Below are 72,089 nucleotides of genomic sequence, written 5' to 3' on the forward strand. Positions count from 1 at the left end.
CATAGATGTCACATCAAAAATTTCAAACTTTCTAAGAAGTCAATCTGTATAATGTTCTTGTGACAATATAATACCATCAGCTCTCCTTATGATTTTAACACCCAATATCATTTTTGTTTCATCCAGATCTTTCATATTAAAATTAGAAGACAAAAAAAATTAGTATTATTAACAATACTTAAACTTGTACCAAATATAAGGATATGTCATCCTATATAAACTAATTATCACATATTGATCATTTACAACTTTAGTATATTCACATTTGACCACTTCTACAAATGAAAATCTATCTCTTATCAAAACTTGATCAATTTCTCATGCTACTATTTAGGAGCTTATTTTAGGTTATTACGAGATTTAACTAATTTATAAATTTTATTTTTTTGTCCAAACACAACACATCCTTCAGGTTGAATCATATAAATTTTTTCTTCTAAATCACCATTTAAAAAAGCTATTTTGACATCCATTTGATGAACAAAAAGTTTGTAAACATAAGCCAAAGCAAACAAAACACAAATGGAAGAAATTCTTGTTACTAGTGCAAATGTGTTAAAATAGTCAATATTTCATTTTTGAAAAAATTCTTTTGTTACTAAATGAGTATTGTATTTTTCTATAGAGCCATCAAGATTATATTCTCTTTAAAAATCCATTTGCAACCAAATGGGGGTTAAACCTGCAATTGTTTTGTTTGCTAAGTAAAGTTTCGACGCTCATAGTTTTGCACTTATATTCGCATGAAATAGATAGACTCTTAACATATGATATGATCATAGGACTTGAGCATATCCAAGAAGACAAACAAGGTTTTGAAGTGAAACGATTGTGATCCAATGGTGAGTGTTCCTTGCATGTTTGTGTATTAAATGACTATGTAGTGGTTGTGAGGACTCATGTTTTGATTCTTAAAATAGTTATTTTTATAATTATTTACTCTAATATTAGTTAATTATATTATCGTTACATGAATTACTCGTAAATTTCGCTTTATCGCGCACGAGTTGAAAGTTCTCGTATTTCGCGTAAGAACGGCTAAGTGGAGATTTGATAAATTTATACTAGACTACTAAGAGTGAATAATTACAGTATTAAAGGAATTACATTGGAGGATTAGTGCACTAGTGCAACAAACAAGAGAGAAAAGTGGTAGTACGAGACACTATTCGAACACTATTTGCAGTTGACTTTTGCAAAGCTTTTGGCCACAATTTCTTCAATCTTCCAAGGGAAGATTCACACAACTCAAACCCTTCTCTCTCTCATACCTCTCTCGGCCAAACACTCCAAGGGGAAAGAAGGAAGAAAGCTCTTCTCATTTTGCTCCATTCTTGCTTCCATTTCACTTAGAAATCCTTACCCAAATCACATACTACTTGGAGATTGGTTCTAGCTTGGAGAAAGGCATCATCTTGTGGACTTTGTTAGGAAGTTTTGTGGTGAAAAATTCTGGTTTCTTCAAGGGTTCAAGAGGTAACCCTTCACCTTCTTCAATTTTTCAAATTTCTTCAAGAATCATTGTTGGTTTGCATTACAACCCTAAGCAAGGAAAAGGCTAGCGGACTTGAGGTGTTTCATTTCTTGCTTTAATCTTTAGGCTAGTGGCCTTGAGGTAGATTATAAGTAGCTGATGAGGTATAATTGATTGATTGATGTTGTTTATGTGTTATATGAGATAATATTGGTTAGAAAGTGAAGGAAAATTCGAAGAAAAATGGTACAAGAGAGTTGGCCGAATTTCTGGTTATGATGTTCTATTTTAATTTCAAATTTTTTATGCTAGTTTAGCTGTGAAATTAATGGTTATATGTGGTATATTGTGTGTACAAAGTGTCTTCAAAAATTGTTTCATTTTGTTGTTCAAAACTAGGGTTTTCGAAATTGAAAGAAATCTGGAAATGGTAATCAGGATGTCCAAACAGTAACTCTTTGTTTCAACGTAACTCTCTGTACAAAATTCGAAACTAAGTGCTATTTGCGGCATTCAAAACTAGGCATTCGTAGCTTTCTAACAGTATAAAAATCATCCACTAATTCATTTTGAATCAACCGTAGTGATTCAACAAAGTTACTGTCCTGTTGTGACTGTCTGTCCGAGAGGAATGGAGAAGCTGCATATTATGGTTTGAATTTCTCTCACTTGTGAACTGATTTTGGAAACGTTTCCTTCTGATGAAATGTAGCATTTTGAACCTAATTTGCAACACCATAAACCATTCTTAATTTGAACTTGCATTGAGTGATATGTGGTCTGATTTTGAAAGTGTAACAAAGTTGGAAAACTGGAAAGTTTTTCCCTTCTTGCAAGCTGAATAGTCAGGTCTGTTGTGAGATGTTTTGTTTCAAAAATTTTGATGTCAATTGGTTGTCAATTTCTTAATAAATTTTATAGGACCTTGGTTTTAAAAATGGATCGAATTGGGGCTGATTTTATTTTACAACACGTTTCAAAAAGAAAGAAAAGAAGAGGGCGGATTAGCCTTAAAACATTTTTTTTTTTTGAAATTTAGTCATTTTGTTAACTGACTTTCCACAAGAGTTTTTGTGTAAAATTTGACAGAAAGGTAGTCCACATATAGAAGTTTAAGTGTACCAAATTTGGTATAATTTTAAGACCATTTCGATATCCAAATGATGCCCCAAAATTACTTTTCAAATCTGGAAATTCACTGTTCAAGTAGTGAAAATTAACCGAATTTGGACAGCTATATCTTGATATTCAAGACTTCAAATTTAGTTCTGTTTGTCGTGTTTGAAACCTTGTTTGGAACTCTTATTATGTTACAAATTTCAAGGACTGATTCACTTTTTGTGAATTATGCCGAATTTCCAAATATCGCCGAAAAACAAGACTTGTTCTGTCTTGCTTGTTTAAATCAGCAACTTTAAGCTGAAAAATGAATGCTTTCCGTTTAAAATCTTGGAAAAGTTTCTTCTAGGAACTTTTAGTACTTCGAACCTAGTTTCCGATGGTATAAATTTTTTATTTTTGGACGTGTGAAACTCAAGATTTGATTTTTCAAAGATTGTCGCGCAAATCTGAAACTTCCCGATTTCTTAGGGAATGATTTTTTGGAAAACTTGTTACTTTCTTTTGATATCCATAGACCGTTTTAAATTTGATTTCATGGAAGAGGCAAGTCTCTCTTGGGACTTTAAATACTCACTTTTGAACCTTAATTTTCGAGAGATTAAGGTTCTCTTTTAAGATATTGACTTAATCTAAACACGTGTATATTCCTTCTTGATCAATGCGTGGTTGTGAGTAAAAGTTACTCGTTATTTGCTCAAGCGCTCAAGAGAATCTTCAAGAGAATCTCGGAGCAAACGCCTAAAAACTTGTTTGATCATTTGCTCACTTTTGACTTAGTGAGTGTCAAGTGTATGACTTGTTGTCTAATACTTGAAATGCATCTAGTTGAATACATGAATGTAACTTGTCGAGACAAGTGTGTATTTTATCGCACTCGCTCTCTTTACTTGACGTGTTACTTGATGTTAGTTTTGTGGCCTAGAACAAATACTCCTTATATCTTATAATTTGTGGTCTTGATTAAGGTTAATATGCCATGAAGTTAAGCTTTGAATTTGGAGGAGAAACTTAAGGAAATAGAGGAAATGCTGGCCGAATGGGAATCATCTTGGTTTCCTTTAATTGTAGGGTGATTTTGTGGTAAATTTGCCTAAGATACTTGGTGAACCCTTAAGCTTTACTTATGTGTTGAATTTTAGATGAAATGAGGAGTTTTCATTGGGGTTTTCTCTAATTTATTGGTTACGAATTTTCTTGTTGGACGAATTGACAGTGATGCATTTCACCTTGTTTTTTTTTCAACCTTTTCATAATGAGTTTTGGCCGAATCTTGCTCCAAAAGCTTGTTAAGACTCTTGTGTGCTGAACTTAAGTAAAAACCATGAATTTTTGAAGGCGAAAATTTCATGTTATACTTGTTTCTTTTCCAAAAATTCGAATAGGCTGGCATGTACCCTGCTATTTTTAGCATTAAAATCCTTTAGTTTGGTAGTCTTTTGGATTCAATTTTGTTCATATTACTTGCTAAAACCTTGAACTACAATGGTGTGTTGTATTGGAGTGAATCTAATGGCTTAAAAAGGTGAACCACCTTGGTTTCTTTACAGTTTTGCTGCTGGAAATTTTCAGCAATGAAATGAAATGTTGAACACTATGGTTGCTCATGTTTCTTGTGTCCAAATGCTTTTCTTTCACTCCAAAACCATACTTGAATCATTACCCTAGTACGTACTTGGATTTTCTTTTGGTTCACCTAAGTTTTGGATTGTTGGACTATAATATCTTTATCTTGGTTGCTCTTAGGGTTTGTCAGTGATCACGAGCATAACCCAGAGACAAACGTTTAACATTGCTCTATTTTGAACTGGTGAGTGTACCACCTGCATGACTTGTTGCTTAAGTGAACTACTGTGTGACTAGAAGTTATGATTATTTGATTGTAACTTTGGTTTACTATTGGTTGGACGAATGTATACTTTATCACACTCAACCCCACTTGATGATTGATTGTTCTACTATTCACTTGGAATCTTATTTGTGTTTGAATCGAACATCATTTGGAATATACTGTCCAACGACCACACTGTGAACTTAGACCCAAACCTAATTGGTTAATTAATCAATTCAAGTCGGCAAGGGTTTGATCGATTCGAGCCGGTATGGGGAAACTGTTATTGATTCACTGAGCTCCAGTTTTATTCTGAAATTTGGTATACTCAAGTATTATCTTCACTATTGGTGTTTTGGTCCGATAAGGGGAATGAATGGTGGATGACAACTGGTGTGAAGCAGTGATCTACGGATAATGTTTCTACTTCTCTAAACGTTGACTGAGTGTCAACGGGTTTGGATTAAACTACTGTAACTAGGAATGTAGCTCTCGAGAGTTAACTGTATCCTTTTACCAACATCAATCATCAGCCAAAAACAGAAAATTAATACCAAAAGAAGTACCAAACAGAGAAATATCAACCAAAATACATTAGCAATTCAACTAGAAATCATCAATATTAACTAAAATCCATTAGTACAAAGTACTTGAAATATCAAAAGAGAAAATACAAAAAATGCATCCTAATATGAAGTGCAAATTATCCTAGAGTGTCTAAAGTGTAATCACAAAATTTCGAAAAGTCACAACATTTAAATTTCGAACCATTGTCACTTCTAATTTTAATAATATTCAAACCAAATAGATTTTGAACTTTTACAAATAGGAAAACGAAATTTTTTTAAGGTATCATCTTTGTAAGTAAGAAAAATCACCTAAGTGTATCTAGAATAATCATCAATAATGGCCAAGTAATATTTTTTACACCCAAGCTAGCAATTTGTGTAGAACCAAACAAATCAAGATATAGAAGCTCCAACGGTTTTGAAGTAGAAACACATTTTTTGGGTTTAAAAGAAACTTTGACTTGTTTTCCAAATTGGCAAGCATCACAAATTTTGTCCTTTTCAAACTTAATTTTTGGCAAATCTCTAACAAGTTTCTTTTTAAAAATTTCTTTTAACAAATCCATGTTGAAATAACAAAGGTTTCTATACCACAACCAAGGGTTTTCATTTGAAATTTTAAGACATTTAAAGTTAGAGGAATCAACATTTTCAAGAATAATTACGTAGATGTCATTTATTCTTTTTTCTTTGAAGATGATATTAAATTTTGAGTCAAGAACAAGACATTCATACTTTTTGAACAACACAAACAGATTTCTCTTACACAATTGACTAACACTTAGTAAGTTATAACTCAAATTATCGGCTAAAAGAACATTGTGAACAAAGGTTTGACTATTCTTACTAACATCTCCTACTCCAATTGTTTTGGCTTTGTTGTCATTTCCAAATGTCAATTTTTAACTTGATTTCGGCTTGAGTTTGATGAATTATGATGGATCACCGGTCATGTGCCTTGAGCATCCACTATTTATGAACCATTTTGATTTTTTAATGATATTCACCAAGTTCACTTACACAAAAGCTCACAAGATAACATATGGTACCCTTTACTTTTTGGGTCCTTGAGAGTTAGTATTATGTCTAACTATTCACATGCATTTTATGTCATTTCTCATATTTTTCTTCACATAGCAATTACTCTTCATGTGACGTATTTGACAACAAAACTACACATAGTCAAAGAGTTACTTGTATGGATAGGTTTAACAAACATTATTTGTATTCTTTTATAAATGGTAAACTCATTTGAACTAAAATTCAATTTCTTCTCATGAATGCCACGATAAGGTTTTGGTTCATTTCTTTGAAAACGGTTTTGTTTCTTGTGTTAGAGCAATTCATTAAGATTATCCATTCTTCTTTTCAAATTCCCTTGTTCCTTTCTGAGCATCTCACAAAACTTTGTTTTTCTATTAAACTCAATATGTAAATCAGTCTCAACTCTTCTCAAGTTGTCATTTTCATCTTTCAGATTTTTGTTTTGTCAAAAAAGGTTTGCATTATCTTGAATAAGAAAATTGATTTTTTGTTTTAGTTTCTTGTTTCTAGCATAAGATTCTTTCAAACTATCATACAGTCTCTAAATGAAGGAATTAACATTATCATCAGATTCATCATCACTATTAAGTTGAGAGTTGCAAGTAGTTACCTCATTATCACCAATGGTCATGAAAGCCATTTGAGCAGATTCTTCTTCCTCTTCAACGTCACCATCTGAGTTGCAATCATTCCAAGTGATTTGAAAGTTGTTGAACTTTGGTTTTCATTCAACTTTTTCATTTTTCTTTTTCTTCATTGGACACTCACTCATGTAATATCCAAGTTGGCCGCATTCAAAGCACTTGTCAGCTTACTTTTTATTGGCTTCTTGCTTTTCTTTGTTTCTTGTATTGTTGAACTGATTTGGAAATGTATTGCTGGATCCTCCTTTTCTGAATCTCCTTTTGTTGAGGATTCTCTTGAAACTTCTTGTGATGAGAGTAAGATCATTGTCATCAACTTCCACATCTTCTCCATTCAAGGAAGTTGAGTCATTTTCATCTTGAAATGCTTTTAGAGCAATGTTCTGTTGGCCTAATCAGCAACATCCCTCAGATCCCTACTCAAAGGGACTAACCGCCCAACCCGTGGCACCTAGGGGTGCAGTCCCATATGCTGGCCGAGTGTGGTATGGTGCTTTGCGCTATCATTGTGGTTAAGGAAATAAAATTGCGCATTCACTAACAGTTATAGCTTTTGGTGCAATGGTAAGCGCTTGATCCTGACAAATGGTATCAGAGCGAGGTTGCGGGTTTGAGTTTCCCTGGCTATTGCTGGGGGAGGAATTGTTGGCCTAATCATCAACATCTCTCAAATTCCGGTTCGAAGGGACTAACCGCCCAACCCATGGCATCCAGGGATGCAGCCTCTCATGTTGGCCGAGCATGGTATGGTGCTTTGCGCTGCCATTGTCGTTAAGGAAATAAAAGTGCGCCTTCGCTAACAGCTATAGTTTTTGGTGCAATAGTAAGTACTTGATCCTGACATGTTCCTTTGTACCTTTGCATCCTCTTTCTCTTGTACCTTAGTCTTAAGATTCAGTTCATAGAAGGTTAGAGAATTAATAAAAGATTCAATAGGCATAGAGTTCAAGTCTTTAGCCTCTTCAATGGCAGTCACCTTACTCTCCCAATCTTTTGACAAAGCATTCAATATTTTTCTGTTTTTCTCTCCTATGGAATATTTCTTTTCTAGCACCTCTAAATCCTTATTGAGATCATTGAATTTACAATATATTTTGTCAATATTTTCATGAGATTCCATTTTAAACGACTCATACTTAGGAACCAAGATAGACTTCTTTTGCTCTCTAATATTTTCGACACCTTCGTGAATTTTTTTCAGTTTGTCCCAAATTTCTTTAGTTGACTTACAACCCTTGATTCTAATAGAATCATTTGAGTTTAAAGCATTATATAACACATTCATAACTTTTGCATTTAAGATGAGATGAATTCTATCCTCTGCAGTCAATTCATTTCTTGTTTTTGGTCTAGATCTATGAGTGTTTTCATCTACTATAGAGACATCATATGAACCTTCATTAATAATAAATTACAATTCAATATCAATCGATTGCAGAAAGATAATCATTCTTTATTTCCAACTCACATAATTTGATCCATTAAACATTAGAGGTCTAATCATAGATTGTCATTCAAAAAATATGGTATTGTTGGTTGTCATCTTTACTCCTAAGCCGCTTGACTTTAATCTCTAAGAGACCAAACTCTAATACCAATTGTAAGGATCAAAAACAATCTAAGAAGAGGTGAATTAGGTTGATTAGAAAACTAATCAAGTTATGAGTATTTTTTGCTCAATATGAAATTTATCCTCTTTTCTAAGTGATCACATAATAAATCAATCAATTAATGAACAATATCACTTGAGAGAAGTAGAAGAGATAAACAATTTAAGGATCACAACATAACAATAAGTAAATGAGAAGAAAAGAATTGCAAACCAATTGATTACCAAACTCCTCTTGAAATTGAAGATCAATTCAAACAAGTTTCTTCAAATTGATGAAATACAACCAATCTTGTGTACAATGGAAGGCTCACTTCCTCCTTACCCTAAGTTCCACTTGGTCAAATTAGGAAGTTTTACTATCTCTCAGGACAACCCTCACAGAGCTACACTATTGAAGTATTCACCCATAAATGAAAAACTTACAATGAACTTCACACCACTAAAACTACAAATCTTTCTTGGAGAGTGTTTTCTCACTAAAACTACTCTATATCTTTTATATCTTCAGTGTACAAAAGTTGTTTGAAATTTCTAATCATACTCTATTTATATGAGACCGAAAAAGTGCTTCATTAATGCTTCCAATTGATAGAAGGCAGTTAAAGAGTCAACTAGCCATTGGGAGTATTGGACGTCCGGTACAACTAATGCTTGTGTCCAACAGCAGACAGGTTGGAAATATCGGACGTCCGGTATAGCAGATGCTTGCGTCCGACGGCAGAAAGTGAGTTTGAGAAATCATATTAATTCTTTCGGACGTCCGGTGATGGAGTTCTTCATGCGTTCGAAGTGATGTATTATTTATCGGACGTCCGATGTTGTCTTTCCGAACGTCTGACAGCTTTCAACTTCCTATATCTCTTTCAAATGCTCTTGTTCTTTGAATCAGATTTGCTTCATAGCTGAAAATAATTCTTGAAAAGATATTAGTATCATCCAATTATTTTGTAAACATCAAAAGCTAAAGACCAAGGTCAACATGCCCAAAATCGCTACTAGGTGTACCCTGTTTCTTTGTTTGAAAAGTTCTAACTTGTACTCTTGCACTTTCAACCAACTGGGCCTTCTCCATAGCATCATAAACGTGTTAATTTGGGCTACTACTAAATCCTTTTGAATCTCGGCATTCAATCGTTGAACAAAGCGCCTTATTCGTATTTGCTCTGTCACTATTAGCTCAAGAGCAAACTTAGACAACCGGGTGAATTGAGTTTCATACTCAACAATGGTTTGGGTGCTTTGATGGAGTCTAATAAACTCATCCTCCCTTTTCTCCTGAATCAAAAAGCAGAAAATATTTTGCATTAAACTCCCTCATGAAGTTTACCCAAGTTCTCGGGGTTTGTTCTCTTTCCCATTTAGTTTGTATCACAGTCCACCAAGAACAGACTGCTCCCTTCAACTGAAAAACAGTAAAGGTCACCTGCCTATTCTCAATATAATGCAAAACTGCAAAAATATCAATCATTTTCTCCAACTATCTCTCGACCACATCAGGGCTACGCCCTCCAAGAAATTTTGGTGGGCAGAATTTTTGGAATTGTTCGAGGGCTCTATCTTCCCCTTCCACATGATTCCCAGGGTTTCCAAATTGGTTAACAGGGTTTTAGCCTGACGATCCACTATTTGGGCTAAAAGATCAATCATACATTGGATAGCTATGGCTACTTGAGCGTTGGGATCGACCCTGGGTTCGTGATTCTGTTCAACTGCTGGTTCACGATTACCCCCTTCATTCAAGGGTTGTCTAGGTCTGTGCCCTCGATCTTATCCACTATGTCTACCCTCCATCAATTTTTAACAAGTCTAGAGTCGTGATACATATACAAAAATTAAAATTTCATAGATACAGGGGTAAAGCATAAGAATATAAACAAGCCAAAAGTCAAGTACATGTAGCACAATCCTATCATACATATTACACAGTAAAAGTTAGATACAAACAAAAACAATTCCAGTAACGCAAGTAGCAGGATCATATCAAAGGTACAGTGAACAAAAACTACACCAAAATTACAAAACATCCAACTAGGGCTTTCCTAACTACCTCTCACATAGGGTCAAAACATAGCTCATAGGAGTTCTAACCTAGTTCCCAACAGAGCTAGTAGATATTTCATCTCCAGGACCATGGCCTATGTCAGCCAAATTTGCATCCACGACCTCTCCAAGTAGAGCCCTACATTCCTATAAAATACCCTCAATTCAGCTCCTACTTCCCTTAACACCCTTGTGTTCATTTACCATATGCACCTGCTGGCACATAGCATCTGTACGCTCTTGCTCCTGACCAACGGTCTCCTGCAACTCCTGCATCCTATCCCTCTGCATCTCCTGCATCTTCATAATTCCTCTTATCCTTGTCATCTCAATTTGGTCCCTAAAATTGGCACGCTTAAGTCTCCTCTTCTCATCTAGTACCGCCAAAATCACATGATTAACGTAGGAGTAGTTCTGGCAACGACTACATCTCCTAGTCCGACTTGCGGTGCTCCAACGTCGGATTGGTCCTTCTAGCCTCTCCTCATAATTAATAATTCGAAGACGCCTCTGAGGCGGCTCACTTCCACCCTCTCCACCGGTACCGTCCATGATCTACAAGGATAAACACAGTTTACAACTTAGATGAGTTTAATCATACTTAACGATACCCTAACACATCACACTAAAGTTTCTTAGAACCAAATCTTCTATTTTACCCAGGTCACTTCTAACCTAGATTCTGATACTAACTGTGACAACCCCACATTTCCTTAGGGTGTACCCCAAAGGTTAGCGAACTGCCTATCTAGCTCTCGCCAGGACTAACTAATCCAAAAGTACCACAAGTACTAAAACGTACAACATTACTTCAAAACATCACAAACCAAAACTATATATATAATTCAAGCATAAAGTACAAGTTAAAGGATTCAACTTATACAAATACATATAAGATTTACTAATACAGAGAAACTTAAACAAAAAAATGTCTAAAGTCTAGAGCTAGCTCAACTCTTCTCAAACTCACGTACTCGAGACTTCGCCCTTGTAAGGGAAACAAAGGTGATAGAGTGAACTTTCGCCCAGTGAGGTGCCACAGGTCATGCAGTCGAAATCACATAGTTAGAATTTTAATTTATCAAATATAAGTATCAAGTGAAGGAATAAATAAACACCACAACCAATATAGAGCGGTTCAAGTAAAAAGATACAGATGGCTCTCAAGAGCCAAATTCCCCAATCGCACTAGCTTGATCCAACCTCGTTGACACTCCATCAACGTTTAGTGAAGCAAAAACATGGACCGTAGATCCCCACTTTACACTAGTTTTCATCCACCAAACATACCCCTTACCGGACTCGAACACCAAACAGAAATAGTAGTGGCAATACTCGAGTATGCCAAATATTAGAAGGATTCAATATTCAGTGAATCAGTGACAGTTTCCTCATAGTTCGTCAATCTACCTCGACCAAACCCTTACTGGATCGATTCAATTAATTATCAATGAGGTTTGAGCTCAAATTTCACAGTAAGGTCATCGGATATTAGGCTCCAAACAACATCAATTTCATGCATAAGTAACAAATTTTAATTGAGCAGTAGACCAATCAAATAATCAAGTGAAAACGAGTGTGATAAAGTACACACCCGTCCCGTTCAAGATAAACTAGAGCCACAGTCATTCAAATCATGAAGTTCAATCACAAGTATGTCGTTTAAGCAACAAGTCATGCAAGTGAAACACTAACTAGTTCAAGCAAAGTCAAAAGTTCGTCCTCGAGTTATGCCCTTGATCACCAACAAATCTTATGAACAATCAAGATAAAAGTCTTATGGTTCAACCATCCAAAGCTTAGGTAAACCAAGGAAAATCCAAGTAACTACTAGGACAAAGATTCAAATATGGTTTTGGAGTAAAAATAGAGCATTTGGATTCAAAGGACATAAGTAACCAAGGAGTTCCTCATTCCAATTCATGGCTGGAAATTTCCAGCAGCAAAGTAGTGAAGAAAACAACCAACCTTGAACTTAAAGTGGAACAAATTCAACTAGAAGGCATGCTAGAGGAAACCATTACTTTTTCTCTTATTTTACACATGATTTTATCAAAATTTCAGCTTATACACCACCACCAAAGTGACCTCAAGCAATCACATGTAACCTAAGTCCAAATCAACCAAAAATTGCCCCTCTAACATCACTTATTTCACAAGAAAGGAAGTAATAAAAATTTCAGCAGCACCTCCCCTTATTTTATTAACTTTTCCATCGAAACTCAACACCTATATTCATAGCAATCTAGCCTCAATCACAACCACAAGTTATAGACTATAAAGTGCACTTGTTTAAGGCTACAAAACCATTCAAAATAGCCAATTATCTAGCTCAAAATCAACCACAATAAAGTTGAAAATTTGTAATCCTATGCTGAAATTCTTCACTCAAAGCTGAAATTTTCCATAATCAAGCAAAAATAATATATAAAAGCTAGAAAATTCACATGGTAAAGCTACTAGATCATGGCCAAGCTCAAAGCATCATATCAAAGTTGAAATTTCTCACTCAAAGCTGAAATTTTCCAACCACCACACAAACCATAAAATTTTCCATGAAAACTACCAAAATCAAACATTAATTCTACTCATATGCAAGTAATAAAAGAGAAGATAGTTTCTTCATATAGTTACCTTGAAACCCTAAAAAGAAATGGAAACCAAGAGCTTCTTTCTCCCAAATCTTTCCACCAAAGCCCTTAATCCTTCCTAAAGATCACCTTTTATGGAGTAGATTGCAAGTTTATAGTGAAAACTCAAGGATTTAAGCAAGAATTAAGGGTTGAAGAAGAAGTCTTCTCTCCTTTTTACTCTCAAGAGGGTCGGCCAAAGGAAAGAGAAATGATAGTTTTTTGGTCAATTTTTTTTGTTAATTAAAGGTTAAGAAAGGTCTTAGTCAAAGTCAAACCTCCAAGGCTTTGGTGACACTTGGCTTTCTAAGGTTAATCCTCATCTCTTTGTCTTCCAAATCCTAAAATATCTAGCTAACCTCTAATTATCCCTTAACACCTTATAAAATAATATCTCTTTGCACAAAACTCCTCATAATCTTCAAAAATTTATCGCACACACCACATTAGTAGGTCCCACTATCATAATGCGTTATGTTAACATACACTAACTTATACATGGAAAATGGTTAAGAATCTTAACTCTCTTATAAAAATATTTAGAAAATTAAGGCAATAAAATAAAGTAAGGAAAATGTATTCAAAGAAATAAAATAAAATAAAGAACTTTTTTCGGATCCTCACATTAAAGGCTTCTACAGTTATCACTTAGAACTGCTCTATGCAATGTAGATGGTAGCATAACAAATTTAACACTAAATCAACAAACATTGACAGTAAAAATTTGTTATGCTTTAAGATATTATTGTGTTAATGTTTGCATTTATTGATTTAATATCTACATTTGTTATACTACTATCTACATTGAACGGTACAATTTTCGCTTTAAATTGTAGAAGCCCTTGATCATTAGACCATAAATAGATAGGACCAACAAAGAAAAATAATAATTCAATGACAAGAACAGTTACATATTTAGTGACAGACAACTGGAAGCACACATATCCCTTTTCCAACTTTACATTAAGAGTTTCGTCGTAATTCTTTTCGTCTCTAGAGCAAAAATCAAGCAAATATTTTGTCCTTAGAGGACAACTTCAAATTCCTAAAACAATGCTGACAATTGGTTTATTGATGATGGCTACCATTACAAATCATTGCATACTTTTCATAATAAAAGTCATCGACTGATCTGAGCACATTACATTAGGAGAGGTATGCCAATGGGGTAATTTGAGGAATGGGAAACAGAGGTAATAGGTACAAACGGAGATTGCAATTTTTTCAAAATTTGTATGCAGGTAAAACTACTCTTATTCAGATTTGGAGAAAAACATGCCACATACAGCGAATAAATTAGCCAATTTACTTTACCACACATGGAACTTCACCAGCCAAAATGAATAGGAAAAAAAATTGAATCTTTCCATTTCCACTTCGTCTCCAACAAAATCATGATCAAAATTCAGGTAGCCAACTCTTTTCTGACTCTTCAACCATGTAGCATATCTCCCCATTTCAAAAATACAGATATGATTTTTTAAAAACTGAAAAAAGGTGCTGCGACTAAGCAAGAGGTAGTGAGACTTATTAAACTTAACAAGTTGAAGAGCCATCTTCTCCTCCTCCTTTCAAGAACTCCACCAATCAAAATCTCCTCCAGCTCTCCCATGAGAGGCAGACCAGAGAAATGTGATCTTTTCTCATAGGAGGAAACTCTCTCTCTAGCTTTTAGTTTTCTTTATTTAAATAAAATCTCTGCTGGGGGTTTCTTAGTTAGGAGCCCTAGTGAGAGTTTCTTCTCTGTTAAGTTGCTCAAATGAGAGTTTTAATCTCTTATAAATTTTTCCTTGTGAGAGCTTTTTAGTTGTTACCTTGTTTTGTGAAATCTGAGATTCTATAGATCTAATTTCTCAAATCTACAATTTCTTCATTTATTTTTTTTTGTTAGATCTAAATTTTACTTTGAATTTAAACCAGTTTTTAATTAGATATTACTATTAGAATATATGCACAAATTTACTAAGTTACAATGGTCTATCTAAACGGAAGATATGTTAGACATCAATATTATCTATTTATTTGTATTGATATTTCAAATCAATTAGATCAATTGATTTTCAGATCTATGTATCTATGTGACTATGTCATTTTGATTTGTTATATTTTCTACTATTAATGCAGATTTATGGAATGAAATTATCCTTTTCATAACCAAAAAAAAGAAACTTTACAAGTTGAGCTCAATTTGAATTCAATTTAAAAATAATTTAACTTTTTAAAAATAATTTAAGTTTTTCTTTAGGATAGTACATGATTTACATATATGTAACTAGTATTCTGACTTTTGCACAAGTTTACATTTTAAGCCATAACAAAATAAAATTTGGCTTTGCTACATTAAAGTTAAAACCTAAAAATTTTTTAAAAGCATTTTTATAGTGTGCATTTTTCATCAACAATACGTTGCATGTTCCCCCAAAAAAAGAAAGTAAGTACCATGGGACCATAAGATGGATTTCCTTAGGTTTGCTACTATAGGCAATTTCAAGTAGAAATCTGTCCATTTATTATAGGTCAATATCTGGTAATAAAATGCATAACATAATTTACTCTACAAAATGTACATGCAAAGGCAACTCTAGACCTATGTATTAATAACCGATAAAAGATATTCAGTTAAAATCCAAATTTAAAGTTTAGAATAGCAAAAACAAGTCAAATTTAATTCAATTGCAACAAATAGTGACTGATTTTGCATAATTACATTACTATTTTTAATGAAAATGGATGTTCCGTTAGGATAATTTTGCATTTTGTACAAATAAAGATTTAATTTAGTGCGATTAATTAACCTAAGGCTGTATCTGGATGGCCAAAACACATCTGTCGTAACCCTCCCTAAAACACCTGAATACTACCAACAAAAAAGACACCCTATAATACATAAATGCTATCAACCACCACCACAACCTCGCCCCACTACACCCTTTAGAAAATACTAGTACCAGTTTCATGTTTAGTTACTTTTTCAGGAGTAAATGAATGGTGTGCGAACTATATTTATGAATATGCAAGGTATATGTATACTTTAGCAGCCTCAGCTTCCCGAAGTACCACAGGGGCGTCTAGTGTTTTAGAGAGAGAAAGAGAGGTCGGCGAAATGGTTGAGAAGGGAAATAAGCCCAGGAAGGAGGAGGTTGTCACCAGGGAGTACACCATCAACCTCCACAAACGCCTCCATGGATGCACATTTAAGAAGAAAGCTCCAAAAGCCATCAAGGAAATCAGAAAGTTTGCCCAGAAGGCCATGGGAACAACTGATGTTAGAGTTGATGTGAAGCTGAACAAGTTCGTTTGGAGCCGTGGGATCCGCAGTGTGCCAAGAAGAGTCCGTGTCCGAATTGCACGCAAGAGAAATGAAGATGAAGATGCCAAGGAGGAGCTTTACTCCTTGGTTACTGTTACTGAAGTTCCCGAGGGATTCAAGGGGTTGGGTACTAAAGTTATTGATGATGATGATGAGTGATAATTTTCTCAGTTTCTATGCCGTTGCAATTTTGGCTGTATTATTAGATCATTTTGATGTTAGTTCAGTTTTGACTCCCTTACTACAGGAGAATGACTTGAATGAATTATTATATCAGCTGTTTGCTTGTTTAAGAAAAAAAAAAAGGTATATGTATAATATTTATTGTTCGAGCTCAATTGGCTTATTATGTGAATAAGCCTTTGTCAATTTGAAGTAGCTTTAATCAGCTTTATTCATGAAAAGTTTGGTTCACTAAAAGCTCTTTCTGCACACAATGAATTCTTGTAACCCAAAAAACATAATATAAGGAAGAAGAAGTGAATTAAGGGGGGAAAAAGGAAAACTGAAAGAAAGAAAAAATAAAAAGATATCAGAATGTACTATTTTGTCATTATGAAGCTCATTATGAACCCTTATTAATTTTTCTAATCAGTGGTCCTATCTGTTTTGAATTCCAGATGACTGCTACCTTTTTTCCCTCTGGATAGTGAGAGCACAACCAATTGCTGGTCCTGAATATTTACTCATGCATGATTTTAGTTTTGTTTAAGTCTGAAATGTTTCAGTTGCTGGGGTTTTTAAGGATGAAATTTGGGTCGAATCTATTAAGAAAGAGACCGGTAATTAGTGTTAGTACATTTTTTTAAGTTCTTAAGAAATGCTGACTGTTTGAGATGGCAAGAAAGGGCACACAGTTGAAGAGTTGAAAGAAAAAGTTATCTACGGGAGTCATCCATATGATTTTCGAGACTGCAAGGTGACCGAAACAATGGGCTATTTTTGTTTTATTTTTAGTTAGTGGAATTCCAATCAGACTGTTTGAGTATGGGGATGAGTGGCTTACTGGGGCTTGGTCGTTTTGACAACATCATAATTTGATAAAGATCTCCTTTTTCCCATTTACAAAATTGCAGTTTTTCGGTTTCCCATTTTACAATATTTCCAATGAAATATAAGGTTGGGATACTGAGGGTAGTTGTCATACATACCCCTAGGAGGATATTTGCGTCATTAACACATAAACCTATATAGTTTTTAAAAATTTTTCCCTATTCTTGAATGTTGGAGTTAGGAATAGCCAACAAAAAACAGAGAGAGAGAGAGATGTATATATACACATATATAGGAGCTATGAATATATAGTCATAATTTACAATAAAGCCTCTATAAATTAATATTCGATAAAGTAATAAATTTTATTAAATAATAATTTTTTCCAATCCCAGCTTGGGCTAACACGCTAAATAAATAATTTTGATAAAATAACAAGATAATAATTTTTTTTTGAAAATCTTACATTACCTTTTCATTATATTCATATCATAAATTAATAATTCACTAAAATTGCATAGATTCCTATTGTTATTTATTTTTTCAAAAACCCATTGTTGCAATTGTTTTTGAGTGCATGTGGGATTCTCTACTATATTCATGTAATGCTTTATGTATTTGATTAAACATGGTTGATTTATGAATACATTTTAAATGGGAAACCATAGTTTAACAATAAGATACATAAGAAGATTTTATGTTTATTTATTTATACATATACTATTTATTAGATGCATTTAATAAAATCGAAATGGACATCTATCATTTAGTATTTCTAACTCTTTTGGACCTCTTGATAATGAAAAAATGATACCAATGATGTACATTAATAGAATTAAATTATACTTACAAATAAAGTAGATATGAATTGATATATATTACATAGACTTTAAGCCTTGTTTTACTAATAGAATAATTCATATTTTTATAAAATAAAATAAAACTTTAGTTGACTAAATAAGTGTTTCTTTGAATTGTAAGTAGACTTAATAAATTAATAATTTATTAATTTATTGGTTAATTAATATCTCTTTATATTAATAGAATTGGTATGGTTCCAATTTTATTAATTTATAGAGGTTTTTACTACATTTGTTGAATTTGTGGCTTTCCACTTTATTCTTTCCCTTTCATCCTTCCATTTCTTCTCTCCATCACTAAATAGACAAAATTGGTCAAGATAAAAGTAGTTTTCTCTTCTCCATATGAAATCAAACCATGTTAATGTTGTGTACTAAATTTTGGTATTAATCTGTCAATGCTAAAAAGTTTAAAAAAGAAACTCACTAAGATGCTTATTCTCTCTGGAACCTTTCTAGTCAAAATCTCCTTTATTTCTCCTATGGAAAAGAGATCAAATTTGATCTTTTTCCATATGAGGGAACTCTCTCTCTAACTTTTAGTTTCTCTTCTTTGAATAAATTTTTTTCTAGGGGCTTCTAGTGAGAGATTCTTCTTTCCTACGATCTCCTAGTGAGAGTTTTTTTCTTCTAAATTGTTCTAGTGAGATACTTTCTTGAGTTTTTGTGACGTCCCCACCTCTCCCCAGGGCGAACCCTATGGTATCACCGGGACGCCTGCCCAACTTTCGTTAGGACTCACGCACTCATTCTAGTTTAATAAAAATCCACAAGTCAACCATAGACTTAGGATTAAAGAAATTTCAAATATACAAGCCAAATCCTTCTAAGGCTACCATTTACAATTACAATCCAAAAACCCCAAATATAACAAAATTTACACTTCCAAAGTCTCTAACATCATACAAAAAATTTACTAACTTTAATCAAAAACCGCTAGTCTAAAGTCCCCAACTTCCACTTTCAAAACCTGTTAAGGAAAACAACTTAGGGTGAGTTAATGCTCAGTGAGTCAAAGAAAATCAAGCAAGCAAACAAGTAACACAAATTAAATCAAATATCACACTTAAAAGTGACTTAACATGAAATTTCATTTAAGTGCACAAATAAGAAGTAAAACACAAGTAGAAAGAATATATAAGCTCTCAGGAGCTAAATCCACACTGCTTCACGGTATTCTTGAACCACAATTTTCAAATATTGACACTCCGTCAACCAAGCAAGTAACAAGTCCATAGAACCCCACTTTTCCGTCCACCATTACAGCCCCCCTGCTGGGCCCACACGTCAAACAAGATGTGATATTACTCGAATAATCCAAGCAAGTCAAGTACACAAACCCAAGGTTCACCAAACTCCTCAACCAAGCCCTTGCTAGCTTGAGTTGAATGACTAGCCATTAGGTTTTGGGCGTCCCCACAAGTACAATTGGTCGATGAGACAACGCTCCAATCGACTTAAAATTGATCATAGCACTGAGTCAAGATGAGAGGCACCTCCCACCCAAATAGGGTGTGGTACATGCTGCCGCTCAGTGCTCACGAGTCAAAACATGTTCGAGTACAAGTGCAAGTCACACAAATTCATATTTCAAATAGCAAGCATTCAAGAGGGAGAGAACGAGGGCGATAAGGTACACCCTCGCCTCGGTAAGTTCACGAATCACATAGCACTTGTATAAATATCATTTCAATCATAGCAACATGACGCATGCACTTGACACTCACCAAAAGTCAAGGGCAAAGCAAGAGCAAAAGCAAAAGGTTAGATGAGCTCCTCGGTGTCCACGTGACCACCTGAGACATGCACAATCATAGTTATCTAGGTACTCGATCAAGGCTAATAAGAAAAATATCCTCTTGCTACCCACACTCAAAAGCCATAAGTTCAAGTCAAATTAAAAGAGACTTTCTCGCTTGATCACTGAAATAATACTCAAGAAGGACTCAAAAGTCGTTTTTGAGTCAAGTCGTGGCAAGAATTCTCAATTCCAAAAGAAAAGTACCACGCTTAATTTTTGGCACGAAAATCAAGAAAAGTAAAATGATTTTCATATTTTAAAACTTCTGTCAACAGGTATTTTGGGAGGAAAACATCTAGTCACCATATTATGAGTGACCAACTAGTATTTATAGGAGTACAATCCTAACAAACTATTTACAAAAATACCCTTACTAATTTATTATCTACAAGAATACTTATATTCTCTTAACACTCCCCCTCAAGTTGGAGCATATATATCATAAGCACCCAACTTGTTACAAAGGTATTTCACCCTAGAGCCCCCTAAGCTCTTGGTAAACACATCAGCCAATTGATCTACAGACGGTACATGAGATGTCTTGATGACCCCGTCAAGCAATTTCTCTCGAATGAAATGACAATCAACTTCAATATGTTTTGTTCTTTCATGAAACATTGGATTAGACGCAATATGAACAGCCGCCTGATTATCACACACTAAATTCATAGGCTGTTTATGCTCAAACCCAAGTTCAAGTAACATGCTCTTCAACCAAACCAACTCACACACAGTGTGAGCCATAGCGCGGTATTCAGATTCTGCACTTGATCTGGATACAACTGTTTGCTTCTTACTCTTCCACGACACTAAATTACCACCAACAAACACACAATATCCTGTAGTCGATCTTCGATCTGAGGCAGAACCAGCCCAATCTGCATCACTATATCCTTCAATATCAGTGTGTCCATGATTTTGATACAGCAACCCTTTTCCAGGAGCACTCTTAAGATACCTGAGAATCCGTATAACAGCATCCCAATGACTAGTACGAGGGGTGTCAAGAAATTGACTCACAGCACTTACTGCAAACGAAATGTCAGGTCTCGTTACAGTGAGATAATTTAATTTACCCACAAGTTTTCGATATTGCTTAGGATCATCAAGTAATGCACCTTGATCTCCTGCTAATTTCACATTGGGATCCATAGGAGTATCCACAGGTCGGCAACCTAACATTCCAACTTCACTTAACATATCGAGTACATATCGAGTACATATCGAGTACATATCGAATACATATCGAGTACATATCGAGTACACTGTAGAAATTTAGTGAGCTTACTAACAGACATTAGATTAAAAGGCAAATTGGGTACGTAAAGAACAGAAGACAGCGGAAGTGATGGATTAATTTCTACAGTGCCTAGTCCTTTAACTTTAGTGGTAGATCCATCAGCTAAAGTAACATGAGAAAAGGGAGTAGACTCTTGAAAATTAGAAAAAATTTTAGAGGTACCTGACATATGATCAGTAGCTCCGGAATCAATAATCCATGAGTCATTACCTTTTTGTGCTAAAGAAGCAGAGGGAAGAGATGCGTGATTTGTAGATTGGTATTGTAGGAATTTAACATAATCTTCCTCAGATATAGTAACAGTCTTCTGGGACCCATGTGCAGAAAAACTCGATTCAATTTGATCAGTAGTAACCGCATTAACAAACCTTTTAACCATGACGAATAGCACGTCAAACCAAGGACGGGGTCAAAACTCAAAATGACAGTGACGTGTGAATAGTACTCGTGAACAGTGCGCTGTGAACAATACCGACGTGAACAGTGCCCCCGTGAACAGTACCGCGTGAACAGTGCCGTGAACAGTACGGGTGTGAACAGTGCCCCCGCGATGAACAGTGCGGCGTAAACAGTACTTTTACTAGATGTTTAACCTGAACCCTAGGACTCTTGCTCTGATACCATGTCAACAGGTATTTTTGGAGGAAAACATCTAGTCACCATATTATGAGTGACCAACTAGTATTTATAGGAGTACAACCCTAACAAACTATTTACAAAAATACCCTTACTAATTTATTATCTACAAGAATACTTATATTCTCTTAACAACTTCTAATCCTATGCCCAAGTTTTAGAATATAAAGGAGCGTTCACGTTTTCTAAACTTATGAAGTCAAAATCTATTAAAACGTTACTTATTTTCATAGTAAATTATTGAAGTTAAAAGTTCCAAGTTTCGAATATAAACCTAGTGAAATTTCTCAAGAATTACTCTAGCAAAACGCTCCAATTTATGGTTCATTTTCATGGAAACCAAGGGCATAAGACTAGGAGATAAAATCCATTTTCCAAGTATGAAATGAGTGCAAATAATCAAGAAAGTTAGGCTTGAAATCTAGAAAATGCTTCCAAGCCACTTTGGAGCTTTTATCACTTTATGAGGAAAATCTCAGTTTTGACAACGTTCTTTGGAAAATCATATCTTGAGTTCCATAAGTCCAAAATTTGTAAATCTTATACCGTTAGAAAATAGACTCAATGATAAAACTCTCTAGAATAAACTTTTACCAGATTCAAATCAGAAATCAGTCAAATTTTTGTTCCAAATCGCTGCTTTAGTAAGGACAGGGCAAAACAGTCTTGAATTTCAGTGAAGTTCGAAAATTTGGCAAAATTCATAGGAATCAAACTAACCCTTGAAATTTATACCACTGAAAGAACTCCAAGTCTAGTTTCAAACGCAATAAACAGAACTCAATTTGGATTTTTCTACACCAAGATACAACAGTTTTATGAAAGCTGGTTTTTGAAACCTAGTTCACGAAATTCCAACTTTGGAACACCCGACACAGTTTCTAAGTCAGGTCATAACTAAGGCTATACAAGTCCAAAATTAGTGTGATTTATGGCGTTGAAAACTAGATTCAAAGTACTAAAAATCATTAGAAGAGACTGTCTTCAAATTCATTTCGTAAGGGGAGTGAAAATGAGTTACAAACTACAGCTGTGCTTGACTCTCGGTTAAAACAGTGAGTGAAAACAGCCAATTTTGCCGGTTCACTGCCACTCATAGAAAACGAACTAGCAAGTACATTTTATATAGTTAGAAAGCCCTCGGAGTCTAGTTTCATATGCCACAAACGGCACTTGATTTTGACTCCTGTATGAAAAATAATGTGATGTTTAGTACACACTGGTCGGCTGCACTTATCAGAAATTTCCGGTTTGATTTCCTCCCTTTAGCTTAACTTAAACTCATCCAAATGAAGTGATTTTTGGAAGATAATTTACACACATATAACCCAACATGTTGCAAGCATTTTTGCGTCAATATAACCACAAATTTCAAAATTAAAACAAGGAAAATAAACCAGCAAAAATCGGACAGCCTTGCTTCTTCTTTCTCTTCAAATTTTTCCCTCCAAATCTCACACCAAAACCAAGCTAGAAATCACTAAAACAATAACCAAACAAACAAGAAATCCTCAAGGCCACTACCTAACAATCTTCCTCAAGGCATCTACCTAATGTCAAGGTTCATGGAACCCATCAAAAAACCCAAGCTTATCTAGCTAAAACTAACTAAAAACTACTAAAAGAGGAAAGAAAAATGGGAGCTTTGAGGGTACCTTTCCTCCAAGAGTAGTAAGCAAAATCACAAAAAATCAAGCTCTAAATCACCAAGAATCTCTCCTCCTCCAAGTCTCCTACTAAGCTTGAGGATGATCCAAGAGAATGAGCAAAGTTGGAGCAAGTTTTAGTGAGCAAAATGAAGAAGAAAGATTGAAACTTGCTTGGCTAAATGGAGGATGAAGTGCTCGGCCAAGGGAGGGAGAAGAGAGAGAGTTTGTGTGTAATTTTGGTGAAGTGATTTGGATGAAAGAAAGATGGGACATAAAGCTACTTTTGAGGGTGCAAAAGTCAACTATTGAATACTGCCCATTAGTACTCCTAATTGAGTTTAATTCAACTCATTCACCTCTAATCTCTCAATTAGCTTTTCTTAGTTTATCATTGATCATCCTTAATTCTCCAAGATCACTGCACTCTCCGACCAAATATCGCCTCGAAAAACGTATATTCACTTATCTTCACTAATCACGCGACAGAAAAATTAACTTTAGAAGCAAACGTTTTAAAATTATAAAAATAAGGTAATGTACCATGCAAATGCAATTAAAATGAATGAAATAAATTAATTGGAGCAAATGCAATTAAAATGAATGAAATAAATTAATTGGAGCAAATGAATAAATAAATAATTAGATAAACCAATAAAATAAAATAAAATAAAAATTCAGCTCCTCACAGTTTTTCCTTATGACACTTTTTTTTTTGGTTTTGGTCTTTTTTATGAAATTTGAGATTTTTTAAATCTAGAATCCAGTCTCTCATATTGCAATTTCTCTACTATTGTCAAATCTAAATTTTTCTTAGATTTCTTTTTAGATTTGAACCAATTTTAATCAGATTTCACTGTCACAAGACATCCAGAGATGTATTGGAAGATATTTAAAAACATCAATATTATTTTTATTTGTATTAATTTCTTCAATCTATCATATTTATTGATTTTAGATCTATATGTATCGATGTCATTTTGTTTAATGTATTTTGTTGTTAGTGTAGATTTATTGAATAAAATGATCTGTTCTATCAAAGAAAAAAAAAAAGAATTTCACTGAGATGCACCTCCTTATTAAAAGTTTCTTCATATTGCTGCTTGTAGTTTCATGCCAATTCTATGGTCGAGGTTTTCAGTTCTCCAATTTCACAAGTCATCTTCTCTTCTTTATTTCTCCTAATAATTCGAATCACTTTCATTGGATTTGTGAACATCAGCATCTTGTAGGGATTAGAGAAATTCTCTGCAAATATATAGTAACTAAATTTTCTCCCTCGATCAAAAGTTTTAAATGGACTGCATCAGGTAAAGCTAATACTTCGAAAAATTTCACTACTATGGTAAAAGATGCACGCACGGCTTTATTTACCTGAATGGCTATTGTTAGACAAGCTGTTCATCAAGTCTGATTCTTTTTCTGTTTCAGTCATTATGTATCAAGTGTCTTGCTAAATGCAGTGTGACACTGCATTCAATTGTTCCGCTGAAAAGAAACCAAAAGGAACGATTGCAAATTCTGCAGCAGATTCATGATTTCTAAAGCCCATGACTTGGATAACATACAAAAGGGCAACAAAAAATACGAAATGAAAAATAGCAGGATATGCAAAATTCAAATATTGAACGTAAAACGATTGAACTGAAAGAAACTGCCCTTTTAGAGAATATTTATATTTACATGAACTGAGCATGACCGCTGCAATTTAACCGCTTACTCGTCTTTCCACCAGGAAGCAGCACCATGCTAAATATACAAGATAAGCTGTTCATCAACTAACTTTAACAGAACTAGACAAATTATTAGATTTTGTCAGCTTACTTGCTAGACTATTCAGAAAAATAGATACACAAAAGGTCAGTGTCCAAAAAGAACCTTGCTGGAGAACCTCCATAATACCATTCAAGAGATATTGCATCACAAGATTCATTCTGCACCACCAAAAAAATGATGATAGGAAAAAATTGCAGAAGAGTCTTCAAAGAAACATTTGAGCAAAAAATGCAAACAACAATATGAGAAGTTAGAGCCTAAGTGAAATGACATTCTTAGTTGCCAACCAGATAGTATCATTTTTACATCACCAATAAATACTTGTTGGAACACAGTATTTGACACACGACATGATGTTGCTTGGTGGTTAATTTGTGGAATGACTATAATCTCATTGATTAACTGCTTCTCTAAGCTTGGAAGCCTTTTAGAAGTTCTCTGATTTTTACATATAATGGAAATGACAAAACATTCAAGTGATACAGGCTGGAAAAAAAAAAGAAAAAGAAAAATTTGATCAGAAGATGGCAATGTAAGGAATGAGCCAAGAATAGTTCCCAAAAAAAAGGAGCATATCAACCACAAATTGAAGAATTACCTTCAAGGCAAAACATTAATTATAATATCAAGCAAAATGGAAACTTAAACCGGCATAAAAATTAGACTAAACGACTTGAGAAATTTAAGCTGCAAATAATGCACGATCAAGCAAAGATATTCAGATGAAATCAGATTGAAAATGCAAATGCAAACCAGTAGGATATCATGGAAGTAGAGCACTGATAGACGTGATACTAATATATAACTGTTCAACCAACCCAACAAAAGGAAACAAAGACAACTAACTGGATGGACAATAATCACAGACAGCAAGAATTAAAACGCAGCAAAACCTAAACCTGAAAGGTGGATCCAGTAAATAACCAAGTGCCAAGAAGAGTTCTGAAGACAAACCACACTCTTGAGAATATACATCACTAGATAGACATGATCAAAAGATTAAGCATGTTAAGATTTAAGGCTGTAGACAGATAAATGCCTGCCTCATGCAACTGATAGAATAAACTAAATTTTACTCAAGTCAGTTTTCACCATTTTGAAAAAACTAGGTTCCCAAAAAAAAACTGCAAAATCAAAGTACTAACACCTAACCAAATCAAACTTAAGAACTTTCAAGCACAGGTGCCTATGTCACAGGGGAACCAAAGATGGATAATGGAGAGCGAAGGCCAACACAGAGCCACACATGGAATTTTCATTTTTCAGTTCACATATCAATAGTTAGATGAACGCACTGATCTAAAGTGGAACTGGCTGAACTTTCATCATGGCAGCTTACCCCTTGTGGACATTGAAAAGTAACCAAGAGGAACAGAGGGTAAGGTTGACAATTTGGGAGTGGGATGACAGTTCATATGTGCACAAGTACAATACACTAAAGTAATTTCTTCTCATTTAAGTCTTTATAAGATAGCATTGCTCACGATTAATTACTGTACATCGAATGGTGGCTTAGTTGTACTTTTAGCAAAGAAAATATTTCTAAAATTTACTGCAGCAAGTTGGAGAGAGACATTATCAAACAACTACCTATTCGGAGAAGAATGTTTTGCCATTGACCTCACCATGTAGTACAAAAATTTTGCAGCAAAAACGATTGTAATTTCCTCAACGGAAAATTGCCCCTTATAGCAAAAGAAGCAGTTTCAATGACAAAAGACTTGCTCTTTGACAAAGAGCACAACTTACCCGAGCACCTCAGTCTTTTATCAGTCGAACATTCTTGACAAAAAATTCACTTGACATGACCGAGTTCCATTTAAATGCTTTAACATTTCATTAGGGGGCAACCAAATTGCTTACAAAACCTCAACCAGCATAATAAAAAAATTGTATTTCGATACTTGACTCAAACCCAGAGGACCAACAGATAAAGTAGACCGCTCTCCGTAAGATTTCTTGTATAGTGATTAAAGTGATGTGTGCAGTCGTCAATCATATGCCTCTTATGATAATTGACTGATAGATAGAGAGAATATAAGAACGAAGCCCTCATTTGTGGTTTCACTAACCTGAGTAGGGATCATTATTCATTTTTCTTTTCTTTTACAAAGTCCTTTCTGGTTTCATTTATTAGTGGGCTCCTGTTTTACAAGCGTGGAGTCTATTAAAATATTTCATCTTGTTCATTTACCTGGATATCATTATGGTAAAGACTGCTATGTTTCTCATGTTTTAACATTCTATTCGAGGGATGCCGGCATTTGACCACTGCAAAATATTTTACAATGAACTCAATTAACATTGCAAAATGAACTCAAGTAATATTTTCATGTTTTACAATGAACTCAAGTAACATTGCAAAATGAAACAGCAAACATGATCAAATTGAATATTGAGTACCTAAAAGTTGATCACTGACTTGTAAAGACATTATTAGAAATGCATCCATCCGACAGTGACTAAATTCATAAGGACAAGATAGCAAGTCTGCATCTATAATTGGCTCATACTTTTCAAAAGTGCAATTTTTGCATGTCTGAATTTTCAACCGCAAACACACAAAATTAGGGAAGAACATGTTTTTCAAATCATCTAACTTTAATTATCAGGTTAGTACACTGTGCAAATAAGATTGAAGGAAAAATGAATCCCTAATGCAATTCACTGCTAATTATTTTGTCTACCAATCAACAGTACAACTGAGGGACATTGACAGCTTAGGACCTTGGCTTTCTGACTCTATCAGTACAACAGAGGACAGATTGGGATTTCAAAAAGCGTTGTGCCATTATGTTTTGAACTGGTAAACAATTTAAAGAACCACTGCAAACAATCCACTTTGTTTCATGCCACTCATTTGTTTATTAACATACTATTATAGTGCTGGAAACCATTTAATATGCCACTCCAAGCACACCAAATGTTAATCAATGAGCATATCACAATCATAGTGCAAGAAACAACATCATCAGGTTATACAAGTCTCTATTATGTAGACAGACTTGGCTCATGAATGAAATGTATATCAGTAAATAGAACACTATCAGCATAGAACTAGTTATACAACTGATTTAGAACAAAAGGGAGTCAGTCATTACCAAAGGTTCTTCATTGCATCCTATTTGAAGCTACTCCAGAAGCAATTCAACCTTGCTTTTTGGAATTCTTCTGTTGTATCATAAACTCATGAAATTTCTCAGCTTTTTGTCGCATGCCCAATATCATCTCTTCTGTATCGTCAACAATTTGCTTTGGCAAATGGACCTCCAAGTAGTCGAGCCAGTCCCCTAGAGTCATCTTCTCCAAATCCAGCACGGACGAATTACCATTTTTAACCTCAGACAAACGTCCCAATGCACCAGAATCCGACATACCAGAATTCCTTCCCCCTTTCACTAGCATCCCATCAACAACTCTACCTTCCTCCTCTTCCAACACCTCCTCCACTGGATAATCCTTGTTCACCTCCAAACCCACTATCTCAATTGTCTCAACTGCTTTTACAATTTCCTCCTTAACAGTATCAATCGGAGTCTCCACCTTCAAATTTCTCCGCCCCCTTCTACCTTTCTTGGTATTTTTATTACCCAGTTCTTCAAGATTCTCTACATTTCCCTCTTCCACTGCACTCCTAGTAACCCTCTTAACACTGATATTTTCCTCATCCTTCACTGCAGGAATTGTCAAAACCTTTTCTATTTCTTTACTCTCCAAATTTCCTCCCTTCCTCGTATTCCTAGTAATCCTCTTCGAACTCTGTACTTGCACTTGCTTTCCTTCCACCCCATCAGCAACATTCTGATTAGTGTCTGCACAAACCCCTAATCCCTCTTCCTTTTTTGCACGCCTACCCCTCCTCAGTCTCAATTTTGCCACAGCCTCGCCTCGCCCCACATTCTCATTTCCCCCAACATTTCCAACTCCAATTTTATCTTCCAAAGTTCCCTCCTTGTTCTTGCTTCGAGTCCTCCTCAAATTCTCTTTTCTCCCTAAATTATCCATTTTCTCATTGTCCCCTTCATTCAAATCCTTAGAACCCAAAACTTCACTAATTTCCAAAACCCCCTCGCCTTTCCCCATTTGACACCTCCCATTCTCATTATCCTCATTTTTCTCCCCAAATCGCAACTCACTACTTTCATCAACCACCCCTAATTTCCCAGCCCTCCGCCTCGTGGGATTTCTCCTCACTTTAATCTCCTCCGCCTCCACCGTAGCACGAATTTCAACTTGGATCGAAGTATACTCACCTATCTTAATCGCATCGCCGTCGGAGAGCTGCACTGAAGAAAAAGGCTCAAGACCATTACCGTTCAAAAAAGTGCCGTTGGAGGACCCAAGGTCTGATAAGCTCCAATTTCCAGACTTGTCCTCAAAACTAATTGCCAGATGCTTAGTAGAAATCCCGGCGTCTTTGATGGCAATCGTGTTCCCGCGAATTATTCGACCGACTTGGATCTTGGATCCGGGTATGAACTCTAGGGTTTGGCCCTCCAATGGACCTTTCTCCATTATTAGCCTCAAATTTGAGCTTAACCCTTCTGCTTTGCCTTCCATTTAGGGTTTAATTACATCAAAATGCTTCAATTTTGGGTTTAATTAGATCAGACGAAAAGAAAGAAGAAAAGAAGAGGAAAAGTCAGAAAGTATTTTGCTTTTTTTTTGGGGATTTTGTTGAAGACGACGAGGGAGAAGGAGAGGAAGAGAGGGAAGAAAAGACGGCGCTAGTTCATTTCAAATTTCGAAAGTGTTTGTACCCTCTGATGAAGAATTTGTACCTTTTGGCTTACAAATAAATAAAAAAAATTTTTTTTTAAAAAAAAGAAAAGGTTAAATACCGGGAGTTGAACCTTGATACAGCTTCCTGCGTAAGGTTTTAAAAAACAAATGATCCGCATGCAAAATTTTTCCTTTTTTGGGCATTTTGCCATTTTGGTCCCTGAACATTTTCCTAATACTAATTTCATCAATTATTAATTATTTTAACCAATTTAGTCCTTGAAGAAGTTGTTTACTACTAACGTAGGACTTTTGATCACATTTTACTCAATCCGCGTGTACCTGCTGGGGCATAATCATCACACTAACCTAATTTTTTGCAATTAACGAACGAATACTCCACATATGCGATTAACTCCAAAAAATAGAATAAATTGGGGGAAATTGGGACAAAAACTAGGGCTTTGTCGAAATTGCAATTGCAGCCAGAAATGAATCGAGAACGTAGGGAGCTTCAACAATCGGTGATAGAGATAGTGATACAGATGGCAATGATCAGGCAAATGCAACTTTTTCAGCCATGGTAGGGTGATGTGTTATCTGTCAACCATTTCCATGCATTTTTCATTGTATTCCCTCAAGCTTTTCATCTGGTTTTGAAACCTTGTCATGTATGATGATCTAGCACAAGTCCAAAACCTCTCCTTCAATGCTTCATCCGAATGTAACTTTTTGAAATTGTTGTGAAGGTGCCTGACACAGTGTCTATGCTTAATATCTGGAAGCACCTCCTAAATTGCGGTCCATAAACTCTAGTTTCGAAGAAAAATAAAATAAAATAGAATATTTAGATTAATTTAATTTATTATTAAATAAAATAAAAAAACTTAAAAAAAATTGATTCAGCAAGTAACCAAGTATTTAAGTTGACAAGCAGTAATGTAGTTTACCTTTTGTTGGTCACTAGTGAATGTCCACTATCTTTCATCATAAATGGACAAGTCTATTTCAAAAATTTGATGAACCATTTCCAAAACTTCTTGTTTTCAGCCTCCACTACCGCATAAACAATGGGATAAAGGCAATCATTTGGATCCATCCCTACAACTATTAATAACACCCTAGGATATGGGGCCTCTTAAATGGCAGCCATCCACACCAATCACAGGCCGACATGTAGACATAAATCCTCTTATAGTGCCTCAAAATAAATATACAGCCTCTGAAATCTCTCTTTCCGTGTGTTTTTATCTAACTCTGTCTCCATATATACTGTGGAACCCATATTACATTTCAAAAGCTCATCACAATAATCCCATAACATTTGTATTGTTATTTATACCTACCATGGATTAAGATCTTTGCTTTCATGAATGTCTTGTACATTTCTAGTATGGTGATATGTATATTTAGTTCCGAATGGATCTTCTCCTTCAATTCTTCAATCATCACTCCCTTACTCAACCTTAAAAGATCTACATACTTTCTAGCCAGAAAACTTGAGGTAGCTCTCTTGTGGCAAAATGTCCGACCACAAGTGTGACGTCCCCACCTCTCCCTAGGGTATCAACGGGATGCCTGTTCAACTCTCGTCGGGGCTCACGCACTCATTCAAGCTTAATATAGAACCACAAAAGAACCATCAACTTAATAAGAAGTACTTCGAATATACAAGCCACAACTTCTAGAGCTAACAATTATAATTACAATCCACCAACCAAGAGTAACAAAAGTTACACTTTAAGAGTCACCAAATTCATACAAAAATAAACTAGCTTCCACCAAATCACTAGTCTAGATCCTCCAATCCACTTCCAAAGCCTGTTAAGGAAAACAAACTTAAAGGGATGAGCGAACGCTCAGTAAGGCCAAGAAAACAGACAAGCAAGCAAGAAATACAAATCAATCAAATAATGCTTAAAAACAACTTTAAACATAACATTTCATTTAAGTGCACGAGTAGGAATTAACACACAAGGAGGATACAGGAGCTTTCAGGAGCTATTCTCACGTCTTGATCAATTTGAGCCATCTAGGGCTGACTCTCCGTCAACCCAAGTAGTAACATGACTGTAGTGCTCCACTTATTTCGTCCATCAAACATAACACCCACTCGGATCCGAAACCAAACATGTATGAAGTGGCGATACTATTCGAGTATGTCTAGCGAGATGTCAAAAGATCAAGCTATATAATTTCCCAAGGTTCACCAAGCTTCTCGACCAAACCCTTGCCGGCTCGAGTTACAAGGTTAGCCAATGGGTTGGAGCATCCGCACAAGTATAATTGATCGACAAGACAACGCTTTAATCGATTTTGAATCGTTCATAGTACTAAGTCGGGATGAGCGGTACCTCCCACCCGAATAGGGCGTGATACATCTAGCCACTCAGTGCTTATGACTTAATATATTTCAAGTACAAGTGCAAGTCATATACAATCATTTAACAAGTATCATTCATTCACAAGAAAGAGAGGACGAGGGCAATAAAGTACACCCTTATCTCGACAAGTTCATGTATCATATAGCACTTGTACACATATCATTTCAATCTCATTAGTATTTAACATGCACTTGACACTCACCACAAGTCAAGGGCAAAACAAGAGTAAAGCGAGAAGTCAGACGAGCTCTTCGGCGTCCTCGTGACCACCTGAGACATGCACAGTCACAATTGTGATGACCCCACCTCCTCCTAGGGCGTACCCCAGGGTTTAGCGAACCACCTGCCCAACTCTCGTCAGGACTCACTCACTCACTTCAAATAAAATAATTCACAACCTCAAGAGTAAATGGAATAATAGTTCCCAAGTTTGGAACGTACATGTACATTCATCTTTATTCCAAACATTCATATAATCCCAAATATAACAAAAGATATGAATTCCAAATACATTCAACCCTAACCGAGCAATAGTGCGAGTACAATAACAAAAATTCAAAAACTAGACTATGTTAGTTTGTACCAGTCTCACGCCCTCGCTCATACCCCCTGTAAGAAAAACAAATTTAACAGAACAGAGTGAGTTAAAACTCATTGAGGTTCCAAAACTTCATGCAGACCCAAGTAGCAAGTTGGCCATATATAAAACTTGAACTCTTAAAATGAACGAGTGTAAAAGTTCATAAAAGAAACAATAACACGACAAGTAATAATCATTTCAAAGTATAAGGATACAAATGGCTCTCAAGAGCTAAATTCCCGTTGCTTCATCATAGCTTGATCAAGTAGTAGTTGACACTCCATCAACTTTCAAGTAAAGTAACCAATCTAGTAGTACACCACTTTAACTTCAATCTCCGTCCACCAATCATCCCCCTTACCGGATTCGAACGACAAGATAAACACGTATGGTAATACTCGAGCATACTGATTAGTTGAGGAGATAACACTCTACTCGACAAAACAAGAGACCCAGGGTTCTTTACCTAATCGACCAGACCCTTGTCGGCTTGACTCGAGTAACTAGCCATAGGGTTTCTGGAATTTCAGAGAGTGCGCACATCATACGCAAGTAATCAAGTTAATTGCAACAAATAAATAAGTATATATCACATTAGAGCAAGTGCGATAAAATACACCCTTGCCTGACAAAACCAAGTAAATATTATCCAATAAAATTCAATCATGTATTTGGAAGCTCTTACCAAAGACTTAGTGCTTGTCAAAATCACGCTCAGGTACAACTCCGTGGTGGGAGTCCAAATCTGTAATAAAATATCATTTAAGAGTTTAAAATCCACTAGGGTTCGAAATATAGGAGTTTCGCTTCAAGAAAATCAAGTAAATGAAACTTGTTTAAGTAGTAGTCATATGACTTGGCAAACTCTAGAAAATTCATGCTCGCTCTTTTAGTTTCGATAAAGAAGTGATTTATACTTTGAAAGTTGCATTTGGTATGAAAATCGAGAAAATCGTATTTTTAAGGGTCGCTACTTTTACTTTTTAAAGGGTACAAGTTTCGGCAAAAAATTTCAGCTTATGTACCTCTTACTAAAGAAAAATTGAATACCATACACAATCGGGGTTCGCTTCAACCTCGAGTCGTCACTCAAGTTTCGAGTTCACTCGCCTAACCCTTGAGCGAAAATGTGGGCAACATGCCCTTTGTATTTATCCATTTTCCCATCCAAATACAATTTAGATTCACAAGCCAACAAACCTTCAATCCAACCATAAGTGATAACCAACAATATACATCTATTCAAGGCCTCAAAACCAACCAAACAAACCAAATAATAAACATACCACCATGGACCAAAGCTGGAAACCAGTTTAAAGAAGAACTTAGAAATGATAGATTTGTCATCTTTCGGTGTTTTGGTCATAACTATAGCTAGGTATATTGGATTGAGGTAAATTTTATGGAGTTCGAAACTAAGACATAGACCTACATTTCCTATGAAGACATCAACATCCATTTCTCGCATTTTCAGGGTAAAAAATGGACGGTCCGAAACACATGAAAAACAGGTCAGGAAAATTAGAGTTTTTGCATAGTCAGGAGTACTCTGACCAAATCATAAGTTAAAATTATCCAATTGATTTGAAATTTTGCAGGTAGAAATTTAACTCAAACCCCTATAACTTTCATGTTTTGTCCAAAAGCTGATTCAGTCTAAAACATGGAGAAATTCGCAGCCCAAGTTGAGTCCAAAAACAGGGCAAAACTGAAATTGACCACCAAATGCTGGAAATGCAACTTTCAACTATAAAAAGGAATAAGCATGCCTCTAATCACTTCACAAGTTCCATTTCCAAACTCAACAACAACATTTGCTAGCTAAACATTAATAATCAAAGTTGAAAAATGCAAACCCTAGCTGAAAATTCCACTACGCCATCAAAACTACGAAATCAACCATAGCAAGCCAAGATTAAAAGCTTCTATACCAAACTTAGCAAGATTAAGCAAGAGAATAGGAAGTTGTAGCCTTATACCTTCCAAAAGCCTCTTGAAAGTGAAGAACCAATCACTATCTCCCAAGATTTCCACCACTTCTAGCTTCCTAAGCACCAAGATGCAAGTTTAATCGGTTTAGATTTTTCGTTTCAACCTAAACAAGGCAAGATTCAAGGTTGTAGTTGGAGGTTTTCTTCCACTCTTTTCTCTCCGAAACTCACGGCCAAGATGAAGAAACAAGTGCAAGAATTTTGGTCCAAAACAAAGTTAAGAAGATAGGAAAGTTTGTTGGTCAAACTTGGTTGGCCAACACTTGTCAAGCCACCATTTTTCCTCTTGTTTTTGGATAAAAAATTTTGGCTGCTTTAAGGGTTAATTTGGGGAGGATTAAATGAAATAAAAACAAGGAAATTAGGGTAAGAAAGTATTGTTCAAGCAGTATACTCAATCGGTAACAAACGGCGCACGTCGGTTCAAGCCTATTTTCCTTAACTCTCTTGTACTTGGGTTTTAACTTATAATTCACATTTAATCACACCCTTCTCTTACTTAATACTCGCTCTTATTCATCAAATTTAATACACACACCTCATCAAGTGATCACACTATCAAAATGCACCAAAAACACACCAAAAACCCTAGTATGCACCATTCCTTTAGAAAACTCATAACTTGAGTTATAAATATAAAAAAGTCATACAACTCAGCCTATTAAAAACTAAATTTCAAATAGTAATAATCTTTAGAAGACACCTCAAAGAGATTCAGTTCATAAGTTGGTCCAAATTGAGCCATAAGCTACTACAACATTCCTATTTTTACTTGTGCAGGGCAGAATTTTCAATCAACTTTGCCAATTTTTTGGAATTTATAGAGATTGACCCAAACTCTAAATTTTATACTGTGAGAAGCCCTATGAGTCTAGTTTCAAACGTAACAAATAGAACTCAATTCCGATTTTCCTATACGAAGTTATAGCCAATTTTCCAAATCTGCACAGAGCTTCCTTCGAAAATTTTTAGATTTTCTATCAACTTGAGATTATGAAACTTTTCTTAACAAAATTCACTCCCTTGGCTCAAATTCAACAATTAAAACAACCAAGAATCTAAGGCAAGTAAGTTCAAATAAGAGCTATAAAGACAAGTAAAATTTCGGGGTCTCACAATAATTACCTGGGTGCTCGACCAAGATTAATAAGAAAGACATTTTCTTGCTACCCACTCTCAAGGTCACAAGTTCGAGTCAAGTTAAAGAAACTTTTTTTGCTAAATCATTGAAATAATACTCAAAGAGAACTTAAAAGTCATTTTTGATTTGAGTCGTGGTAACTAATCTCAATTCCCAAAAGCAAACACCATATTTACTTTTGGCACGAAAATCGAGAAAAAGGGTAGATGGTTTCCATCTCTCAAATCTCTAATATCATATCCAAACTTTGGAATATAAAGAGCATTTACATTTTTCAAACTAATGGAGTCAAAACTCATCCAAAACTTCACTCATTTTCAAAGTAATTGTCAAAGCTAAAGGTTCCAAGTTTCAAGTATAAAACTAGTGAAATTCATTAAGAATTACTGCAGTCAAAATGCTCCCTTTTTAGAGTTCAAACTCATGGAAATCGAGAGCATAAGATTAGGGTTGAAGTTTATTTCTCAAGTATGAAATAAGGTGCCAGTGACCAAGAAAGTTAGGCAACCAAGAAGAATCATCAAAAGAGCATCAATCCTTTGGAAACTAAAATTCAAGATGAAGGTTTAAAGTTTAAGGAGACCTTGTATCTAACCATGAAATTAAACTTAAAACGGACCATCAACCTCAAAGGAAGGTGGAAAGTTCTTAAAAGGAGTATTTGTTTGAAATCAGAAAATTTCTAGTTTGGTGTGACACTACTTGGAAAAATCATATCTTGAGTTTCGTAAGTTCAAAAATTGAAAACTTTGTACCGTTGGAAACTAGACTCAATGCACTAAAACTCTCTAGAAGGCACTTTTCTCATACTCCAATTCTTAGTCATTCAAATTTTAGCTCAAAATCGCTATTCCAGACAGGATAGAGCAAAACAGGCTTGCAATTTCAATAAAGTTTGAAAATTTGAAAAAATTCGTAGAAATGGAATCAGCCCTTAACATTTATACCACAACTAGAACTCCAAATATAGTTTCAAATGCAACAAACAGAACTCAATTCGGACCTTTCTACACCAAGATACAATAGTTTTAAGAAAACTGATTTTTGGAACCTATTTCACGAAATTTCCAGTTCTAACGTACTTGACGGAGTTTCAAAATCTGATCATAACTAGAGTTACACAACTCAAAATTTAGCGTGGTTTGTGGTATTGAAAACTAGGTTCAAAATTCTAAAAATCATTAGTAGGGATTGTCTTAAAATTCGTTTGCAAGATAGGTGAAATTGAGTTACAAACTGTAGCTAAGACTGTTTCTCGGACGAAATTCAATGAGGAAAATCAGTCATTTTTGTTGGTTCTCTATGACTCATAGGAAATGAATTAGGAGGTGAATTTTATACTGATGCAACCCTCAGAATCTAGTTTCAGATGCCAGAAATGGCACTTGATTTCAACTCCCAGACAGAAAGTTATGGGCTAAAACGTGAACACTAGTCGAGTCTCCAGATTAGAAAATCTTCTAAATTTGCAACCTCACTTTCCCTCACTTTAGCTCAACCAATTGAAAAGTTTTTTGGGAGATATTTAACACACATAACCACCAACATGTATCAAGTATTATTACATCAAAATAACATCAAAATTTGAAATTAACATGAGAGATTTATCCAACCAAAATTCGGACAGCAAGCATCCTTCATTTTCTAGTTTTCTTTTCCAACTTTCCAACTAAAACTAAGCCATATCTTCTCAAAATAAGCATCAAACAAGCAAGTAAACATACAGAATCCTCAAGGCCTCTACCTATAAGTCACCTCAAGTCCTCTACCTAGTGTCAAGGTTCTTGTGAACCTATCAACAACCCAACAACTAACTAGATACAACTATCTCACTACTATAAGGCGAAAGGAAAAGATGAGAGGTTGGAGGATTACCTTGCTTCCAAGAATGAAGACTAACCACTAGTGTATGAGTTCTTAAACCCCCAAAGTTCCTTCCTCCTTCAAGTCACCCTTTAAGCTTGTGCAATGAACCAAGAAAAGAAGCAAGTTTAGAGTGTCTTCTTAGAGCAAAATGGAAGACAAACTAGCTGATATTTTTGTGGAGAAATAAGGGAGGGAGAGTCGGCCAAGGAGAGGAGAAGAAGAGAAGGGAATTGGGTGGTAGTTGGTGATATGATTGAGTGTAAGGAAGAATGACATAAAGGTATCTTGATACCCCAAAAGTCAACAATTGAACAGTTAGCAATTAGTGCTCCTAATTGAGTTTAATTTGATTCACTCACCTCTAATCTCTCAATTAACTTTTCTTAGTCTACAATTGATCATCCTTAATTCTCCAAGATTATTGCACTCTCGGACCGAAATTATCTCGAAAAATGTGTAGTCGCTATTTCTTACTAAACAAGCCGGAGAAAAATTAATTTTACCAGGGAAACGTTTTAAAACATAAAATGAGACATTTTTCGATGCAAATGCAATTAAAATGAATGAAATAAATTAATCGGAGTAAACGAATAAATAAATAATTAAATAAATCAATAAAATAAAATAAAAATAAGTAAAATAAAAATTCGGGTCCTCACAACAAGTGCGCTCAAGTCCATAATCTTCATCACAAGGAACTTATTACCTAATTCAACCTTAGAGGCAAACAGCATCCATTCACAAATTTTAGCCTTGCATTTAACTCTCATGTGTGTAACATCTTATTTTATCCACTGAATATCCTTGCCTCATTTGACTGCATAGTTGTTCACCACTAACTTGAACAATTGTTTATCATCACAGATTTGACCAATATAGAATTTTGGATCTTCCAAGTCAACTTCAGGCCTGAACCTCACAAGACTAGACTTCTTATGCTTCTTCTTCTTTCAACTATCTTTATCCGAGGAAGAGTGTCCACTATTCAACTCATCCGAGGTTGTAAGGATCGAAAATAACTTAAGAGGGGAGTGAATTAGGTTGATTAAAAAGCTAATCAAGTTATGGACATTTTTTTACTCAATATAAAATTTATTCTCTTTTCTAAGTGATCACACAATGAATCAATCAATGAAGGAACAATATCACTTGAGAGAAGTAGAAAAGATATGCAATTTAAAAATTACAAGATAATAATCAAAAAATAAGAAGAGAAGAGTTGCAAATCAATTGACCACCAAACTCCTCTTGAGATTGAAGATCAATTCACAAAGCAAACTTCTTCAAGTTGATGAAATACAACCAATCTTGTGTACAAAGGAAGGATCACTTCCTCCTTGGCCCAAACTTCACTCAGTCAAGTTAGAAAGTTTTACTATCCCTCAGGACAACTCTCACAGAGTTATACTATTGAAGTATTCACTCACAAATGAAAAGTTTACAATGAATTTCACACCACCAAAACTACAAATCTTCCTTAGAGAGTGTTTTTTCACTATAACTACTCTATATTTTTTTTTATCTTTAGTGTGCAAAAGTTGTTTGAAATTTCTGACAATGCTTTATTTTATATAAGACCAAGAAAGTGCTTCAATAATGCTTCCAACGGATAGAAAGTAGTTGAAAAGTCAACTAGCCGTTGGGAGTATCGGACGTCCGGTACTACCGTTGCTTGCGTCCGATAGCAGACAAAGAGTTTGAAAGATTCTATCGGACGTCCGGTACTTCCGATGCCCGCGTCCGATAGTAGACAAAGAGTTTCTATCGGACGTCCGGTGTTATCTTTGTGAGCGTCTGATAGCTTTCGTCTTCCTTTTTCTTCTTTCGAACGCTCTTATTCTTTGAATCACATTGTTTCAAGGCTGAAAGGATTTCTTAGAAACGATTTTAGTACTATCTATTTGTTTTGTAAATACCAAAAGATAGAGATCAAGATCAACACTCTCCCTCTTTTTGATGATGACAAAACAATGAATGGAAGGAAGGAAAATGAGCAGAAACTCCCCTTTACTCATAGTATCTCAGAACAAAATAACTCTCCCTTACATACAACATCCAATCCATTATCCATTCTCCCCTTTTTTGTCATCATAACAATGGAAAGTCATACTGCATCCATTACTCAAAAATCATTAACAAAAATCATTAAGAACACTAAAATGCAACAAGTATCATCTGCCAAGATCTAGCATCTAGCATCATTAGATCAGTATTATTCTTTTTTTTCCCTTTTTGTTATCATAACAATCCAGTAATATCAACTAAAATTCACTAATTATTCAAAAAACATCAAAGAACACTCAGTTCAGAGCATCATAAACATCAAAAAAAAAATTACAAAAGAACATTGAAAATACATCCTAATATGAAGTACAAATGATCCTAAAGTGCCTAAAGTGTAATCACAAAATTTCAAAAAGTCATAACATTTAAATTCCGAACCATTGTCACTTCTAATTTTAACAATATTCAAACCAAGCAGATTTTGAACTTTTGCAAATAGAGAAACGAAATTTTTTGAAAGTATTATCTTTGTGAGCAAGAAAAACCACTCAAATATATTTAGAATAATCATCAATAATGGCTAAATAATATTTCTTACCACCCAAATTAGTAATTTGTGCAGGACCAAATAAATCAAGATGTAAAAACTCCAATGGTCTTGAGATAGAAACACGTCATCTCCAAATGTCACTATGCTATTAGACTTTGATTTGAGTTTGATGAATTGTGGTGACTCACCGGTCATATGTCTTGAACATTCATTGTTTATGAGCCACTTTGATTCCTTAATTATGTTTATCAGGTTCACTTACTCAAGAGTTCAAGAACTAATATTTGGTACCCATTAATTTTTGGGTCCTGAGAGTTAGTATCATGTCTAACTATCTATATGCATTTCATGTCTTTTCTTATGTTCTTTCTCACATAGCAATTGCTTTTCGTGTGACCTTTTTGACAACAAAAATTGCACATAATTAACGAGTTATTTGCATAAACAGATTTAATAAATTTTATTTGTCTTCTCTTATAAACAGCAAAATTTATCTTCTTCTCATAAGTGCCAAGATGATGATTTGTTCCATTTCCTTGAAAGCAGTTTTATTTTTTATGTTGGAATAACTTATTTAAATTATCCATTTTTCTTTTCAAATCACTTTGTTCCTTTTTGAACATTTCACAGAGTCTTATTTTTCTATCAAACTCATTTTATAGATCAATCTCATCCAATTTCAGTTTTCACCTTTTTATTTTCTTGAAAAAGACGTGCATTGTCTTGAAAAAGAAAACTAATTTTATATTTTAATTCCTTATTTTTAGCATAAAATTCTTTCAAACTATCATGCAATTTTTTAATGAAAGATTCAAAATCATCATGAGTTTCATCATCACTTTCAAATTGAGAGTTAGAGGTTATTACCTCATTATCTTCAATGGCCATAAAGACCAATTAAGCAGATTCTTTTTCCTTTTCAATTTCATCATCGGAGTTGCACTCATTTCATGTGAATTAAAAGTTGTTGAATCTTGATTTTCTTTCAGCTTTTCCTTCTTTTTTCTTCTTTATTGGACATTCACTCATGTAGTGTCCAAATTGACCGCATTCATAGCATTTGTTACCTTGCCTTTTGTTGACCTTTTGTTTTCCTTTATTTCTTGCATTATTGAATTTATTGGAATTCGAATTGCTAGGTCCTCCTTTTCTGAATTTCGTTTTGTTGAGGATTCTCTTAAAACTTTTTGTGATGAGAGCAAGATCATTGACATCAACATCCAAATCTTCTTTATTCAAGGAAGCCGAATCATCTTCATCTTGAGATGCTTTTAGAACAATACTCCTTCTTATCTTTGTCTCTTTTTTTTCTTGTACCTTAGTCTTAACCTTCATCTTATAAGAGGTTAGAGCATTAATAAAGGATTCAATAGGCATAAAATTTAAATCTTTAGTCTCTTCAATAGCAGTCACCTTACTTTCCTGATCTTTGGACAAGACATTCAAGATTTTTCTGTTTTTCTCTTCCAAGGATCATTTCTTTTCTAAAACTTCTAAATCCTGTATAAGGTCATTGAATTTATAATACATTTTATCAATATTTTCATGAGATTTCATCTTAAAAGACTCATATTTAGTAATTAAGATAGATTTCTTTTGTTCTCTAACATTCTCACTACCTTCATGAATTTATCTCAATTTGTCCCAAATTTCTTTAGTTGACTTGCAGCCCTTAACCCTAATAGATTCATTTGAGTCTAAAGCACTATATAACACATTCATAAGTTTTGCATTTAAGATGAGGTGGGTTCTATCATCACCAGTCAATTTATTTCTGGTTTTGGTTTCGGTATATGAGAACTTTATCTATTATAGAGGCATCATATGGACCTTCATTAACAATAAATTACAATTCAATATCAATCAATTGCAACAAAATAATTATCATTTCTTTCCAACTCACATAATATGACCCATTAAATATTAGAGGCCTAATCACAGATTGTCCTTAAAAAAATATGGCATTGTTGATTGTCATCTTTACTCCTAAACCGCTTGAACTTAATCTCTAGGAGACCAAACTCTGATACCAATTGTAAGGATCGAAAACAACCTAAGAGGGGGTGAATTAGGTTGATTAAAAAGCTAATCAAGTTACGGACACTTTTTTGCTCAATATGAAATTTATCTTCTTTTCTAAGTGATCACACAATGAATCAATCAATCAATATCACTTAAGAGAAGTAGAAGAGATGTGCAATTTAAGAATCACAAGATAATAATCAATAAATAAGAAAAGAACAGTTGTAAACCAATTAACTACCAAACTCTTCTTGAGCTTGAAGATCAATTCACAAAGCAAGTTTGTTCAAGTTGATGAAATACAACCAATCTTGTGTACAAAAGAAGGCTCACTTCCTCCTTGTTCGAAGTTTCACTCGATCAAGTTAGGAAGTTTTACTATCCCTCAGGACAACCTTCACAGAGTTACACTATTGAAGTATACACTCACAAATGAAAAGCTTACAATGAACTTCATACCATCAAGACTACAAATCTTCCTTGGAGAGTGTTTTCTCACTAAAACTACTATATATCTTTTGTATTTTCAATATGCAAAATTTGTTTGAAATTTCTGACAATACTGTATTTATATGAGACCAAGAAAGTGTTTCATTGATGCTTCAAATAGATAGAAAGTAGTTGAAGAGTCAACTAGCCATTGGAAGTATCGGATGTCCGGTACTACCATTACTTGCGTTCGATAGCAGACAAAGAGTTTGAAAGACTCTATCGGACATCCGGTACTTTTGATGCTTGCGTCCGATAGTAGACAGAGAATTTAAAGGATTATCTCAATTCTATCGAACGTCCGGTACTTTCGATGCTTGCGTCCGATAGCAGACAGAGAGTTTCTATCGAACGTACGGTGTTGTCTTTGTGAGCGTCCGACAGTTTTCGTCTTCCTTTTTCTTCTTTCAAATACTTTTGTTCTTTGAATCAAATTGCTTTAAGGCTGAAAGGATTTCTTAGAAAAGATATTAGTACGATCCATTTGTTTTGTAAATATCAAAAGACAGGGATCAAGATCAACAAAGGTAAGTGAATCAAATTCTTCTTGTGCTGGAATTTGATCTCCTTTATCCAGGTGCAAGTCTCTCAAACTAGCAAGCTTGAATCTAGCTTTTTTCTTCCTATTTGCAGCTACTGATGTTTTTTGTTTTTTAGGCTCCCTGCTACTACTTTTCCTTCCATTATTAGGTTGAATTTTTCTAGTTCTACTACCTAACTCTTGCTCAGGAGCAACAATATAGCTATGGAATATTACATCTTCATCATCATGGCTAAAATCGTAACCACTGTCATTGAAGCTTTCACCTTGGGATGATTCTAAAGGGCAACATCATCAGTTTCATCATTATCATTTCCTCCAAGATCAGCAGCCTCTGTTTTTCAATTTTTTTTCCTTCACATGCTCCATCATTTAGTCCACCTAAACTAATATGTCTTTGACATTAGCAAGATCAACGTCATTAAAGGTTTTATTTTACATACAAACCATCTTCTTTTTGTGAGGACTCATATTTTAATTATTGTAAAATATTCTTAAATTGGTCATTTAAAAGTATTTTTGCATGTGAGTTACTCAAGTTTTCCCAAATTGCATGAATTTCTCGAAAATGAGTATAAACAATTGGTTCTTTAAACAATTATTATTTTAATGACCAAAATTATTCGAGTTGAATTATTTATGGTGATTTTGATTGTTATATATACTTGAATTATCATATTTTAAAGTTTTAGAGTTGAATAAGTTGAATTTTCAAAGTTCGAGTGAGAATTCCTTAAGTTCGACCCTTGTGTGCCCGCGTGCCGAAATGGCCCCAATAGGCACATTAATCTACTTAATTGGAGATTTAAAAATTTGATATTAGACTACTAAAAATGTACTATTAATGCACTAGACGAATTACCTCAGAGGTTTAGGGCACAAAAGTAGTAAACAAGCGCGAAAAGTGGTCGCGCGAAACCCTATTCGGACCTAGCGAGGTTTGACCTTGAAAACTTAGCCTTTAAGCTTCCTTTTCTCCCCAAAAACACACTTAAAAAATTCTGAAACAATCTCTCTCATCTTTCTCTCTCTAAATTTGGGCCTCACCAGAAAAAAAATAAAGGAAGAAGAGCTCTCCAATTTTTCTGCTAAAACCTTGCATCTAATCCATCAAAGTTCCTCATCAACTTGTGGGTTTTTATCCTAGCCAAGTGGAGGAGCTGATTTTGTGGGTTTGAGGGTGGATTGGGTGGTTGATGGTGGTGAAATTTAGGAAGGAAAATTCTGATTTTGCTCGGTTTCATAGCTCCAAGAGGTAACACACAAAATCCTTGCTTTCTTGGTTCATTTCTAGCTTTGAAGCTTGTAGCTTCCTTATTGTTATTATTAGTTAAATTTGGTTGGTTGATGTGGGCTTTATGAACTCCTACCATTGTTGTTTGAGGGCTGTTAAGATGTTAATGTGTGTGTGAGTGTGATTTTGATGAGTTATAATGGTAGAAACTAGAAGAGGAAGAGAAAAGAGGGAAACCGAGAGAAGGGAGGACTGCTGACCGAAATTCTTGACCTTGTTACTCTATTTTTTTGCCAATATTTTCGTGAATATTTTTAGTCCATTTGAGTGCTGATATGTTGAGCTTTAAGTGTACAAAATTTCAACAAAAAACCCTTTGATTTGGTACACCAAAATTGCATGCAAAGTTTGGTCACAACCCAGGAAAATTTCTGACTTGCTGCCAGACTTCTTGTTTGCTGCTGCCCTGTAATTTCGAAATTTTTCTGGTGCTAATTGAGCTTCCAAATTGATGTAGATATGTTTTTCTATGTGTATTGTGGTTGTCTACCAAAAATCAACCCAAATGGTTGGTTAAATTTTGAGTTACAAGTAAAGAAGCAAAACTGGAACAAGCTCCAGAATTTTCTGACCAGCAACATTTCTGTAGCTATAACGTTTTGCTCGTTGATCAAAATCAAGTACTGCTTGTAGCATTTGAAACTAGACTCTTATAACTTTAAAATGGTACCAAGCTCATTTTCTAGTTCATCCTGAGTGATCCGTGGTGAGTCTTGAAAATTTGCTGATTGACAGCCACTGTTCACCCGAGGATAGTCCAGAAATTGCAACTTGTTGCTGATTTTTGAACCAATTGGGTTTGGATATTGAAAACGATTTCTGCTGTATAAATGTAGCCTTGTGAATCTAGTTTTCAATGCCACCAACCATTCCTAATTTGAGTAAATATAGAGCCAGATATGGCCTTTTTGCTGAAGTGTGTTAGAATTGAAATTCTGGAAAACAAAGCTCATCAGTCCTTAAGCTTGTGCGAACTTCGAACTTTTATTTCTTGAGCTAGGAATGTCGGTATCGAGTTTCGTTCATTTTTTTTGAAAACTGGAATGGAACGCATATCAAATTTCAAAGGCTGGTTTTGATTCTATGATTTTTGACAAAAATCCAAGGTTATTGGAAAAGTGGGGACTGTTTTGCCCTATCTTCTATGAATAGAAATTTCACTTGAAAAATTGACTTGCTTCTGATTTGACTTTTGGATAATGGTCTCCTACAAAGTTGTTATGCTTTGCATGAAGTTTCCGACGGTGTAAAATTTTCCATTTTTGAACTTTCTGAACTTCTAGATCGATTTTTCAAAGTTTCACGTGTAAAAGTGAAAATTTCCAATTTGAACCTACTTGCTCTTTTAAGAGCTTAGGCCACTCTTTTAAGACTCTTGGGATATTCCAAACTTATTTTTATGGTGAAAATGTGCTCACTTATAATTTGGAACTTTATTTTGAATGTTGGTTTCGATAAACCGAAACACTTGAAAATTTGTCCTTGAGCATTTTAATTAGAGAAATCCTTGAGGGATTTCACTAAATTTCCTATTTGAAAGTTAGAACTTTAAATTCCATATTTATTATGGAAAAAGTGATTGTTAGGAAACTTTGACTTCGTAAGTTTAGAAAACATGATTTGTCACTTATATTCTAGTACTTGGGCTTTTATTGAAAATTTTCTAGTACGAACACCTTTTCCTCCTTTCTCGATATCCGTGCCAAATTAAGCATTTTACTCTTCTTTTGAAATTGATAGTCCTTGCCACGATTTAACTCGGAAATGGGACTTTTAAATTCCTTTTGGTTATTATTCCAATGATTAAGTGAAAACTTGCTATTTCGATTTGTTTGAGCTTGAGGCTCTTGAGTGTGTGTATCTAAGAGGTTTTCTTTTATTCGTCTTGATCGAGCATCTAGATAATTCGTGATTGTGATTAATCTCAGGTGATCCAGAGGACACCGAGAGGCTCTTTTAATTTCCTGGTTTTGCTCTTGCTTTGCTCCGGATTACGGTGAGGGATTCCGAACTGTTTTGCACAAAAAAAATTGCTTCTCGAATTTTTATAACCACTGTTTGTATAATTGCATATATATATACGTGATGTGACTTGATAAGTGCTTCTTACATGCCTAAGTGGTAAAAAACTTGATGAATCTTGTTCACTTGAATGAAAAATACTTATTTTTAGGCGAATGTGTACTTTATCGCACTCGACCTAACTGTTGCTGTATCACTTAACTGTTCAATATTTCATTGTTTATATGTTATTTGTGTATGCTGTAGGCCATGTGTACTTTATCACATCGATTGAACAAGGTCTCTCCCCCCTTCGTTATTACCTATTCGAGCCAGAAGCAGACTCGGTTGGATAGGTTGATAACCCCGGGCACTGTATTTTGGTATATTCGGGTATTACCGCTGGAGGGATAAGGTGATGGCCAGTCAACCGAAGGAGTTACCGATGGAAGTTATAAGGACGGGAAGTGGACCGAGTACTGTATCCTTTTGTGTTTGCTTTACTATTAGTACTGTTATTACTCTCCTAGTTGACATTTCTCGAGTAAGACTCCTCATGATGTGACGACCCCATTTCTCCCAAGGGCGAACCCAAGGGTATCGGCGGACCACCTGCCTAGCTCGCGCCAGGACTCAAAACTTAAAGCAATAAAACGAGATAGATCGAAAGAGCACTATATACAATATATACAATCCCAAAAGTTATATTTACATCTTCAAAAGTCTCGAGTCAAACCACTCTAATACACTATAACCATAACCAACAGAAGATAGACCCTAAGAAGGGTTCTTATACAAACTACCAAAACAAAAACAAACATTCTAACTGATCAACTATTACAAGCCAATCTAACTATACTAGTGTACGAGCCAAAAGTCCCCGCGTCGGCCCCTGCTAAGGAAAACAAAAGGAAAGGGGTAAGCTATATGCTTAGTAATTAAACAGGGGCGAAAGCATAAATTTCACGTAACAGTTACACAGTAAGAGTATGTAAGACCCACAGACAACCAAGAGGGGGGGTGAATTGGTTGATTAAAATCTTAACCAAGTTTATGCACTTTTTCTTTAATGAAAATTTACCTTCCTTTTTAGTAATGATCAACCAAGTAGATTAGAAGACAATAGCAATATTAATCAGAGAAGCAAGTATAGATAAGCAATGAAGATTTTATTAAACAGAAATATAAAATAGAGAAACAAACCAAGTGTCTACCAAGCTTTACCCAAACTTGAAGACCAAACACTAGGAAGAGCAACTTCTCTTTGATGAACGAAGATCAACTAGATGTACAATGGAGGGAGCTCTTCCTCCTTGCCCTAAGCCTCACTTAGTCAAGCTAGGAAGTTTTACAATCACTCAGAAAACCCTCAACAAAGCTACACTAAAGATCCTTTCAACCACAAAAGAAATGCTCAACAGAAATTCACACCACTTTAATACAAATCTGCTTTGGAGACTATTTTCTAGCTAAAATATCTCTTGAGAACTTGTAAACAAAGTGAGCAAAAGTCCCTACTTCGTTCAGACCAGTTTGATTTTAAAGGGAACCAGAAATGGGCTTCATCAATGCTTCCAACGGATAGAAGGCAGCTGAAGAGTCAACTAGCCGTTGGGGCTGTCGGACGTCCGACGAACAAATCATCGTCCGAACCAATCGTCCGAAAAACAGCAAGTTTGACGTTCGGACGTCCGATGAGTGTTTATCGTCCGACAGTACAGCGTCCGAGCTTAGGCCGAGAGTTGGCAAGTTAATTTGGAATTTCTCGGACGTCCGATGCGGTTGATGTGCGTCCGAGATGTTTTTTCCGAACCTTCCGGACGTCCGATGACTCTTTGTGAGCGTCCGACATAGCTTCCTTCTTGATATTCTTACTTCTTTCGGACGTCCGACAGTTTCCTTTCGGCCGTCCGACCTGTTTGTCCTGTTTTTGCTTCTCCTTTTTGACTGTTTTGCATTTCATGACACATTCGAACCTGATTCTAAACACAAACACTCATATTTGAAGAAAGTTAGATAAATCAAAGTGTTCACTTTCTTGGTCTGTATAAACAAACTTTTGTGATCATCAAAACGAAGAATAACAGAGTAAAGCAAAAGCAGAAAAGTAACATCACATAATAAGGATACAGGTGGCTCCAAAGCCAATTCATATGCCATGCGTGATCTCCTGCCGACACTCCGTCGACCACACTCAATGGTCCGTAGAACTTCACTTGTACACCCACCGACACCTTATCACCCTCACTGGCCAGTCACCTCACAAACTTGCCCGGGCGAACGAAATCACAAACTTGAGCTTGAGTCACAAGCTCGGGTCACAAACTTGGTCACTTTCTCGGTGAACCGGATTCACAAAATTGGTTCATAACATGAACCTACAAACTTGGTGACCTCAGACTAAGTTGGACTGACTTCGACCAAGCCCTAACCGGCTCGAATAGTCCATACAGGTCTTAGATCGGGCCCACGAACTCACAAACTTCACAAAATTCACAAACTTTACTCGAAAGTCGCCCCGAGCCACAAGCTCAAGGGTTTTGATTCCAAAAGATTCATATACATATGCCAAGTACAATTATACATTCAAATTAGGGTTTAGGTCGAGTGCGATAAAGTACACCCTCGCCTAAGTACCCTTTTCACATATCTCAAACACATAGCAAAGAAAACACACCAAATTGGCCTGAATACTTACTCAGAAACTGAAATAGCAAAAGTACGAAGTCGGATCGAAATGAACAGCTAGTAGTGGGCCCCACCAGTTCCGCCCAGCTCACCACCGTCTGAAATAGAAGATTGTGTCACATAATATCGCAAACGGCTACTATCGTGCCTAAAACAAGCAAAACGGCAAAACGACACGCGCGCACGTAAATATGACGAACGGAAACGGAAACGGCCGTTAGCGGAAACGGCAGATTTGACACTCATTTCTAGTTTACTCATAAGTTGAGCTACGAATATCGAATTAAGGCGTATGAGATGCCATATCGAAGCTTAAAGGATGAACAACAACTGTTATGAAGACATCCAGAACTGAAACTGGAGGTTTCAGTCCCAAATGAACCAAACACAATCACTTACGAAATCTGGCCAATGCACAAATGGTCAGTTTTGAGTGCAAACTGTTTTCTATGCTACACATGGTCAAAAGAGCTGAAAATTGGCAGTTAGATGGTTCATTCCAAATGGAACAACTTTCATGAAGGTTGGCAATCCAAATCCGGAACGGAAATTGGTCATCAGGACCAAAACAGATCTGACCAGAAAATGGTCATTTTCACGGGCAAGCCTTGTTTGCTCGGCTATATCTCAGGTTTTATAAATCCGATTCATGAAATTCCAAGGGTGTTAGAAAGCTCTGATATAGGGCTATAAGTTTGGTGTTTTGGTCGCAAGCCCAAACAGCTTGTAACCCAGTCAAATGTGAAGCCAAAGTTCCAGTCATAAACTTTCCAAAAAATGTAACAGAATTTGACGGTCAAAACAGGTCTGAGTATTTCGTTTATAGCTCAGGATATACTAATCCGTTTAACCTGAAAATTTACAAGAATATCCAAGACTTAAGGGGCTACAATGTTGAAGAAGGAAACTTTGTCCAATTTTGAATGTAACAAGGTCAAAAATGCAAGACACTATACCAGAATCGCAAAACAGGATCACAAACCGTATTTGACCTCAATATGCGGTAATAGCACCAAATTCACTACGGTTATCGGATGGGGGTGTAAGACCCACCGTTTCGAAGCTAAGAAACAGGGATACAACAATGTAGAAGGCCACTCAGTCCAAATCCTAGCAAAACTAGGTCAAATATGCAAAATACGAAACCAGAATTACCAAAACAGGTTTGCAAATCACATAATACTGTAATGAGTCCAACTCAGTCTATACAAGTCCAAATGCATTGATTCCAAAGGCATATGGTAGCTAAGACATTCCTCTATATTTCATCAGAAGACACCAACATCCAAATCCAAAGTAATTCCAGTCAAAATAGCCAAATACAAACGCAGTTCTGCCATCCTGATCAACCCAGAACAGTCACAGTAATATTGACATATCTCACTCTACACTAATCCAAATGACCTGAAATTTTACAGGCACCTCAAACACATCAATACCTAAAACTTTCATGTTTTAAGTAAAATCCAATTCGGCCTCTAACCCTATGATCCAAAACCGGACAGAATAAGGGGTGATAAAACCCTAACTTTCCACAATTCAACCCAAACCCAAAATTGGTTGCAATTATCACTAATTCACACCTACTAGAGTCATTCCCCCTCATTATCAACCATCATAGATGGCCACAACATCACATTCATATTAAACCAGAAAATTCCTCAAAAATATAAAAACTTCACCAAATCACTTCAAATCAAGAAATAAATCACAAATATCATCACTTTAGCCACTACTAAGCATAACTTAAGTATCATTAGGTGTAGGAGTATGTTCAATCATCACTTACCTAGTATACAAGAGAAGAGGAGTTGTAGACCACCTTAGCTCTTCCAAAAACTTCACCAAACTCACCACTAACACCAAATGGAAAGGTTGTATGGAGTAGAAACTAGTTTAGGCAATTGGTTTGGATGATTTGAGCTAGTTGAAAGCTTGAAGTTTGAAGAAGTTTTCTTCCTTCTTGGCAAGAGAGAGGTCCGGCTATGGAGGAGGTAAGAAATGGTAATTTTTGTGCAATTTTTAAGATATTTAACCATTTTGGTCAAAAGTCAAAAACATGAATAGTAAATCATAAAGTATAACCAATAAGAGAGTGACACTTGTCACCTCTTAAATGCATTCTTATCTTTCTTTTTCCTCTCCCATCAATCAAATCCCACTCTCTACTTATCTCTTAACACCCGATAAATTTCACACAGTATCCGAAATTTAACCTTATTGGCCGAATTTTTCTGAACTTTTCGCACTAGTGGGTCCCACATCCAATATATATTCTTAATTTCTCAAAATCTAACCGATACTAGAAAAATCATCTAAAAACTATATTTACTCATAAAAATTATCTGGGGAACTTTTCTAATAAAGAAAATGTGGAAAAAGGCGGGCGATAAATAAAACTCCACTTAAGCTTTCTAATGTAGTAACACTAGAGGTTTGCTAATCATTCAAACTTACTAAACCTTTGTAATTAAAACAAATCCTATATTTACCTATGTCAAGGCACACACTAGAATACCGAATATAAATTATAGCTTGAACCTTATAATCATAATACGTAAACTAGGATTTTCAAACTCAACCGAATTAGGGTTTCCTTCCTAGCCATAAAACCCTGATTTTTTCTATACCGCATATCAAATAACCCTAATATCGACTTACGAACGGACTGGGGCCTCACACATGAGCATTAATCTCTGAGACGAAGCAATCCTTGTAATGTTCTTCTAGTCGGACGAGCTACTATTTGTTTGACTAAAATTCATGAAAATATATGTATATGGTCATTCATTCCAAATGTACGTTAGTGATTTTAAATGATTTATAAGTTGTACTCATAGTAAAGTTACTAGCAAAAGTACTACTACTACACGTGATTTCAAAGTAGCAATTGCGCTCTGGTTTTCAAATACTTGATTTTCCCTTTTGAAACCTCATTGAGCTGTAGCTCACCCCCAAAACATTTTAGTTCTATGCAGGGCTCGAGAAGGATAGTTACTCAAGCACAAGGATTTGGAGTACCGTGAATTATCTTTTATCTAGGTTGTGATTGATTTTCTTTGTGGAATGTAATGGTTATTTTGAAAGATTTGTGAACTTTATGGTATGATGTACTTGTGGTTGAAGTAAATGTAAATCTCATGATATTTTTGGGATTATACTTTTGTAAGAATGATTTGAATTGCAAACATAAGGATTGTACTTAAGTTATTATTATGAAAATTTAGATGAAGTATTGGACTTCTACTTTGGTGTGTTGGACTGGTGGATTTAATATACTCCGTTTGAGCTTTTAAAAACCATCGATTATATTCATGCTTGAGTTTTGTAGTGAGTCCTGGCGAGAGTTGGGCAGGCGGCCCGCCGAACCCTTTGGTTCGCCTTAGGGGGAGGTGGGGCTGTTACACTTTTAACTAAGTCCCCTTAGCATTTGCTATGCTTGAATTCCCAGTATTGTTATTAATATCTCTTATATGAAATTCATGAACAACATACATATCAACTTCTCCAAATTTTTTTTTTTTTGCCAATGCAAGCCACATTGATTGCAACATCCTCATCATCTATTTTCCATGACTTGAGCATATTATTTTTACGGCCAATTCCATACATCATATTTGAATCATTCGGACAGCTCACAAGAGTGTAAAAGTCATGTAAAATTGATTTGCTAAGTCTCATTGGAATAACTCCTTCAAATGTTTCTATGCTACCCCCTACGTATGTCTCTTGGGATCTTTAACATACACACAGCTATAATGAAACCTCAAAGTAAAATAGTCCACATGTTGCCTAGTTTTTTATTTTAAAAAATATAGAAATTCTTTTATTATTTAAACATAAAGAACTTTTGTCCCAACTATGTTTGGTTTTTCATGAACGTGAAAACTACGGCACAGTATAATTTAAAGGCAAAAGGACCACATCACAGCTCACAAACAAACAAAGTTACTTTAAAAAAATACCAAATTTCACCATCACAGATTGCAAACACACACATTTAATTTAAAAATACCAAAATTTCACCATCACAAATCATAAACAGACAAAGTAAAATTTCAGAAGCACCATACCTAAAGTAAATGCTTTATCTTTTCCATGTGAAATCTATAAGTACTTTAACAAGATTTTTCACCATCCCCGAATCTGTTTATGCCTCACCACAGATATATTATACTGAAAACTTAAACACCTCCCCCATCCTTTCCTCAAATCCTTTCATTGTGCATTATTTCAATATTCCAACACAATATGACACTAAAATCGACCAACTAAAACATAGAGGTGAAGAGAGCCAAATTTGAAGTTAAGACTTACTTGATCTTGTCGATAATTCTGTCTGATTGTTGTCATCCTTGTCACTATCTCCATCATCCATTGCTAGAGTTCCCGACATTCCCAGTTCACTTTTGGCTACAATTGCAATTTCGACAAAGCCCTAATTCTTCACCCAATTTCCCCCAATTCTATTCTATTTTCTGAAGTTAATAGCATAGGTAAAGTATTTATCCATTAATTGCAAAAGATTAGGCCAGTGTGACAAGTACGCCCCTATAGGATGCCGATTGAGTAAAATGTGGTCAAAAGTCTTGTATTGGAAATAAAAAAACTTCTTCAAGGACTATATTGGTTAAAATAATTAATAAAGGACAAAATTGATTTTAGAGAAAATGTTCAGGGACCAAAATGGTGAAATTTCCTTTTTCATTTCTTGGTGGAGAAAATTGAAATAATTCGTCTAAAAATGTGAATACCAATATGTTTTTTAATTTCATTTTGAATAGCATTACATTATATTGGCAATCTAAGAAAATGAGAGGATAGGGGCTTGAACGACAATATTTAATAATAGAACTATTAGCATAATATTAGGAAGAATTGATGCCCTTAAGCAATTTTCAAGTGTCTTGTAGAAGAAAAGTGTAAGGATCGAAGACAACCTAAGAGGGGGGTGAATTAGGCTTTCAAAAATCTGCTAAGATATATTCTACTTTTTTTCACAGACAGCCTTTCTTTTCTCAAATACCTCCCAATGAACAAGATAACACAAGAGCACAGGTATTCGTGAGATGGAGAGAAGAACAGTTTATGTAGAAAAGTAGTAAATGAAAGTAAAGAAACAAACCAGGCTTCAAACACAACTGAGGTTTGAACACCACTTTTATATACCAAGTTACTTCAAGTTGAACAGACTTGCAACCAATCTTTTGTGTACAAGGAAGGGATCACTTCCTTCTTGCCCCAAAGCACACTTGGTCAAGTAAGGAAGTTTTACAAACACTCGCAAACCCTCACTATGCTACACTATTGAAGAAGCTATGTCACACTTGAAAAACTGCACGAAGATTGCACAAGCAAGGAGTACAAATGTTCCTTTTGAGTATTCTAGCACACGAATCACTCACTATCTGATGTAGGCTTGATGTACAAAGTTACCTTGAGGTGGTTGACTTTGTTCTTTTTATAGGAGACCAGAGAGTTCCTCAATTAATGCTGTCAACGGGTAGAAGGCAATTGAAGAGTCAACTAGCCGTTGGTGCTGTCGGACGTCCGATGTTTGGTTTTTATGCGTCCGAACGAGATCAATGAGTTCTGGAAGTTTTCTTGAGTCCCTTAGGACGTCCGATCATGCGTCCGAGGGTAGGATGAATACTTGGACTTTCTTCTTCAATTCCTTCGGACGGCCGATGCGTCCAGAGTGTTGCGTCCGAAGAGCAGCAACGTTTGTCGGACGTCCGATACACAGGTGTTGAGCGTCCGAACTTGATCAGTAATCGAGTAACTCCTGGCTTGTCTTCTTCGGACGTCCGAGTCTGAGTTCTTTACTCGTCTGAAGATACTCAAAGAATATCGGACGTCCGATATTCTCCTTTTGTGCGTCCGACATCATCCTTAGCAGACTTCATTCTTTTTTTTTATCTTCTTTTTCTGCTTTAAATCCACAGACCTGTTTGGTTTATTTCTGAAAAGGATCTCTACAAAAGGTATTAGAAACATCCAATTGTTTTGTAATCATCAAAAGATATGAATTGAGATAAACAATCTCCCCCTTTTTGGTGATGACAAAACAATTGGATAGAGCACAAAATATAACAGCTCCCCCTAACGAAGTGCATGAGTAGTATATAGGAAGAAACGCAATCCACATCATCAGTGCTGATCCAGCTCAACTCCCCCTGAGACCGTCTCCCCCTAACTAGATACTCTATACTATCAGTGTTAAACCAAATCCAATTCCAATTCTCCCCCTTTTTGTCATCACAAGATTGAGTGTCAGTTTTGGAACCAGCAGTACGTCCCATCAGAAACATTATCAGTGTATTCATTTACAATGCACAGCACAGTTTGGACTCAATCATGTAGCAGATGTTAAACAGAAACATTTATTCATTGAACAGATTTCAAAAACATATAACCAATCATAACATCCATTCAAAGCATTCATAACAAGCACTTAGTTAAAACATTCATAAATAGTAGAAAATATCCAGTTGTACAGACCAGGTGTTCAACACTTAGTATAAAAGTGCAATGCAAAAGATGAACTATAGTCCTAGGTTTAGGTGCAGTGACCTAATAGTGCCTAGATGGTGATCTTAGATGATCCAGGCCTCCTCCTGGTCAGACGGTACTGTTCAGGGTCCTCTTCTTCCTCAGTTTCTTCATCATCATCTTCAAATGCTTCCTCAGTTACTGGAGCCTTGCCTTTATCCTTGGGCTGAGAACTGGAAGCTGGTGTGGTCTCATTACCAGTAGTTGGCCTTGTGGGCTCAGATCTTGGTTCTTTCTGATGAGCAGTCTCATTTGTCTCAGGTATAGGGGGCACAAGAAGATTCCTTTTTTCAAGGAAAGAGGATTGTTGGGCAGAGGTCATGGTCATCATGAGACCATCTTCAAGAAGCATAACATGCTGTTTGAGGTCTTCAAGTAAGGAGATGACCTCAGAGTTAGAAGAGAAGGACTTACTAGCAGACTTTCTAGGATGAATGGTGAAAGGAGAAACATAGCCTGACTGATCATGGGGAGTTCTAGGAGTGGCAAGGGTTTCATGCAAATTTTTTCTTCTAGACTCGGCCACAGTCTCCTTGTAGCACCAATGACCATAAAAAAATTTTAGGTTCTTTCTTTCAAAATAAGCTTTGGAGAAAACTGATGAAGCACTGTCTTTTGGAGATTTGCCAGAAAAGGGTATGTCAAAATGAGCAAAAATGGGGGTCAGAAATCTGCTATAGGAAAGCTTTCTACGACTATCAGTGCTGATTTTGAGCAGAAATTTGCACATTACAAATCCAAAGTCAATGCGAATTTTTTCAACAAAGCAGTAGAAAAGATAGAGTTCCATTTTGTTTGCATCTGTTCTGTGGCCATCAGTTGGCACCAACAGATTCGAAATGATGGTGAAGATGATCAGATTCTGAAGACTGAGATCATCCAATCTTGCCTCAGCAGGGGTGTTGAATTTGGTTTGAAAATAAGTCATGAGTTTAGCATTGTAAAAATGATGATAGGCAGAAGGGAATTCCTCATACGAAAAGAAATTTGCAATTTTTTCCTTAAAACCAGGTTCAATACTAGTTTTCAGAATAGAATTCACAATGTCAGGGGTTAACATGATGTCTACAGAGTTGACCCTAGAGACGAATTCAGTGTGTGATGTACCCTTTCTAAGATTAGTAAAAAATTAATAAAGCATGTCAGGATAAAAAACATTAGGAATGGTCAGAAGATGAGTCCATTTCTGGAATTCAAAGAGTTTGATGACAGGTTCAAGATCAAGCTTACGAAATTCAAAAGGAATGATGAGCCTTTGGGTGATGAACCCTTTTTGAGAGACTAACTCAAATCTGTCTCTGGCTTCATCATCGATGAACTTTGGTAGAGGAACGGGTTCAGGTGCAGGCTGAGATACTGGATTCTTCCCAGAACGTGTCCCTTTAGAGGTTTGAGTGGCAGATGCACCAACATTTTGAGTCTCAGTCCTTGTCCTTGGAGACTTCCTGATGGAGGGTTCAGGTGTTGGCTGACTCTCAGTAATGTTTTCTTCATTCTGCTGATCAACAGAGGGATCAGCAGATTGCTTTTTCTTGGATTGGGGAGTTCTCTTCCCCTTTGCAGTCCTTTTTCTTTTACTAGAAGACCTTGTGACAATTTCATCACCTTGGGTAGCCTGCTCTGGTTCTTCATTTCCACCAGCAATGTTCCCTTCAGAGATTTGCCCTTCCATTTGTTCATCAGCTGATTCAGGAGTTGGAGTAACTAATTTTCTTTGGGCAGTCTGCTTCACTTTGCCACGACGAGTCACTTTCTTCTTTTTAGGTGCCACAGGAGGTGGATCAACAATTTCAATGTCTTCATCCCTATGCTTAAAAGACCGTCCGGCACTAGTAGATCCTCCCCTTGTGACAGCCCCACCTCCCCCTAAGGCGAACCAAAGGGTTCGACGGACCACCTGCCCAACTCTCGCCGGGACTCACTACAGTTCTCAAATAAAATACATCACTCACATCCAATAACATAGGGTACAACCTCAAGAATAAACGAAATAACATTTTTCAAACTTAGAACGAGATAAGATACATTACAAATCTCAAGTAAGGGTATCATTCCCCGAATAAGACAAAAGTCCTCAGTTCTCAAATAATTACATCAAATACTTATCAAGTGAATCGAATTCAAATTATATATGAGATATCCCTTCAGGCACTAATCACTCAATATAAGCGCTTTCTTTGGCCTCGAGCCTTGTGGGAAAAAATTATTTTTGGGGGTCACTAATTAAGTCTCAGAACTTCCACTTCCAAACCTGTTAAGGAAAACAAATTGGGGTGAGCTAACGCTCAGTGAGGCCAAGGGAAAAACATGCAAGCATGCTAGCAAAGATACAATATAAAGCAATAACTCGAGTAACCAATAACTGCGAAACATTAAGCAATTAGAGAATTTAATCACAATAAAAGGACACGGGAGCTATCAGGAGCTAATCCACGTGCGATCCAAGCTCAGGTAGTTGACCCTCCGTCAACTTTCACAGTTATCCATGTAGAACTCCACTTACTACCTCCAGCCACCATGACACCCTCTTGGATCCGTAACCAAACATGCATGTAGGTGGTATCACTTAACAAGTATACCTAGCAAGACCCCTTATTTGGATCAAGCTATAACACTTCTCAAGATTCACCAAGTTTCTCGACCAAGCCCTTGCCGGCTCGAGTTACAAGGCTAGCCAATGGGTTGGGGCGTCCCCCCCATTCACTTTTAGGTCGATGAGACGAAACTCCAATCGACAAGATTTGGTCATAGCATTGAGACGGGATGAGCGGTACCTCCTACCCTAAAAGGGCATGATACATTCTGCCGCTCAATGCTCACGAAAAACACTTTCATTTGCATTCACATGTAACACGTATCACTTATTAAGCAAGCAATTTCATGAAAGATAGGACAAGGGCGATAAAGTACGCCCTAGCCTCATTAACTAGCAAGTACAAGAATCATTTCATTTAAACACTTCACATGCACTTGATACTCACCAAGTGTCAAAAGTCAAAGTTTGAGAAATTAGCTCTAAGACTCTTCGCCGGGAGTTCCCTTGAAGTCCTCTTGAGATCCTGAAAGTATGCAATAATGCATTGTATCTCAAATTTCAGGCCATACAGTATTCGTGTAAAGAAAAGAAATTGTCAATTTTGACTCCAAAATTCAAGTTTCCAAAGTATTTCAATTCATAAGGAACCGACTTTCAAATGAGGTCTCAAGTGATAGGTAAACTCAAGTTCACCATGAAAATAGGTTTGAAATGCTCTAAGAGTTGTAAAAATGTAACCTAGGCCCTTGAAAGAACATTTAGGTCCAAATTGGAAATTTTCACTTTTCGAGTCATTCTTGGAAAAATCAGTCCGGAAGTTCGGAAAGTCTAAAAATGGAAAATTTTACACCGTCAAAAACTTCATTCGAAGCATAACAACTTTACAGAAGGTCACTTTCCAAGAATCAAATCAGAAACAAGTCAATTTCTCCAAGAAAGTTTACTATGCATTGAAGATAGGTCAAAACAGTCCAAGTTTTCCCAATAATTTTGGAATTTCGTTAAAAATCATAGAATCAAAACTAGCCTTTGAAATTTGATATGCATGTAAATTTCCAATCCAGGTTTCAAATAAAAAAAAAATGGAACTCGATTCCGATGTTCCTAGCTCAAGAAATAAAAAGTTGAAGTTCACTAAAATTCCTGGACTGTTGGCCTTTCCAGAAATTTTCCAGATTTAATGCACTTCGCTAATTAGGCCGTCTCTCACTCGATTCTCAGTGAAAATGAAAACGGTAGGTGGATTTAGAAACTAGGTTTACAAGGCTATATTTGTGTAGAAGAAATCATTTCCAAAATCCAGACATAAATGGTTCAAAATCAAGCAGAAAAATGGATTTTCTGGACAGTCTCGGATGAACAGTAATAAGCAGGCAGCCAACTTTCAAAACTCGCCACGAGTCGCTCGGGATGAACTAGAAAATGAGCTTGGTACCATTTTAAAGCTCTAAGAGTCTACTTTCAAATGCTGCAAATGGCAGTCCATTTTGATCAACGAGCAAAACGTTATAGCTACACAAATGTTGCTGGTCAGAAAATTCTGGAGTTTGTTCCAGTTTTGCTTCTTTACTTGTAACTCAAATTTAACCAACCATTTGGGTTGATTTTTGGTAGACAACCACAATACACATAGCACAACATATCTACACCAATTTGGAAGCTCAATTTGCACCAGAAAATTTTCGAAATTACAGGGCAGCAGCAAACAAGAAAGTCGGCAGCAAGTCAGAAATTTCAGACAGTACCTTTTCCAAATTTCTAACTTTCTTCCAACTTCATTCCATCAATCATTCTATATACATGTAACATAGCACAATATCAGCAACCAAAACATGTTAATTCATCAAATCACCCACCAATAAGCATCCTCAAACCCTCGAGCATGTCATGAAATTGCAAGAACATAATTACTCAACCAATCAACCCAAATTCTACCATAGGTTGCAAACCCATGCTACCTTTGCTCCATTTGAGCTATAATTTTGCAAGATTGAAGTGTGGGTGAGTGAGTTACCTCAAAAACTTAGTTGGACAGCTTTAGAGCAGAAATCTTGATCGAAATTCCTCCAAGAAAACCGATGAACAGCCCCCTCTTCCGAGCTAGGATCAAAGCCCTCTAATGGATGATGAAATTTGGAAGTGGATTGAGGTAATTTTGTAAGGATTTTGGCTAGATTTTTCTTCCCATCTTCTGCCCAATAGAGAGTGACGAGAGGAGAGAGAATGAAATCAGGTATTGTAATGAAAGTGGAGAGAATTGGTGCCTTAAGTCTAAGTGTCAACTCATGCTAGGTCTGTTTAGGGTCTTCGCGTGTCCAATTTTCGCGCTCGTTTGCAACTTTTGTGCACTAAACCTCTGAGGTAATTTCCCTAGTACATTAATAGAACATTACTAGTAGTCTAATATCATGTTCTTAAAATCTCCAATTAATCAAATTAATGTGCCTGTCGGGGCCTTTTCGGCACGCGCGCGTATAAAGGTCAAACTTAAGGGTTTTTTCGTTTGAACTTGGAAATTCAACTTATTCGATTCTAAAACTCTAAAATATGATAATCCAAATATATATATATATATATATAACAATAAAAATCACGATAAGCAATTCATCTTGAATAAATTTGGGCATTAAAATAATATACGCGTAAAGAACCAATCGGTAAAATTTATTTTCGAGAAATTCATGTACTTTAGTATTTTTTTTTTTGGGTAACTCGAGTACGAAATATTTTTAAAATGACCAATTTAACAATATTTTGAAATAATAAAATTATGGGTCCTCACATCCTCTCCCCCTTAAGAGAATTTCGTCCTCGAAATTCATACCTTAACTCAAAAACTCCAGATGTCACTTTTGCATCCCATTCTTACGAATTGTAAAACTTTTTCTGCATTAAATATCACGTAAGTCTTGTATTCTTAATCTGTTCACGACGAGCGAGATAACAATTCCTTCATGCGGTTCACAGATTCAATTGCCTCAAGAAATTTGTCAATTCAAGAACAAATGATGTAATAGCCCTTTAAATTGGTATACGCAATGAACTTTAAATATCTCGCAGATCAAATTCAATAAGATCTTATTAGCACACAAGTTTTGTCCTACTGGACCTTAACCCTAGTAATCTTTCAAAATAGATAGTAAGAGCCCTCAAGAATCAATAACTTCAAAATCATATCTAGTTCCGTATACATGTATGCAAATATTGAAGTACGAATTGAAACCTTACATTCAATAATATCTTATTGTAGTCCCCAAGTCATTTATGAGTATTACTGCCAATTTTTAACCCAAATACGACTTAAAGACCCAAATCCATTAATGCTACTGGTGTATTCATTACTCCCAATGGCATAATTGAATTTCAAAGTGCTTACTTTTCTGATGAACTAGCCTTAATCATATCTTCCTCTAGAATCCTCAATTAGTTGTAGTCCTGTATTAAATCTAACTTGGAAAGTACTACTGTCTCTTGTAGATACCCAAATGATTCATTTATGCAAGGTAAAAGATATTTATTCCTGATACCCACTTGATTCCAGTCTCGATATTATAGACATGGCTTTCTCAAAAGGTTATAAGCATAACAAAATTTAGATATACGAATAAGTCATGAAATTGATTAAATGCAAAGTAAACTTTCATTTGCTATAAAAGACCATAATAGTTTCATAAAGTTAGGATAAGTTTATCAAATCATTTCAAAAGAAAAGGGAATAAACAATATTGTAGCAAAACATGCTAAGTCATCCATGTTCAAAGCAACAAAAGATTTCATCCCTTACACAAAAGATTACAACCTTCAAAAGTCTCAGTATAGGCTAGGTTATAATCATAATTCCTGTCCTTAAGCAAAGTCAAATCCATCTTCACTCGTAGAGCTTCTAATACTTTGGTTCTTCTCACAACCATTAGTATTAACCACTCCCTCTAACACTCGACTGTTTTGCAGCAGACTTAACGAGCTGCTGAGGAGTTCATCGGGCAACTTAAAACTTAATGCTCAGGACTCCCGCATAGCAAGCATTTCCTTGTTTCCTTCAGCCCATAATCTCAGTGTGATTAAACTTGCCACAGTATCCACAAGTTACGGCCTGATTAGCTTGAGAATTCTCCTTTTTCTTTTTCTTCTTTTCTCTCTGCTCCACAACAAATTCATGTTCACATCTCTCTTTACGTTTCCCTTTTTTCATTATGGGAGTTTCCTTCACTACCCTTAACTTGGTTGCTAGAAATATACTGAGGTGAAACTTGAATAGTGGGTCGCATCCCCTCAAGTTTTTTTTTTCTTTCCTGAAGTTCCTCCAATACTCCTTCGTATTTCTTTTTCATTTCCAATTTCTTGTTCCATAATTCCATCTTCTCTACAAACTCTTGTTTGCATCGTTCTTCCCAGAATTCAACCAATTTAGTCTGAAATTCCAACTCCTTGCGAAGAACTTTTATTTCTATACGCATCTCTTCCAAACTTTTCATTTCATCCATTTGCTTAATCCTAACTGTCAGCCTATCAACAACTCAAAGCATCTAAATGAGTACCAAATCAAAATTTAAAACTTAACTATCCACAACCTATAAATTCTCACGCATCTAAGTCATCCAGGTATATTTACTCTTACCTCTCCACGAATTTGATACGTAAGAAAATTCACACCTACAAATAAAGTAATACCCCTTGATATAATGATATGTACTTCCGTTCTAAGGTCTTACTCACGTATGTAGTGAAACCATAAATTACACGCCATAAGAAACAAGTTCCAAACCTTGACTAAAAACTGTTACGCACTAATAAGACCAGAATCCTTTTCCTCAAAAGTTTGTCTAAATCAAATCAATCATGACCTACAAGATAAAGTCGAGACTTTTGATATATTTTGAATGTATCTGTGGCAAAATGCGATTCAAAATTTTCAAAATTAGAGTTAAAGATACAAATTTTCTTCATGATCCAAAACTAAATTTTCTTAGTAAGAGATTTCAAATAATGTTTAACCACAATCATCAATACATATTTCAAATCTCTCAAATAGATTTAAGAAGATTAATCATGCAACTTAATGCATGAATTTTAAAACATATATATAATAATCATAACATATACATGGAGGGTGTTCCAACACTTTTCCTCAAAGTTTCGAGTTAAATCTATGTTCGGGTAAAGCGTATATTTTAGAAAATACCTTTAAGAAAGATAAATAGACATGTAGGTTCATATTCGCATAACCTGTGATCCAACACCTTTACCACCCTTTTATATCCAAACCAAGAGCTAACTCTACTAGTACATAAAGCCCGATCATTTCTAATCTCTGATTCATAACAAATAGGCATTCATGTTCCTAAGAAAAGATTCGAACTTGAACTCTATCTGATTTCGATTCTCAAACGAGTTCAAAATGTGTATACATATATATATATATATATATATAAATTTTGTGAAAAAGTAAAACAAGTGAATCTGGGTATAGTAATAGTCAAGTAAAATTGAAAGCGCTTTTGTTCAAGTAGAATAAATAGGTAATGAGTTCAAGTCATCTCACCAAACCAACGAAATACTTTCGGAGTTCAAACTTCATAAAAGTTGAAAGATGGCCATAGGACCACTCATAATATACGTATAAAGCAACTATTAAAATTTTGCACAAGAAAATCTCATCAAGTTCCCAACTAGGTTAATCCATTATACACTGGTAGATCTAATCTTCTGGTTTATTCTCGATTCATATTCAGTACTAGGGTCTCATTAAATTATATAAGACTATCCATCAATTTTGTCATGAGTACAGGGTTGTCTAAACCCTGGGCCACGACCCCTTTTTCCCATTCCTGCTGCTATACTTAATAGAAGTCTATAAGCACAAGAAAAGGAATAATTAAGCATAAAAGAACTTAATGCATATACAAGTTGCAAAAATATTTAGAATCAAAACATGCTTCTTTACATGTATCAAAAGTTATAGCACGAGTTAGAAGTCACAAAACAAGCCCAATATGTCAAATACTGCATATAGGCAATTAAGTGCCACAAAATATAGAAGTATATGCAAGCAGGATACAAAAGGCCTCACGGCGTGCACCACCCTTCCTAAGTCCTTAGTTAAACCAAAGGATCCAAATATCACTAATTTCAATTAGATCACATGCCTTTCCGAAATTAGATCCAATCAAACCATAACACAAGCTGAAACCAAAGGTTATCCATTCGAAATTCAAAATCTTTAATAAGCAAGCCACCAGCCAGAGTACCATCATCTCCAAGAATAACCAGTCTTAGGGTTTTATAGTTAAAGCCTCAAGCTCCAAGTTCAAACCCAAGAAATAAGTACAACTTGCTAACTTACGTGTCAAATGGAAACCAAGTCAATTCACACTAACTTCGTGCTCTTGAATGCGGTTATTCTATATTTCAAAGTTCCTTCAGCCCGTACACCTAAAGATAGGCTCACTCTTCTTGAAAACCAAGAATTTTAAAACATAAGAAGAGTAATCAAAGTAACCAAAAATCTTATCAAGTTCAAGATTTACATTATAAAAACATAAGTTCGCCATTCTTCCGAAAACTCAAGATTTTTTTTTTTTTTTTGTAAAGCATAGACAAATTCAAGTGTGAGAATACACCAGTATACAATCAAGGGGAAAAACTTAGTTTAGAAAATTTTAATCTTGTATCAGCCCATCATATACAAAATTCAACAAACTCATCAGTTATTCACAAATTTTCAGATTGAAATTCAAGTAAAATTCATATATTTACCAAAATCAGAAAATTATACATACTTAAAGTATATATATATTATTTCCAATCATCGTTTGAAAATAAAACTAGTACATCCTCGTTTTTCTTTAGAATTTCAAAGCAGAAATTCTCTAGGAGGTAAATGGGCGGGAAAATGCATTTTATTCCTTTGAAACTCTTTTATCTTGGTTCAAAATCACCATACATGGAGTTTGATCATCAAATCCCGGTCTCTTATCCTCTATAGCCAGTACTAATAATTGTCTCAATTCTTTCCATACTTACAAGTATAATAATAATTCAAATTCATCCAATCTTTCACTACTAATCCTCATCCCATATTTTCCTTCAATATAACATCACCTAATTCCTCAATTTTTTTTTTTATTTCTACAAGTCCCAAGTAAGAAACTCTCAAATAATCAATTTCTGTAACCCCTAGGATACAATAGGTACTCATTCACATAATATTCAAATTACTCCCACAGTCAGGCATCCAAAACTTTAAGTCTAAGATACACTACGAGATCTAGAGCCTGGGCTCTGATACCAACTGTGACAGCCCCACCTCCCCCTAAGGCGAACCAAAGGGTTCGACGGACCACCTGCCCAACTCTCGCCGGGACTCACTACAGTCCTCAAATAAAATACATCACTCAGATCCAATAACATAGGGTACAACCTCAAGAATAAACGAAATAACATTTTTCAAACTTAGAACGAGATAAGATACATTACAAATCTCAAGTAAGGGTATCATTCCCCGAATAAGACAAAAGTCCTCAGTTCTCAAATAATTACATCAAATACTTATCAAGTGAATCGAATTCAAATTATATATGAGATATCCCATCAGGCACTAATCACTCAATATAAGCGCTTTCTTTGGCCTCGAGCCTTGTGGGAAAAAATTATTTTTGGGGGTCACTAATTAAGTCTCAGAACTTCCACTTCCAAACCTGTTAAGGAAAACAAATTGGGGTGAGCTAACGCTCAGTGAGGCCAAGGGAAAAACATGCAAGCATGCTAGCAAAGATACAATATAAAGCAATAACTCGAGTAACCAATAACTGCGAAACATTAAGCAATTAGAGAATTTAATCACAATAAAAGGATACGGGAGCTATCAGGAGCTAATCCACGTGCGATCCAAGCTCAGGTAGTTGACCCTCCGTCAACTTTCACAGTTATCCATGTAGAACTCCACTTACTACCTCCAGCCACCATGACACCCTCTTGGATCCGTAACCAAACATGCATGTAGGTGGTATCACTTAACAAGTATACCTAGCAAGACCCCTTATTTGGATCAAGCTATAACACTTCCCAAGATTCACCAAGTTTCTCGACCAAGCCCTTGCCGGCTCGAGTTACAAGGCTAGCCAATGGGTTGGGGCGTCCCCCCCATTCACTTTTAGGTCGATGAGACGAAACTCCAATCGACAAGATTTGGTCATAGCATTGAGACGGGATGAGCGGTACCTCCTACCCTAAAAGGGCATGATACATTCTGCCGCTCAATGCTCACGAAAAACACTTTCATTTGCATTCACATGTAACACGTATCACTTATTAAGCAAGCAATTTCATGAAAGATAGGACAAGGGCGATAAAGTACGCCCTAGCCTCATTAACTAGCAAGTACAAGAATCATTTCATTTAAACACTTCACATGCACTTGATACTCACCAAGTGTCAAAAGTCAAAGTTTGAGAAATTAGCTCTAAGACTCTTCGCCGGGAGTTCCCTTGAAGTCCTCTTGAGATCCTGAAAGTATGCAATAATGCATTGTATCTCAAATTTCAGGCCATACAGTATTCGTGTAAAGAAAAGAAATTGTCAATTTTGACTCCAAAATTCAAGTTTCCAAAGTATTTCAATTCATAAGGAACCGACTTTCAAATGAGGTCTCAAGTGATAGGTAAACTCAAGTTCACCATGAAAATAGGTTTGAAATGCTCTAAGAGTTGTAAAAATGTAACCTAGGCCCTTGAAAGAACATTTAGGTCCAAATTGGAAATTTTCACTTTTCGAGTCATTCTTGGAAAAATCAGTCCGGAAGTTCGGAAAGTCTAAAAATGGAAAATTTTACACCGTCAAAAACTTCATTCGAAGCATAACAACTTTACAGAAGGTCACTTTCCAAGAATCAAATCAGAAACAAGTCAATTTCTCCAAGAAAGTTTACTATGCATTGAAGATAGGTCAAAACAGTCCAAGTTTTCCCAATAATTTTGGAATTTCGTTAAAAATCATAGAATCAAAACTAGCCTTTGAAATTTGATATGCATGTAAATTTCCAATCCAGGTTTCAAATAAAAAAAAATGGAACTCGATTCCGATGTTCCTAGCTCAAGAAATAAAAAGTTGAAGTTCACTAAAATTCCTGGACTGTTGGCCTTTCCAGAAATTTTCCAGATTTAATGCACTTCGCTAATTAGGCCGTATCTCACTCGATTCTCAGTGAAATTGAAAATGGTAGGTGGATTTAGAAACTAGGTATACAAGGCTATATTTGTGTAGAAGAAATCATTTCCAAAATCCAGACATAAGTGGTTCAAAATCAAGCAGAAAAATGGATTTTCTGGACAGTCTCGGATGAACAGTAATAAGCAGGCAGCCAACTTTCAAAACTCGCCACGAGTCGCTCGGGATGAACTAGAAAATGAGCTTGGTACCATTTTAAAGCTCTAAGAGTCTACTTTCAAATGCTGCAAATGGCAGTCCATTTTGATCAACGAACAAAACGTTATAGCTACACAAATGTTGCTGGTCAGAAAATTCTGGAGTTTGTTCCAGTTTTTCTTCTTTACTTGTAACTCAAATTTAACCAACCATTTGGGTTGATTTTTGGTAGACAACCACAATACACATAGCACAACATATCTACACCAATTTGGAAGCTCAATTTGCACCAGAAAATTTTCGAAATTACAGGGCAGCAGCAAACAAGAAAGTCGGCAGCAAGTCAGAAATTTCAGACAGTACCTTTTCCAAATTTCTAACTTTCTTCCAACTTCATTCCATCAATCATTCTATATACATGTAACATAGCACAATATCAGCAACCAAAACATGTTAATTCATCAAATCAGCCACCAATAAGCATCCTCAAACCCTCAAGCATGTCATGAAATTGCAAGAACATAATTACTCAACCAATCAACCCAAATTCTACCATAGGTTGCAAACCCATGCTACCTTTGCTCCATTTGAGCTATAATTTTGCAAGATTGAAGTGTGGGTGAGTGAGTTACCTCAAAAACTTAGTTGGACAGCTTTAGAGCAGAAATCTTGACCGAAATTCCTCCAAGAAAACCGATGAACAGCCCCCTCTTCCAAGCTAGGATCAAAGCCCTCTAATGGATGATGAAATTTGGAAGCGGATTGAGGTAATTTTGTAAGGATTTTGGCTAGATTTTTCTTCCCATCTTCTGCCCAATAGAGAGTGACGAGAGGAGAGAGAATGAAATCAGGTATTGTAATGAAAGTGGAGAGAATTGGTGCCTTAAGTCTAAGTGTCAACTCATGCTAGGTCTGTTTAAGGTCTTCGCGTGTCCAATTTTCACGCTCGTTTGCAACTTTTGTGCACTAAACCTCTGAGGTAATTTCCCTAGTACATTAATAGAACATTACTAGTAGTCTAATATCATGTTCTTAAAATCTCCAATTAATCAAATTAATGTGCCTGTCGGGGCCTTTTCGGCACGCGCGCGTATAAAGGTCAAACTTAAGGGTTTTTTCGTTTGAACTTGGAAATTCAACTTATTCGATTCTAGAACTCTAAAATATGATAATCCAAATATATATATATATATATATATATAACAATAAAAATCACGATTAGCAATTCATCTTGAATAAATTTGGGCATTAAAATAATATACGCGTAAAGAACCAATCGGTAAAATTTATTTTCGAGAAATTCATGTACTTTAGAATTTTTTTTTGGGGTAACTCGAGTACTAAATATTTTTAAAATGACCAATTTAACAATATTTTGAAATAATAAAATTATGGGTCCTCACACCCCTCATTCTAACCATGATGCAATGTGGATATGATTTTTAATGCAGAATGTTGTGTATAGAAAAAAAACAGTAAGAGCCAACAAGAGTGCACTATGATGCCGCAAGGAGAGGGTTATATGAGGTTAGGGTTTCGTATGTAAATTGGGAATTTTGGGGTAGTTGGGTGTTAGGAGTGCTTTTTATGAGTGGTTAATGAGCAAGAGAGGTGTAATAGAGTTGGTTGAGTCAATTTCTCGGAACTTGGTTTGAGGAGAGAGGAATTTGAATTTCAAATTTTAGAGAAACTGAAAGGTCGCGTCCGAGACTTATGAAGGAAAATGAATTTAGAAGAGTGGGTAACTGCCTTATAGGACACATTTTTGAGTGTCGGACGTCCGAACGAAGTGATGCGTCCCACACAACTTTGGTCATTTTATATGTGCTACGAATGCTGATACTCTAATTGGACCATATAATGAATGTGACGACCCCACCTCATCCTAAGGCGAACCAAAGGGTTCGGCAGACCGCCTGCCCAACTAGCGCCAGAACTCGAAGTCAAAAGCAAATAAAAGCTAAAAGTACCAAAAGAGTACTATTCATATTATATACATCGGCAAAAGAGTTTAATTTACATCCCCAAAACCAAAACCAATTACATCCTAAGAGTTCAATTACATCCTTATGATTATAATCAAAACCAAAGAGTAGACCCTAAGAAGGATCCTTACACGGATCACTATAATAGGGAAAAACATTTTAACTATTCGGTGATTACAAACAAAACCCAACTATACTAGTGATGGTGCCAAAATTTTCCCACGTCGGCCCTGCTAAGGAAAACAAAAGAAAAGGGGGTAAGTTAGAAGATTAGTGACTAACCAGGGGTAAAAATATAATTTTTACATGTCAACATTTGCACAGTGAGAGTAAAGCAAAAGCAGAAAAGTAACACCACATGGTAAGGATATGGGTGGCTCCCAAGCCAACTCATTTGTCGAGTTTGATCACTGGTTGACCCTTGAAATCCTGAGCCACAGAGCTCGCTTCTCTTAAAGGATCCCAGATAGAGAGACCATGAGTCTCAGCTCCAGTCACGAGCAATAAATGCTCTAAAATATTTTTCAAACAATAAATGCTTTAAAATCGTAGTTCAAGCAATAAATGCTCTATAACAAATCAGAAAATCATATTTCATAGGTATTAATAGCAACTAATGGGGTTTAGATCAAGTGCGATAAAGTACACTCTCGCCTAAGTGCCCATTCATAGTAAACTCATATTAGTATTGAGTTACACAGAAACCCTGATTACTCACCTAAAGAGCAAGTATAACGAGAGAAAGTGCGGAAATGAATTCAAGTCGTCAGCAAGTGGACCCTACCGGCTCCGTCTAGCCCGTCACCGCCTGTAGCAGAAGGTTGAACCATATTATCACACAAACAACTACTAAAGTGCATAAATTAAGCAAAACTGCAAAATTGGCACACGCATGTGCGGAATTGGCAATCGAAAATGGAAACGGCCGGCAAACGGAAATGGGCATAGTTGCTTTCCCAAACTGTTTTGATCATAAGTTGGGCTAGGAATGTCGGATTAAAGTCTATGAGATACCGTTACGAAGCTAAGAGGAAGGGATACAATTTTCATGAAGACACCTTAATCTCGATCTGAATGAAAGCATGTCGAAATTATGGAAAACAGTACCAGAAGTTTGCACTTTAGGGTGACGGACAGGGTCTGTTTGCCGGACCATAACTCACATCTCACAAATCCAAATCAAGAAATTCCAGAGGCGTTAGAAATCTATGTCATAATGCTAAAACTTTTATGTTTTGGCCAAAACCTGAATCAATACAGAGCAAGGTGAAAAATGGGTCCAAAATTCCTGTCAGAACTGTCCAAATTCAAAGGCAGTTCTGACAACTGACCTTGTTTTGGTTATAACTGGAGCTACAGAACTCGGATTTGGACACACTTTATAATGTTTTGAAGCTAAAACCAAGATCTATATTTCTTATGAAGGGGTCAACACCCAGTTCGCACGTTATCCAGGCGAACCAAGCATGGTCAGAGGCTAAATCCAAAAGCGTAACACAAATCAGTGTTCACAACAGGTGCAAGTGTTTTGGCTATAACTCGGGTTACACTGATCCGTTTGATCTGAAATTTTGCAGACACATTAAGGACTTAAGAAGCTACAACTTTCATGTTTTGAAAAGCTTCCAAATCAGCACACAGCATAAAGAAAAAATAGAGCTTAAGTTCGGATTTGTGAACTGCCCTGTTTCCAGTTTTGCGGGTTTCGTGCGCCGCAACCGCACAGTCCGTTTCTATGGTTCTCATACAAACGTTCTAGCCAAAATCATACCAAATAAACACACTTAAACCACCTCCTATTTTCCCTACAAAAAAACCGAAATTCCTTTCCAAATTTCATCCCAAGACTTACCCAATACTAACCATAATCTAGGTGCTAATCCTACTAACTTTACTGGTTTCTCCACCTAATCAATTAAACTCTAATCACTTAAGCCCTAACCCAACCATACTAACTTTCCTTTGACTTAGGGTTTCATGACTAATCTAGAATTTGTTACTTACCAATCATAGAAGTGAAATTATACATCAAAGATGCCATTAACAAGCCAAAATCCAACCAAAACAACTCTATGAATCATGAATCAAGAAACCT

The 72,089-nt window shown here is 35.7% G+C and overlaps 2 protein-coding genes and 2 long non-coding RNA genes across 4 annotated transcripts; 1 reads left to right on the forward strand and 3 right to left on the reverse strand.

Annotated features, from left to right (window-relative positions):
* The first annotated feature begins 15,998 nt into the window (after positions 1–15,998).
* On the forward strand, positions 15,999–16,549 carry LOC113699316 (large ribosomal subunit protein eL31). The gene has a single exon (XM_027219601.2). It carries the CDS (start codon positions 16,067–16,069, stop codon positions 16,430–16,432), a length of 366 nt encoding a protein of 121 aa, XP_027075402.1. The 5' UTR covers positions 15,999–16,066; the 3' UTR covers positions 16,433–16,549.
* Positions 16,550–25,148: 8,599 nt separating this feature from the next.
* LOC113698340 (FHA domain-containing protein At4g14490) lies at positions 25,149–30,077 on the reverse strand. Its single transcript, XM_027218126.2, has 2 exons — positions 28,387–30,077; positions 25,149–25,443 (listed from the first exon to the last, which is right to left on the reverse strand). Exon 1 carries the CDS (start codon positions 29,843–29,845, stop codon positions 28,433–28,435), a length of 1,413 nt encoding a protein of 470 aa, XP_027073927.1. The 5' UTR covers positions 29,846–30,077; the 3' UTR covers positions 25,149–25,443; positions 28,387–28,432.
* A 28,015-nt stretch (positions 30,078–58,092) lies between these two features.
* LOC140010473 (uncharacterized) lies at positions 58,093–61,189 on the reverse strand. Its single transcript, XR_011817766.1, has 2 exons — positions 60,661–61,189; positions 58,093–58,361 (listed from the first exon to the last, which is right to left on the reverse strand). It is a non-coding gene; the product is annotated as an uncharacterized lncRNA (long non-coding RNA).
* Positions 61,190–66,074: 4,885 nt separating this feature from the next.
* Positions 66,075–68,897, reverse strand: LOC113698701 (uncharacterized). Its single transcript, XR_011817569.1, has 2 exons — positions 68,642–68,897; positions 66,075–66,343 (listed from the first exon to the last, which is right to left on the reverse strand). It is a non-coding gene; the product is annotated as an uncharacterized lncRNA (long non-coding RNA).
* Between the last annotated feature and the right edge of the window lie 3,192 nt (positions 68,898–72,089).

The sequence above is a fragment of the Coffea arabica genome, chromosome 7c (assembly GCF_036785885.1).
Source record: "Coffea arabica cultivar ET-39 chromosome 7c, Coffea Arabica ET-39 HiFi, whole genome shotgun sequence".
Taxonomy (NCBI): domain Eukaryota; kingdom Viridiplantae; phylum Streptophyta; class Magnoliopsida; order Gentianales; family Rubiaceae; genus Coffea; species Coffea arabica.

Excerpts from the sequence above, each read along its gene's own strand:
- LOC113699316 (XM_027219601.2), top strand. The coding sequence starts at position 16,067 with ATGGTTGAGAAGGGAAATAAGCCCAGGAAGGAGGAGGTTGTCACCAGG.
- LOC113698340 (XM_027218126.2), bottom strand. The coding sequence starts at position 29,845 with ATGGAAGGCAAAGCAGAAGGGTTAAGCTCAAATTTGAGGCTAATAATG.